Genomic DNA, 72,089 nt, shown 5'->3' with positions numbered 1-72,089 from the left:
ATTCGAACTCTAAACCTCCAGGCTTAAGTATTAGAGTTTATGAATCCTGGTAACCAAGTGAGATCATCGAACTTAGACATCCAGGATTCATAAACTCTAATATAAGCCTAGAGGTTTAGAGGTTCGAATCTTGGAGGAGGCAAAATCCACTGCCGGGGTGGAAAGACCTAGTGAGTAACGACACAGCCAATGTCGTCGGTCGGCGACATTAGAGGTCGACAAATGGGCCGACGACAGAAGGGCCGACGGTCGACGACATGAGAGGTCGCCAAATGGGCCAAAGACATCGGCGACATGAGAGGTCACCAAATGGGCGTCAAATGGGCCAAGAGGGCGGGTCGTTACAATAAAAGGCGCCTTTTATTGTACGACCGGGTCATTACAATAAAAGGCGCCTTTTTATTGTAACGACCCGACCGTCCCATTTGGCAGCCCATTTGGCGACCTCTCATGTCGTCGTCGGCCGTGCTGTTACTCACTAGGTCTTTCCACCTGGCGTTGGATTTTTACCTCCCGAGTTGAACTCTAAACCTCGGGCTTAAGTATTAGGTTTATGAATCACGGTAACCAATGATCTCTTTGGTTGCAGGATTCATAAACTCTAATAATTAAGCCTAAGACCTAGTGAGTAACGGCACGGCCAAGGGTCGTCGGTCGACGACATTAGAGGTCGCCAAATGGGCCAAGAGGGCCGGGTCGTTACAATAAAAAGGCGCATTTTTATTGTAACGACCCGACCCATTTGGCGGCCCATTTGGCGACCCTGATCTCACTTGGTTACCAGGATTCATAAACTCTAATACTTAAGCCTGGAGGTTTAGAGTTCGAATCCTAGGGGAGGCAAAAATCCACTGCCAGGGGTGGAAAGTCCTAGAGAGTAACGGCACGACCGACGGTCGACGGTCGACGACCCGAGGGTCGCCAAATGGGCCGCCAAATGGGTCGGGTCGTTACATGCATAGTCTGAATTAGAATAGCCATAAAGGTCAAAGGTGCAAGTTCTTGGGTACCAAAGTCCTACATTTAGAGTTCCTTTAATATACCTAAGTATTCTTTTAACATATGTTAGGTGTGACTCTTTTGCACAGGATTGGTATCTTGCGCACATACCTACTGCAAACAATATGTCGGGTCGGCTTGCAGTTAGGTAAAGTAAACTGCCTATGACACTCCTATAGTATTTTGGGTCTACTGGTTTTCCTTCAGGGTCAGAGTCAATGTTTATGTTGGTTGCCATTGGAGTATTTATAATTTTTGAATTTTCCATGTAGAATTTTTTAATTAACTCCTTAGCAAATTTAGTTTGATAAATGTAGATTCCATCTTTGGTTTGTTTTATTTGTAAGCCTAAGAAAAAGTTGAGTTCCCCAACCATACTCATTTTAAATTCACTTTCCATTAATTTAACAAATTCTTTTAAAAATTTTGAGTTAGTTGAGCCAAAAATTATGTCGTCAACATAGATTTGGGCTATAAAGATGTCTTTTTCTATAGTTTTCACAAACAAGGTCGGATCGATTTGTCCTTGGTTAAAGTCTTTGGATATTAAGTAATTAGATAATCTTTCATACCATGCTCTAGGGGCTTGTTTTAGTCCATATAACGCCTTTTTTAATTTAAATACATGGTTTGGGTAGTCTATGTCTTCAAACCCTGGAGGTTGGCTTACGTAGACCTCTTCCTTGATAAATCCATTTAAAAAGGCTGACTTAACGTCCATTTGGTATAATTTGAACCTTTTATTTGCTATATAGGCTAATAACATCCTAATGGACTCGAGTCTAGCTACCGGAGCATAGGTTTCATCATAGTCTAAGCCTTCGACTTGACTAAACCCTTTGGCTACTAGCCTATCTTTGTTTCTTATTATATCATCGTGATCATCCAACTTGTTCCTAAAAACCCATTTGGTGTCTATTATTGATTTATCTATGGGTTTAGGTACAAGGTCCCAGACTTAGTTTCTCTCAAATTGTGCTAATTCTTCCTGCATTGCAATGATCCAGTCTGGGTCAGGTAGGGCTTCTTCTATAGTCTTAGGTTCAATTTTAGAAATAAGGGCAATCTGACTAAGGTTTCTAAAGGATGATCTAGTTCTGACTCCTAGATTTGGGTCACCCAAAATTTGGTCAGGTGGGTGAGAGGTACTTACCCTAGTTGGTCTTATCTGTGGGTCAGAAACTGGTTCTTCTGACTCATTAGGATTAGGTTGCATTTCATCATCTTCTATAACTCTTGGATTAATGTCAATATTTTCGTTTATATTAGGTAAGTTGTTTTCTTCATCAAATATTACATTAGTTGTTTCTTCAACTTTCAAGGTATTTTGATTATATACTCTAAAAGCCCTACTAGTAGAGGAGTATCCTAAGAATATTCCTTGGTTAGTCTTGGGTGTAAATTTTCCTAAGTAATCTTTAGTATTTAAAATGTGAACTTTACACCCAAATACTTTTAGATAGTTTAGATTGGGAATTTTATGATAGTAGAGTTCATATGGTGTTTTATTGTGAGATTTGTTAATTAAAATTCTGTTTTGAATATAATTTGCAGTATTTATCACTTCAGCCCAAAATTGATGATTTAAATGATATTCGTTTAACATAGTTCTAGCGGCTTCTTGTAATGTTCTATTTTTACGTTCCACTAGACCATTTTGTTGAGGGGTTCTAGGATATGAAAATTCATGTTGGTATCCATTTATTTTACAAAATTGGGTAAACCTATGATTTTCAAATCCCCCCCCCCCCCCCCCCCGCGTGATCACTTCTTATTCTTTTAATTTTAGTATCTTTTTCATTTTCCGTTAATTTGCAAAAATTAGTAAATATTTTATAGGTTTCATCTTTTGTTTTTAGGAATTTTACCCATGTGTATCTAGAGTAGTCATCAATTATCACTAGGCAATATTGGTTCTTGCTTAATGATTTGGCTCCATGTGAATCAAATAGGTCAAGATGAAGGAGCTCAAGTAAGGAGTTAGTTCTTTCTAGGTTGGTTGATTTGTGGGTTGACTTGGTTTGTTTTCCTTTTTAACACGCATCACAGGTTAAGTTTTCAATAAATTTTAATTTGGGCAAACCTCTAACTAGACCATTTTGACTCATTTTTGAAATGAGTCTTGTGTGAGTGTGACCCAGTCTTCTGTGCCATAGTTGGGTTTCCTCTTGTTGTGTCAGGAGACACTTTATTGAGGATATTGATAAGTCAATTGTGTAGATGTTATTCTTCCTAAGGCCCTTAAGTCTAATCTTAGGGTTTTCGATGTTTTTAACTAGACATCCAGATTTATCAAAATTAACTAGATATCCGCTGTCACATAATTGACTTATACTTAGTAAATTAAAGTTAAAATTTTCAACCAATAAAACATTTCGAATAATGAAATCGGAACTAAGTTCAATATTACCTTTTCCTATTACTTTAAGTTTACCGTCGTTGCCGAATGCAACCAATCCTAACTTCTTGTACTTGAGTTTAGTAAACTTCAACTTATCTCCAGTTATATGTCTGGAACATCTACTATCCAACATCCATTGATCCAATTCCTACACATGAAGTAGTTTGAATTAGTTTTTAATGGATTTAAAGATAGCTTAATTGAAGTAGACTCCTTAGATTTTCTATCTCCATTTAGCAAACACTTAATCATATGGTTATTTTCAATTGACGTTTTTTTTTTAAAAAGATTTTATAGTTAATTAATTTTGAAATATGTTTAAATAATTTTGAAATTTAAGTTTTTAAAATAATTTTGAAATTTAAGTTTTTAACACAATTTTGAAATTTAAGTTTTTTAAAATAATTTTGAAATTTAAGTTTTTAAAATAATTTTGAAATTTAAGTTTTTAAAACAATTTTGAAATTTAAGTTTTTAAAATAATTTTGAAATTTAAGTTTTTTAAAATAATTTTGAAATTTAAGTTTTTAAAATAATTTTGAAATTTAAGTTTTTTAAATAATTTTGAAATTTAAGTTTTTAAAACAATTTTGAAATTCAAGTTTTTAAAATAATTTTGAAATTTAAGTTTTTAAAATAATTTTGAAATTTAAGTTTTTAAAACAATTTTGAAATTTAAGTTTTTAAAACAATTTTGAAATTTAAGTTTTTAAAACAATTTTGAAATTTAAGTTTTTTAAATAATTTTGAAATTTAAGTTTTTTTTAAAATAATTTTGAAATTTAAGTTTTTAAAATAATTTTGAAATTTAAGTTTTTAAAACAATTTTGAAATTTAAGTTTTTAAAACAAATTTGAAATTTAAGTTTTTAAAATAATTTTGAAATTTAAGTTTTTAAAACAATTTTGAAATTTAAGTTTTTAAAACAAAGATAATTTGATTAACTTGATTTAAGTTTAAGTCATAGTTTTTAGTCATCTCACCCGATTTAAATTGTCAATTAGGGAATCCTATAATTGTTGTGAGATGAATTATTGTTTAATTTAAGGGTCTGGTTTAACCTTGTGTTAGATTCAGGTTTAGCTTTGGGTTCAACAAGTAAGCATTCTTTGGATAAACTTCTGGGCTATGGTGAGTCACAAGGAGCTCATTAAAGTAACCATGCCTTCGAGGTTTTCCAAATAGTCCTACCCATTGAACTTAATACTAATCCTTGGTCTAACTAGTTAAGATCCATTTAAGGGTAGCTTCAGTCAGTTCCACTTGGCCAAATGCACCAGGTCGAAGCCATATCTTTCTAGACATGCGATGCCCAAGCTTCCCTAACGTACTATCATCCAAAAACTTCACCAGTACTGTGGTTCAAGTTAAACTTAGCCCGTTTTAAACTAAACTTAATTACCCTGCCGGGTAATCTACTCTTATTTTACCCATTTCGGGTAAATTAGGTTCAGTTACCCTGTCGGGTAGTTCAGTTGGAGGTGCCAGCTAGTTTGGATCCTCCATCTATTTTTGAATTTTGAATTCATATTTTAATTTCGAATTTAGAATTTATAATTTAATTTTGAGTTTTTAATTTGATTTTGAATTTCGAATTTAGAATTTAATTTCAAGTTTTTAATTTGATTTTGAATTTTGAATTTCGAATTTTGAATTTTGAATTTATAATTTAATTTCAGGTTTTTAATTTGATTTTGAATTTTGAATTATAATTTAATTTCGGGTTTTTAATTTGATTTTGAATTTTAAATTTTGAATTTAATTTCGAATTTTTAATTTGATTTTGAATTTCGAATTTAGAATTTAGAATTTAATTTTGAATTTTTAATTTGATTTTGAATTTCAAATTTAGAATTTATAATTTAATTTCAAATTTTTAATTTGATTTTGAATTTAGAATTTAGAATTTAAAATTAAAGTTTTTTAATTTCGATTTTGAATTTTGAATTTAGAATTTATAATTTAATTTCGAGTTTTTAATTTGATTTTGAATTTCGAATTTAGAATTTATAATTTAATTTCAAATTTTTTAATTTCGATTTTAAATTTTAAAATTTTAAGATCGTTTTTCTTTTAACTCTCCCTGGATCATAGCCTCGATATGGTCTATTGAGGTAGTGTATTTGATCCTTCGGAACCCAGTATTGGCCAAGTCCAACTTGATTGATCAATTTGGACTTGGGGACCCATGCTTGGATTGATTTACTACTTTGTTTGTTTATTAAGGATAAATAAGATCTATATTTACTTTTATATCCTAGCCCAGTTCTGTTGTAGACGGCTCTTTGTGTCCCAAGAATTAGGTTCAAATTCTTGGAGCCCAGAGAAAACCGTTCTAAGGTATTTTTTAAATCTTTTACCTGATTTTTCAAACTAGAATTTTCTTCCTCAAGTTTTTGAACTTGAGTTGAATTTCCAGTCTGAACTTGATCAGGTAAGGAATTAGTGGTAGTCACTTCTTTAAGGACAGCTACTTCCTTTAGAAGTGATTTAATCTTAATATTTGACTTAGCTAAATTGCGTAATAAGTAATTAACTAAATTATTGAGCCTTGGAATACTTACAGTGGAGTCTGGCCCTTCTGAAACGGATGCGGATCCGTGGCTTTGCTCGGACTCGGCCTCTGACTCGCTCTCGCTCTCGACGATCTGGTCCCGGGCCATCAATGCGAGTAGACTCGTTTGATCGAGTTCGTCGTCGTCGTCCTCCGAGGAAGATTCGTCCCACGTTGCCTTCAGGGCCTTCTTTCTTCTTTGCTTTTTGGCTTCCTTTTGGTTGGGGCAGTTTGCTTTGATGTGCCCCTTCTGGTTACACCCGTAGCAGGTGACTTCAAACTTTACCTTCGAGTTCGGTTGGGCCTCCTTGGATTGAACTGCCTTCTTCAAATCTTTCTTGTTGAAGCCCTTCTTCTTCTTGTAGAGCTTCTTCACGAGATTCACTAGTTCACTGGTTAGTTCGTCTTCTGAATCTTCTGAGTCGGGTTCGTCTTCTGATTCTGATTCAATTTTTTGCCGTACTCTTGATTCCCGTGTTCGACTCGTACCTGCAACCAAAGCAATACCCTTCTCGGATGGTTGTGCATTAGTTTGTTCATGAAGTTCAAATTCACTAAACAATTCATCTAACTTTAAAGAAGACAAATCCTTGGAGACTTTGTAGGCATCTACCATCGATGCCCACAGTGTACTCCTAGGAAACGATTTAAGAGCATACCTTATAATGTCCCTATTTTCTACCTTCTGCCCGATTCTATGAAGGGAGTTCAGAATATCTTGAATTCGAGCGTGTAACGAACTTGCCGTCTCGCCTTCCTGCATTTTTAAATTGTATAGTTTATTAAGTAACAAATCACGCTTACTTACCTTGGTTTCCGAGATGCCCTCGTGAAGTTCGATCAGTTTCTCCCACAGCTCCTTTGCAGAAGAGAACGGACCGACTCTGTTGAGCTCTTCCTTGGTAAGACCGCACTGGATGGTGCAGGTAGCTTTGGCGTCGACTTCCACCTTTTTGATAAAGGTTGGCTCCCAGTTCTCACAGGATGTAGGCTTGCTGTCTGCATCAGTTGGTAGTTGCAGTCCTGTCTTGACTATCATCCAGGTGTCGAACTGGATCTTCAGATATATCTCCATTCACCCCTTCCAATATCCGAAGTCTTCTCCGGAAAATAGTGGGGGACGAACAGTGCTATATCCTTCTTGTTGAGCCATTTAGATCTAAGAAAAAACAAAAACAAGAAGATCTATTCCAAGACTGAGTCTTGGATTAGTAGTGCGGGAGGAAGAAGAAAAAAAAAATAACGAGCTCAAGTGGTATTGACCAACGTTGAGCAACACCGATTTGAAAAGAATTAGAATTTTAGCTACTTAGCTAAATTCTAATTGACTCCGAAAAAAAATAAACAAAATACCACGAAAAAAAACTGTTTTGAATGGTGGTTGCACCAATTCAAAACAACCCCGCTCTGATACGAATTGTTGGATCGAGACCGCACTAGAGGGGGGGTGAATAGCGCTCGCAGCTAAATTATACGTTTATCGGAATCGTGAAACTATCGGAGTTAAAACACGCAGCGGAAAGTAAACAAACACACAGAAAGACAAGCTATTTACTTCGTTCGGAGCCTAAGGCGACTCCTACTCGAAGGCTCGCGATCCTTGATCGCTTCCGGTGGGTAACAACTATAAGCTCGATAAGAATTACAAATTACAACGGAAGTATTAAAATAACTTTGTACCGATAACTTAAGAAAGAAGAAAATGGAGCTCCGGGTCGTCGGAATGTTGCAGCAGCACTTCGGAATGACTTTGTTAGCAGCACGTTGAAGACAGAAAGCCTGGAACTTGATGATCTGAAGTGCTAGTCGAAACCCCCTTATAAAGGGTGTTCAAGGCGCCTTGAAGGCTGTTCAAGGCGCCTCCATGCTGCCGAGTCTTCCGCGTGGATCAAATCTGATCTGGTCAAACTTCATTCCTTTAAGGCGCCTTATCCCCTGCTCAAGGCGCCTTCCAAAGCGCCTTATTCCCTTATGAAGGCGCCTCCATTGAAGCTTCGTAGCCAGATCAGCTTTTGCACCCGAGGCGCCTCCAAGCTCCATGGAGGCGCCTCAGACATTGTTCATCCGAGGCAAATCTTCGTTATTTTGTACCTGCAAGACATGTTAGTCCCAAACAACATCCTGCAACACAGAGTTAGCACAAAATAACAGTATGAATAATAAAGAATGTTTATGACAGTCTCCGGACTGTCCGGGTCTGACTTCGTTATTTATAAATGAGGAATTTTAACTATGCTAGCCTACTAAACTTGTAAACTAACATGCACACACAGCACAATATAAAAGCAATAAATAGAAAATTTAATTTTCAACTATTATGGCTTTTATCTCTAAATTGTCCTCCGTGTGTTGTCATCCCAAGCTGCTGCCATATTTGGCCACCGCCTAGGGTCTAGCTGTCGCATCCATCTTGCTCCTAGTTCCGCTGCGCCTCTGGTCCTTAGAAGGTTCCACGCTTTGCAAGATTCGATCCGCGACATAAATAGAATTTTACATTTTTGATCCTATATTCCATAAAAGGAATGTACATGTATCTAGATCAAAAATAAAATCCTAATAAAACTAAATACAGCACCTGCTGTATTTTAATACAATCATGCACACACATATAAATTGCCCTTGACATGTCCAAGGGTCCAATCACACACATAATTAACTAAAAGCCATAATAGTTGGATCCTGCATCCACAAAGTTAGCACCTACTATTATACTAATTATTGTATGACAAGCATATAAATACCAATCCAAATACCACAAGCCCTAGGATCCTTGTTGGTTGCTACTCGGAAAACCTATAGGTTCCACTGCATAAAAATTTTGTACAAAGGTCTGAACCTTTTCCTAGCTACCATGTGTTCTTTTAAATTAAATTTTGGATCGCTTGGAACTTAACACGTTTGATCCAAAACTTAATCTATTTGTTCTTTAGGTTTTGACTTGGATCTCTGCGGAACTTAACACGTTCGACCCAAGTCTCCTTAAGTTATTAATTCCATTAAATATTAATTTCCATAAAGGTTCCGACGTGGCGAGGCACATGGCCTTCTTGGATATGGGAGCAACCACCACCGACTAGACAAAACCTTTAATAGAAAGCTAATATTTAATTTCCTAAAATAACTTTAGGTTAACCAAAGAGAACAATCAAATCACAAGGAAAAGAAAGAAACAAAAGAACACAACTTCGAAAAAACATATTCGAAGTACTAGAGGGTAAGCCTCTTGTATTTGGTATTATTTCCATAAATAACTAGCATGATGCGGAAATAGAAATTACTAGTTATACCTTGTAGAAAAACCTCTTGATCTTCTACCGTATTCCTCTTCTAACCTCGGACGTTGTGTGGGCAACGATCTTCCAAGATGAGAAACCACCAACCACCTTCTTCTCCTCCAAGCAAGGTTCGGCCACAAAAGAAAAGCTTTACCAAGGAGAAAAACCAAAATACTAACCAAGCTCCAAGAGATGCTAGCTTTCTCTCCTTCTTCTTCTTCTTCTCCGAGTAGTATCCGCCAAAAACTCCAAAAAGGGAGAGGAGAGGTTAAAAGGAAAAGATGATGGACACCAGAACAAAAAGAGGGAATAATAGATGTTGTGTCTTGTGAAGGCACCCTCACCCCTTCTTTATATTCCTTGGCCTAGGTAAATTAGGAAATTTAATTACAATAAATTTTCCTTAATTTCCTTGACATTATTTAATTGAGAAAAATAAAATAATATTTCCCCAATTAAACAATGATGGCCGGCCAAATCAATAGGAAGCAAATTGGACAAGTTTCAATCAACAATTAAAACTTTCCTTATTTGTTTCCGGAAATTTTAAAAAATAAAATTTCTCTTTAAAATCTCTTCATGGTTAATAAAAGGAAATATCTATAATTTTAATTTTATTAACATGTGAATAATTTTAAAGAGAAAATAAAACATCTCTCCAATCTACAAATAAGGAAAGAGATCTAATCTCTTTCTTTAATCTTTTGTAAATCTTTTACAAGAGAGATATTTTAATTTTAATTCTCTTTTAAATTAAATCTTCCACATAATAATAAACATTAAAATTAAATTTTCTTTTAATTAATTATGGCCGGTCCTACTAGCTTGGGTTCAAGCTAGGGCCGCCACCTTAACCTAGGCCGGCCCTAGCTTGGTTCCCAAGCTAGCTTGGCCGGCCCCCTTTAGGTGAGTATAGAAGGTGGGTATATGTGGGTATAGTACTCTATAAATAAGAGGCTACGATAGGGACCGAGAGGAGGAATTGGTTTTGGTCTCCCGATAAAATTAAGCATCCCATGTTCGCCCCGAACACACAACTTAATTTTATCAATGATAATTCATTCCACTAGAGAACTATCATTGAACTACCGCACCAATCCCAAATTACATTTTTGGGCTCCTTCTTATTATGAGTGTGTTAGTCTCCCTGTGTTTAAGATATCGAATGTCCACTAATTAAGTGAGTTCGACAACTCATTTAATTAATATCTAAGTCCAAGAGTAGTACCACTCAACCTTATTATCATGTCGGACTAAGTCCACCTGCAGGGTTTAACATGACAATCTTTATAAGCTCCTCTTGAGGACATTATCAACCTAGTATCACTAGGACACAGTTTCCTTCTATAATCAACAACACACACTATGAGTGATACCATTTCCCAATTTATCGGGTTTATTGATTCATCGAACTAAATCTCACCCATTGATAAATTAAAGAAATAAATATCAAACATATGTGCTTGTTATTATATTAGGATTAAGAGCACACACTTCCATAATAACTGAGGTCTTTGTTCCTTTATAAAGTCAGTATAAAAAGAATGACCTCAAATGGTCCTACTCAATACACTCTGAGTGTACTAGTGTAATTATATAGTCAAGATAAACTAATACCTAATTACACTACGACCTTCTAATGGTTTGTTCCTTTCCATTCTGGTCGTGAGCTACTGTTTATAATTTATAAGATAACATCATCTTACGTATGTGACACCACATACTATGTTATCTACAATATAAATTAAATGAACAACTACAAACAAATGTAGATAATTAGACCAAATGTGATTCCTTATTCATAATGAATGTTTACAAAGCTTAGGCTTTCAGTATACACTCCAACAATCTCCCACTTATACTAATGACTAAGCTGCCATATCTTCTACTATACATCTGATTCCCATTCCCTCCACATGCCGATCGATTGCTAGAAGGGCCTTAGTGAAAGGATACGCCGGGTTATCCGCTGATGCAATCTTGGCGATGACAACTTCTCCTCGCTTCACGATATCTCGTATCGGTGGTACTTGCGCTCTATCGTTTACTCGCCTTATGAGCTCGTGGTTCCTTCGAGTTGAATCGCTATTATCACAATAAATTGTGATGATCTTGGGCAAACCAGAATCACATCTAAGTCCATTAGAAAGTTCTGAGCCATACCGCTTCTTTAGGCCTCGGAGGCTGCTACATACTCGACTTCCATGGTTGAGTCCAAACGCATTCGCTTAACACTCCTCCATGAAATGGCTCCACCTCCTAAAGTAAATACATAACACGATGTAGACTTACTATTGTCCCTATCTGATTGAAAATCTGAATCCGTGTAACCCACGGGAGCAAATCATCGCTTGGTAACTGGCATATAATCCCTAGTCCTTCTCGTACTTTAATATATGTTTTACCACAGTCCAATGTCCTTGTCGAGTTACTCGATATCTGCTGACCATGCCTACGGCAAACAGATATCGGTCTCGTATAACATTGCATACATTAGGCTTCCTACAGCAGTAAAGGACTGCTTTCATGTCCTCTATCTCTTTTGATGTCTTTGGAGACATCTCTTTAGATAGAGCTACTCCATGTCTAAAGGTAAGAAACCTTTCTTGGAGTCTTGCATGCTAAAACGAGCAAGGATTGTATCTATATATGAAGCTTGGGATAGACACAACATTCTTTTCTTGCGATCCCTTATAACTTTGATCCCAAGAATGTGTGCACATTCTCCTAAGTCCTTCATATCAAATTGTTTGGACAACCATACCCTTACGTCTGATAATACCTTGACATTGTTGCCAATTAACAAAATATCATCTACGTATAGTACAAGAAATACCACCACGTTTCCGTTACACTTCTTATATACACAAGACTCATCCGGACTTTGAATAAATCCATATGACTGGATTACTTCATTAAACCAGATGTTCCAAGACCTTGAAGCTTGCTTCAGTCCATAAATGGACCGATTGAGCTTGCATACTAGATGCTCTTTGCCTTTTTCAATAAATCCTTCTGGTTGCTTCATATGGATGTTCTCTTCAAGACTTCCATTAAGGAAAGCTGTCTTGACATCCATTTGCCAAATCTCATAATCCATATGAGCAGCAATGGATAAGAGTATCCGGATAGACTTAAGCATGGCTACCGGTGAAAAGGTTTCCTCATAATCGATTCCCTCTTTCTGAGTGTACCCTTTCGCAACAAGCCTAGCTTTGAAGGTTTCTACCTTCCCGTCTGTCCCTCTTTTCCTTTTGTAGATCCACTTGCATCCAACGGCTTTTACACCATCAGGTGGTTCTACAAGCTCCCAGACCTTATTAGAGTACATAGACTCTATTTCAGAATTCATCGCATTTTGCCAAGATGCTGCATCTATATCTTGGAGTGCTTCGTCATAAGCCCGGCGAACAGGTTCATGTTTTCCCGGGATCAAGTCCGAAGACTCTCCCAAAAACATGAATCTTTCAGGCTGCCTCACAACCCTCCCACTACGACGAGGCACTATCTGTGGTTGTGTATCATGTGTGACACGTGTTGCAGTCTCATGTGGTACTTCATCTTGTACTGTTGGTATTGAAGTAGACATGTCCTCTCTAAGTTCTTCTAAAACGACTTTACTACTGGGCTTGTGATCCATTATATAGTCTTCTTCTAAAAACTGGGCATTGGTGCTAACAATGACCTTCTGGTCTTTAGGACTATAAAATAAACCACCTTTTGTTCCTTTGGGATATCCTACAAACACGCGAACTTCTGTACGAGATTCTAACTTATCAGCATCTGGTTTCAGCACATGTGCTGGACTACCCCAAATCCGAATATGTCTTAGACTGGGTTTTCGCCCATTCCACAATTCTATGGGAGTAGAAGAAACTGATTTAGAAGGTACTAAGTTCAGAACGTATACTGCTGTTTCCAGAGCATATCCCCAAAACGAATTTGTAATTCGAATAACTCATCATTGATCTAACCATCTCCATAAGAGTCCTATTCCTTCGCTCTGCCACACCATTCCGTTGGGGTGTTCCAGGTGCAATTGGGATTGAATCGACCTCGATAAGTAATTCCTAAACTCTCCTAAGAGGTATTCGCCACCACGATCGCAGTAGTGTCTTGATACTTTTACCTAGTCGTTTCTCCACATCGACCTTGTATTCTTTGAACTTATCAAAGCACTCGGACTTGCGGGCATTAGGTAAATGTATCCATATCTTGAATAATCGCTATGAAAGAGACGAAATATTCAAAACCTCCTCTTGTCTGGACAGACACCACACAAATCGAGTGAACCAACTCTAACACTTCTTTGGCTCTATACCCTTGGCCTTGAAGGCCTCTTGGTCATTTACCTTCCAAGCAAGATTCACAAGTTGGAAAATTTTCCAACTCAAATGAACTCAAAAGTCCATCGGCTATAAGCCTCTGAATCCTACTTAAGTTAATATGTCCAAGCCTTAGATGCCAAAGATATGCTTGGTTCATTTGCGAAGGTTCTTTTCTCTTATTAGAATTAGAAGATGAGTTATAAATTTTCATGTTTTGCTTTGTGGAAGAAATTGGATTTAAAGTATACAAATTGCCAACTAATGTACCAGAACAGATAATCACTTTATTTCTTTTAATAACTACATCGTTACTGAAAGAAACTGAATATCCATCTAAAAACAGTTTAGAAACTGAAATTAAATTCTTTCTAAAACTGGGTACATAAAGACAATTTCTTAAAACCAAATTTTTATTTCTACTAAAAGATAAGTAGACGTCTCCCACTGCAACAGCTGCCACCTTAGTAGCATTGCCCATGTAGACGGTAATCTCCCCTTCAGATAGTCGTCGGGTTTCCTGGAACCCCTGCAGGGAATTGCAGACATGATCAGTGGCTCCCGTATCTACACACCAGGTGCTGGTAGATAACACCGCTAAACATGTTTCAACAACTAGAGTATGAGATATACCTTTGTTTTGGTTCCTACGAGGACAGTCCGCCTTCCAATGTCCTGCCTGCTTACAGATGAAGCACTTGCCATTCGGCTTCTTCATTCAAGCTTTAAATCCCGTACTCTGAGTTTTATTCACTTTCTTTGCTGAACCAGTTTGTTTCTTCTTCTTCTTTCCTTTCGGTTTAGAAGTAGAACCATTTTCAGCATAGTGAATTTGAGCATTGTGACGAAATAATCCTTCTGCTGCTTGAAGTTCTGTCAGTAGTTCCGCTAATGAATAAACCCTCTTATTCATATTATAGTTCAGGCGAAACTGCTCAAAACTTCTAGGTAGCGTTTGGAGGATCATATCGATCTGGGTTTCCCCATCAATTTCTCCTCCAAGGATCTGTATCTCGTTCAGATAAGCCATCATCTTTAGGATATGATCCCTTACAGGAGTACCCTCTTGCATGGTGGCTGTCATTATCTTTCTCATGGCTTCTTGCCTAGAAGCCCTATCCTGATGACCAAAGAGTTCCTTGAGATTGTTCATAATATCATAGGCTGTTGGTAATCTTGATGCTGATGTTGCAATACATTTGACATTGAAGCCAAAATGTAACACCGCGCCATCTCATCTGCTTTTACCCATTTCCTATGATATTCAATCTCCTCTTGGGTAGATTCACCAGTAGGTGCATCAGGGCACTGCTCAGTCAGTACATATTTATAGCTTTCAGCAGTAAGAACAATGTCCAGGTTTCTTTTCCAATCTATGTAGTTTGGTCCAATAAGTGTATTCTGTTGAAGTATGATGGACGATGGGTTGAAAGACATCCTAAGAATCACAAATAACTTTTGGTCGAACTCTAAATTTAGAATAATATTGATTCCTCAAACAATACTATTTTAAATTAACCAACACCTCATCACACCGTGAATTTTGTATGCCACGTTAGTGTGGACGATACAAATTCAACATTTGTAAAAGGAGGGTTTTAACCCATTAATTTTATTATCTTGTCAACCTAACTTTTGACAAATAAAATTAATAGTTGGTATTATTTGGTCACACAAATAATAATAGTGACTCCGTTGGGAGGATACTATTAGATGTGTCTAAGTGTATACCATTACTTGACACTAAGTCCATTAATAAGATTATGCCCTTCCGTTGGGGAAGATCACACGCTCTTAATTAATTTCCTATAGTCATCCAAAATGGAAGTCCGTTCTAGTGATCCACAAACAAACCCATCCGTTATGGAGGAAGGCACTCCGAGCCAACGCGCAAGCTTGTTTGCATCACTTACAAACCAGTAATGGAGACCATGGGATTTATTTAAAAATCCCTCTCCCACTTAGTTATTTATAAATGAGGAATTTTAACTATGCTAGCCTACTAAACTTGTAAACTAACATGCACACACAGCACAATATAAAAGCAATAAATAGAAAATTTAATTTTCAACTATTATGGCTTTTATCTCTAAATTGTCCTCCGTGTGTTGTCATCCCAAGCTGCTGCCATATTTGGCCACCGCCTAGGGTCGCATCCATCTTGCTCCTAGTTCCGCTGCGCCTCTGGTCCTTAGAAGGTTCCACGCTTTGCAAGATTCGATCCATGACATAAATAGAATTTTACATTTTGATCCTATATTCCATAAAAGGAATGTACATGTATATAGAACAAAAATAAAATCCTAATAAAACTAAATACAGCTCCTGCAGTATTTTAATACAATCATGCACACACATATAAATTGCCCTTGACATGTCCAAGGGTCCAATCACACACATAATTAACTAAAAGCCATAATAGTTGGATCCTGCATCCACAAAGTTAGCACATCCTACTATTATCCTGCCTAAATTATGTATGACATGTGCATAATTAAACTAAATACCAAATACACAGAGGCAAAACCCTAGCTCTGATACCAATTGTTGGTTGCTACTCGGAAAACCTATAGGTTCCACTGTACAAAAATTTTGTACAAAGGTCTGAACCTTTTCCTAGCTACCATGTGTTCTTTTAAATTAAATTTTGGATCGCCTGCGGAACTTAACACGTTTGATCCAAAACTTAATCTATTTGTTCTTTTAGGTTTTGACTTGGATCTCCTGCGGAACTTAACATGTTCGACCCGAGTCTCCTTAAGTTATTAATTCCATTAAATATTAATTTCCATAAAAGGTTCCCAGTACTAACGTGGCGAGGCACATGGCCTTCTTGGATATGGGAGCAACCACCACCGACTAGACAAAACCTTTAATAGAAAGCTAATATTTAATTTCCTAAAATAACTTTAGGTTAACCAAAGAGAACAATCAAATCACAAGGAAAAGAAAGAAACAAAAGAACACAACTTCGAAAAAACATATTCGAAATACTAGAACGTAAGCCTCTTGTATTTGGTATTATTTCCATAAATAACTAGCATGATGCGGAAATAGAAATTACTAGTTATACCTTGTAGAAAAACCTCTTGATCTTCTACCGTATTCCTCTTCTAACCTCGGACGTTGTGTGGGCAACGATCTTCCAAGATGAGAAACCACCAACCACCTTCTTCTCCTCCAAGCAAGGTTCGGCCACAAAAGAAAAGCTTTACCAAGGAGAAAAACCAAAATACTAACCAAGCTCCAAGAGATGCTAGCTTTCTCTCCTTCTTCTTCTTCTTCTCCGAGTAGTATCCGGCCACCACAAGAACTCCAAGAGAGAGGGAGAGGTTCGGCCACCACAAGAGGAAGAGAAGGAGATGATGGCCGGCCACACCAAGGAACAAAAGAGGGAGAGGAATAATAGATGTTGTGTCTTGTGAAGGCACCCTCACCCCTTCTTTTATATTCCTTGGCCTAGGTAAATTAGGAAATTTAATTACAATAAATTTTCCTTAATTTCCTTGACATTATTTAATTGAGAAAAATAAAATAATATTTCCCCAATTAAACAATGATGGCCGGCCAAATCAATAGGAAGCAAATTGGACAAGTTTCAATCAACAATTAAAACTTTCCTTATTTGTTTCCGGAAATTTTAAAAAATAAAATTTCTCTTTAAAATCTCTTCATGGTTAATAAAAGGAAATATCTATAATTTTAATTTTATTAACATGTGAATAATTTTTAAAGAGAAAATAAAACATCTCTCCAATCTACAAATAAGGAAAGAGATCTAATCTCTTTCTTTAATCTTTGTAAATCTTTTACAAGAGAGATATTTTAATTTTAATTCTCTTTAAATTAAATCTTCCACATAATAATAAACATTAAAATTAAATTTTCTTTTTAATTAATTATGGCCGGCCCTACTAGCTTGGGTTCAGCTAGGGCCGGCCACCTAGGCCGGCCCTAGCTTGGTTCCTAAGCTAGCTTGGCCGGCCCCCTTTAGGTGGGTATAGAAGGTGGGTATATGTGGGTATAGTACTCTATAAATAAGAGGCTACGATAGGGACCGAGAGGAGGAATTGGTTTTGGTCTCCCGATAAAATTAAGCATCCCATGTTCGCCCCGAACACACAACTTAATTTTATCAATGATAATTCATTCCACTAGAGAACTATTATTGAACTACCGCACCAATTCTAAATTACATTTTTGGGCTCCTTCTTATTATGAGTGTGTTAGTCTCCCTGTGTTTAAGATATCGAATGTCCACTAATTAAGTGAGTTACTGACAACTCATTTAATTAATATCTAAGTCCAAGAGTAGTACCACTCAACCTTATTATCATGTCGGACTAAGTCCACCTGCAGGGTTTAACATGACAATCTTTATGAGCTCCTCTTGAGGACATTATCAACCTAGTATCACTAGGACACAGTTTCCTTCTATAATCAACAACACACACTATGAGTGATACCATTTCCCAATTTATCGGGTTTATTGATTCATCGAACTAAATCTCACCCATTGATAAATTAAAGAAATAAATATCAAACATATGTGCTTGTTATTATATTAGGATTAAGAGCACACACTTCCATAATTACTGAGGTCTTTGTTCCTTTATAAAGTCAGTATAAAAAGAATGACCTCAAATGGTCCTACTCAATACACTCTGAGTGTACTAGTGTAATTATATAGTCAAGATAAACTAATACCTAATTACACTACGACCTTCTAATGGTTTGTTCCTTTCCATTCTGGTCGTGAGCTACTGTTTATAATTTATAAGGTACTGATAACATCATCTTCTGTATGTGACACCACATACTATGTTATCTACAATATAAATTAAATGAACAACTACAAACAAATGTAGATAATTAGACCAAATGTGATTTCTTATTCATAATGAATGTTTACAAAGCTTAGGCTTTCAGTATACACTCCAACAACCCTAGTTTATAAATTTCACTGCATGATAGTGTCTTATACTAATCACCGATTACTCTTCCTCGAGCACAAGCTATGCCTGCCAATCATGGTGAGGTCCTTCGTCATCGTCCCTCTTCTAACCACAGACACCAGGCGCTCGTCGGAAGCCCTCATTTGTGCTCGTCCCCTAGCCATAGCCGCTCACTCTTGCTAGCCCTGATCATCGACGCTCGATGCCGCCGATTGACACTTGTTGTCGACCGTCTGTCCAAGTTGAAGTGCAACCTTGGCATAGCAAGCAACCCGACGCCCTTGTCCTAATGCGTTGTCAATCTTCGCAATCAGCAATCACCCCTTCCTCCCCATGTAGATCGATCAGTGCTGCTTCAGTAGTGCTGTAGATGTTGACCGGGTTGGAGCTTCCATTGCCTAATCTATCGCTGTTTTTCCCTTGGGTCATGTCCTAGTTGTGGAGCCACAACCATTACCTCTGTTTATGCTAAGCCCAACCATCGTCGGTCGTGATTGGGTGAGCAGGAGGTCATCTTAGAGGTAATCTGCTCAACCTAGAAGAAGATTTGGGAGTTTGATCTACTTAGGATACTGATTGGGGTTTCCATTTTTGAAGGATAATGGTTTCATTTGGTACCGACCGCCGTCATTGGATGTGAGTTGCTCTGACCACGAGCCAACAGTAGAGAGCATTGGAATTGAGTGAGTTTTGGATTGATTATGCTTGAAATAAATCCAATTGGATGGTGAAATGGTTAGGATTGTTTAATCTATTGAATTGTGGGTTTGATTAATTGATATGAGTATTTAAGCTTGGAGTTGATTAATCTATGCTTGGTTGATAAACTTGGATTGATTAGTGGTTGATTTAGAGGAGTACATCATTGTTAGCAGAATCATTAGATTGATATTGTGATTAGTGGCGATGGGTTGGATTTATACGATTTTTTGTTGGTAGTATTGAATGGATTATAATTAAGGATTTATAGATAAGAGTAATTGAAGCTAATCAATAATTAAGGATAATTAATGATCGATTTGAATAGGGTTTTTCTTATGGGTTTAGATCTTTGGACTTAGCTAGTTGTTGCTTATCTGATTAGCTAAAGTGTATAATATATGATTTGCAGGACGTTGATTTGAGATGAGTGTCTTGATGTGAGATTGATTTATCACGATCGACATATAATGACGGGTACTTCTTACCTTGATTCTTTAGTACTTTGACCTTAGTGCATGAGCTATATTCAGATAGTTGTTGTATTTACCTTGACTCCACTTATATTTTTCCTGAGTTTGATACTTATCCACTCGATCTTTGAGCTGATCATTTTGATGGTCTATATAGTCTCTCATTGTCATCCATGATATTTAGCAGATACTAGATATCATGTTTACTGGTTTTGATTGCTGTCTATTCATATACCTTATTGAGCATGCTGGCTTACTGTAGGATACCTGATTTATGTTTATATATATGATGACTATTGCATCTTGCGCATCATATCATTGCATGCATACTGACGACCATTATCTCTCTTATGGTGTGAAAGAGTCGTTAGTCAGTTTTAGCGCCGCACACTCGACCACTCATGGGTAGTGGTAGATGGAGAAGATACCGCTTGTCCTATAGTGCTCCCACTCGGTCACTCATGAGTAGTGGCAGCTGGAGATGCAAGCAGCAGGGACCTCATTGCTATGTAGCTAGTTAGCTACTATGCAAACTGTCCACTCGGTCACTCAATAGTAGTAGCGGTCCTATGCGATTGTTTTATTGTATCCATGTAATATGCTTACATATATTGAGTTATATACATGTTGCATGTGTTAGACACTGACTTACTTATTGGTAGTATGTATATATCTCACATGATACCCTTGTAGTTATGAGCAGTATTATTGCAGTTCCTCACTACCCCTAACCTTCTATTACTAGCTTAGTATATGATTTAGGTATGAACTTTCATCATGATATCTCTGTAGTCATGATACTTTTTCCTTATAAGAATGTATATCTTTGAATTTCTAGATATATATTATGCTCATGTACTACCTGTCTATTACCCGCTGAGTCCCAATACTCACCATCTCATAAATTGGTTTTCTTTCACCAGGTAGCAGGTAAAGGATTTATGGAGTCGCTTAGAGATTTTGTCTGCCAGTCCTATGTCACATCGAGCGACTTCTTTTGTTATTGCTTCCGTTCACATTATCGGCTTTGGACTTGTTCGTGTATATGTATCTTTTGTATGGAGTTTAACTTTGTGGCTTCTTGTAATTGTGTTGATGTGGTTGTGTCAAGCTAGACTGGCTTGCAGTTAGTTGTTTTGTGGTTTTGCATTGATTATTTTGTGACTTCCGCTATGGTTTGTTATAGTCGTGTGGACTGTTTATTATACAGCTACGTGGTTATGCTCTTTTTGTTCCAGCCATATGGGTTGTGTATATAACTGCGTGATTGTGTATATTTCAACTGTGTGGGCTGTTGTTGATAGCTTGTGAGTAGCCTTGTGACATTGTATACATGCTTCATTTGTCACCGCTACAGGGGAGGTGCTGCCCAATTTTCATCGGACAACCTTACCCTCGGGACGTAACATAGATACTAAGTAAAATTCAAGTGTTAGTTAGCATTATGGAGTATCTTTGCTTCAAGTTTTTACTGCTATTCAAAATTAAAGAAACAAAGCGAGCTATTCATCCCCTCTAGCTTATACATGTCCTAACACTTGAGACATGAGAATTCATGTTTGTAGCTATTGTTTAGATAAAATTTCTTAAACTTATAATTATTAAAATTTTCTCCATGATCACTTCTACTTTTCTTAATGTTAATGTTCATTTGATTTTCTGTTTATTTAATAAATTGAATAAGCTTATTTAAGGTTTCATGTTTTAGAAAATAAGCCCAGGTAAATTTGAAAAAATTATCAATTATTACTAACAATATTAACTTCTATTGAATGATTTAATTTTGTTACTTTCAAAATAGATCCATATGAATTGTTTCTAAGATGTGAGTTATTTAATTTAAATTAGTTGATTTATGGGTTGATCTTATTTGTTTATCCTTTTTACATGCATCATAATTTAAGTCATTTGATTTGATTTAGGTTGGTAAATCTCTAACTAAGCTATTTTTACTGATTTTAATAAGTGTCTAACATGAATATGAGCTAGTCTTCTATGCTATAGCATAGTTTTTTCTTGTTGTGAAAGAAAGCATGTATATGAGGAGGAAGGCAAACTAATGGTATAAATATTTTTTTCTGGTTCATACTAAAGTTAGTTTGGATTCTTTAGTAGATTTAACAATATATTTGTTAGACAAAAAATTTATTTTATATCCGTATCACAGAGCTGACTTATGCTAAGCAAATTAAAACTTAGGTTTTCTACAAATAAGACTCTTTTAATGAATAACTTTAATTTGAATTTAATACAATATTACTTGACTCGAGTACCTTTAGCTTCTTGTTGTTTTCGAAGTAGATTGTCCTCATTTCTTTCATCTTGAGTGATGTAAACATTTCCTAATTTCCAGTCATGTGTCTAGAGCAGTTGTTGTCCAACATCCATTAGTGTTGAATTTGATTTGTCAATATTTTTTAGTCTGACTTGATAATGAGTGTGGTGCAACATATTTATTCTAACTTAGCTTTTTTTTTTTTGGCAATTCGCTTTCCCATAGCTCTTTTGCATTTTTAAATAATCCCATTTTCTCAACTTAAACATAAGTCAAATTGCAAAGAATTATGTTGGTTGCTTTTGCATTTGCTTGAGTTATTTGTTTCATGTTGCGAGTCCATGACTTAAACTTGCATAACTCACCTTTTGTGTTTCTTGGTGATTCCATTTTTGACACTTTTCCAACATTCTAAGTTGGTTTTAAGAATGCCTTCCATCTTTCTCCTCCAATTGAAAAAATTTTGTCATTATAAAGAGGAGCGCAAGTTGTGTTGAATCCTTCCTGCAAAGACATATATACAAATAAATATTTGTTCAAGTTGTAAAAAGATGTAGGACAGGGAATGAGTTTGGTTTGGTTGTAGTTAGGGATTTTGGTATGGACTAGACTCGGATTATTAAATGATTTTATTTGTTTGTCCCTGATTTAGAGCTGAAAGTTTGTCTTATGTTAGATTTAGGTTTTGCTTTAGACTAATTGAGCATGAGTTTTCTAAGTTAGCTTTTAGGTAGTGGTGAGGCAAGGATCTTCTTGATTTTCAGAGCAATGACCACTTCCTAAGACAAAACTAACTTAAGAATTTAGCACTAAATTAACTTTAATACAATGTCTTGGTCTAACTAATTTAGAGTGAGATGAGATAACTTCTGCTAGTTACGTTCCACTTAACTAGATGCACCAAGTAGGGAAACCCAACCTAGACATGCAATAATCTAAGCTTTCTTAGTTTTTATCAGCTCAACCCACTTTGATACTAAATTGTAGGATCGAAATCGATGTTAGAGGGTGGGGGGTGGGGGGTGGGGGTGAATACTGTTACAAATTTTAAAAATGAGCAAATAGCAATTAAAGCAGTTGAATCAATTAGTGTAAGCACAACGGAAATAAATTAAACTTAGGCTGATTTAATCAAGTAAGATAAAGAAAATAAAACCATACAATAAATTACCAAAAGTATAAACACACAATGGCTATAAAATATGATTCTTATTTTAAATTTCTTCCTAGGTGGAAAAAACTTACAAAAAAAAGAATCTAAAAATTAAATCACAATAAAACAAATAAGAAAACACTAAAAACAAATGAAAATGTTACCCTAGGTGTTGCCGATCAGAAATGAAGTACATGTTACAATGTGTCGTGGTAAAGAAGGTGAAAGAGTGGTTAGAGCATGAAACAAGAGTGAATTCGGTATAGATAAGTGATTTTCAAGCTCTACCTCGAAACTCCTTATATAGGACTCCTCCGGTCGCCTGGAGCCTTCCCAGTCACTACGTGGCTATAACTTCTATCCGTTTGATAACATTAATGAAGCTCTCCAATGGCTCGGATGACCTCTGGTCACCTAGGGAAGGGGTCAAATATCATCTTGACCCGACTCACTTAGTTTACTGATAATGCATCTTCCGATAGCTTGGAAGATACTCCAGTCATGTGTATCCCTAGTCGCTTGAACTCTATATTGTCACCTGGACCTTTCAAAATCCCTTTGTCAAAAGTTATCACCAGCAAGTCTCCCTCGAACTCCATCCAGTTGCTTGGAACCATCGAACATGCTTCTCTACAGTTGTTACACGTAATGAGTAGGATGTAAAATGTAAAGTTTGTTGGTTGCTACTCGGAAAACCTATAGGTTCCACTGTACAAAAATTTTGTACAAAGGTCTGAACCTTTTCCTAGCTACCATGTGTTCTTTAAATTAAATTTTGGATCGCCTGCGGAACTTAACACGTTTGATCCAAAACTTAATCTATTTGTTCTTTTAGGTTTTGACTTGGATCTCCTGCGGAACTTTACACGTTCGACCCAAGTCTCCTTAAGTTATTAATTCCATTAAATATTAATTTCCATAATTGGTTCCCAGTACTGACGTGGCGAGGCACATGGCCTTCTTGGATATGGGAGCAACCACCACCGACTAGACAAAACCTTTTATAGAAAGCTAATATTTAATTTCCTAAAATAACTTTAGGTTAACCAAAGAGAACAATCAAATCACAAGGAAAAGAAAAAAACAAAAGAACACAGCATCGAAAAAACATATTCGAAATTCTAGAACGTAAGCCTCTTGTATTTGGTATTATTTCCATAAATAACTAGCATGATGCGGAAATAAAAATTACTAGTTATACCTTGTAGAAAAACCTCTTGATCTTCTACCGTATTCCTCTTCTAACCTCGGACGTTGTGTGAGCAACGATCTACCGAGATGAGAAACCACCAACCACCTTCTTCTCCTCCAAGCAAGGTTCGGCCACAAAGGAAAACTTCACCAAGGAGAAAAACCAAAATACTAACCAAGCTCCAAGAGATGCTAGCTTTCTCTCCTTCTTCTTCTTCTTCTCCAAGTAGTATCCGGCCACCACAAGAGCTCCAAGGGGGAGAGAGAGGTTCGGCCACCACAAGAGGAAGAGAGGGAAAGGATGGCCGACCACACCAAAGAATAGGAGAGGGAGAATAATAGAGGTTGTTGTGTCTTGTGAAGGCACCCTCACCCCTTCTTTTATATTCCTTGGCCTAGGCAAATTAGGAAATTTAATTACAATAAAATTTCCTTAATTCCCTTGACATGATTTAATTGAGAAAAATAAAATAATATTTCCCCAATTAATCTCTAATGGCCGGCCACATCAAGAGGAAATAAATTAGACAAGTTTTAATCAACAAATTAAAACTTCCTAATTTGTTTCCGGAAATTTTAAAAATAAAATTTCTCTTTAAAAATCTCTTCATGGTTGATAAAAGGAAATTTCTATAATTTTAATTTTATCAACATGTGGATAATTTTAAAGAGAAAATAAAATATCTCACCAATCTACAAATAAGGAAAGAGATTTAATCTCTTTCTTTAATCTTTTGTAGATCTTTTACAAGAGAGATATTTTAATTTTAATTCTCTTTAATAAATTATTTCTTCCACATAATAAAAACTAAAATTAAAATCCCTTTTAAATTTAATTTGGCCGGCCCCCACTAGCTTGGGTTCAAGCTAGGGCCTGCCACCCAATTTTATACCTAGGCCGGCCCTAGCTTGTTCCCAAGCTAGCTCTATTGTGTGGGTATAGAAGGTGGGTATAGGTGGGTATAGAACTCTATAAATAAGAGGCTACGATAGGGACCGAGAGGAGGAATTGGTTTTGGTCTCCCGATAAAATTAAGCATCTCGTGTTCGCCCCGAACACACAACTTAATTTTATCAATAATAATTCATTCCACTAGAGAATTATTATTGAACTACCGCACCAATCCCAAATGACATGTTGGGCTCCTTCTTATTATAAGTGTGTTAGTCTCCCTGTGTTTAAGATAACAAATGCCCACTAATTAAGTAAGTTACTGACAACTCACTTAATTAATATCTAGCTCCAAGAGTAGTACCACTCAACTTCATCGTCATGTCGAACTAAGTCCACCTGCAGGGTTTAACATGACAATCCTTTTGAGCTCCTCTTGGGGACATTCTCAACCTAGATTACTAGGACACAGTTTCCTTCTATAATCAACAACACACACTATAAGTGATATCATTTCCCAACTTATCGGGCTTATTGATTTATCGAACTAAATCTCACCCATTGATAAATTAAAGAAATAAATATCAAATATATGTGCTTGTTATTATATTAGGATTAAGAGCACACACTTCCATAATAACTGAGGTCTTTGTTCCTTTATAAAGTCAGTATAAAAGAAACGACCTCTAATGGTCCTACTCAATACACTCTAAGTGTACTAGTGTAATTATATAGTTAAGATAAACTAATACCTAATTACACTACGACCTTCCAATGGTTTGTTCCTTTCCATCTTGGTCGTGAGCTACTGTTTATAATTTATAAGGTACTGATAACATGATCTTCTGTGTGTGACACCACACACCATGTTATCTACAATATAAATTAATTGAACAACTACATTTATCACAAATGTAGACATTTGACCAATGTGATTCTTATTTCTAGATAAATGTTTATACCAAAAGCTAGGCTTTTAGTATACACTCTAACAATCTCCCACTTATACTAAAAGACTAAGCTGCCATATCTGCTGCCATACATCTGATTCTCATCCCTTCAATATGCCCATCAAAAGCTCTTGCCTTAAGGACCTTAGTGAAAGGATCTATAGGTCATCACCTGATGCAATCTAGGCGGCAACAACTTCTCCTCGTTTATACGATTCCTCGTATTGGGTGGTACTTGTGCTCTATTGTGTTTACTTGCCTTATAGACTTATGGTTTCTTCGAGTTTGCTACTGCACCAACATTATTACAATAAATTGTAATAATTTTTGGACAAACCAGAAATCATATCTAAGTCTATCTTGAGGTTATTGAGTCATTCAGCTTTTATGGCTACCTTAGAGGCTTGCCATATACTAAGCTTCTATGGTGGAGTTCAGAAAAACACCTATGCTTATCACTCTTCCATAGTTATGACTTTACCTCCTAAAGTAAATACAAAACCCCGAGGTTGACTTATTATTGTCCCTATCCGATTGGAAGTCAAAACCCATGCAACCCACAAGGACTAAATTAACTGCCTTGTAAGCTAGCATATAATCTCTAGTGCCTCTAAGGTACTACAATATATGCTTTACTGCAGTCCACTGTCCTTGTCCAGGGTTACTTTGATATCTGCTAACTATGCCCTTGGCAAAATAGATTTCTGATCTCGTGCATAGCATACATTAGGCTTCCAACAGCCGTAGCATAAAGAACTGCCTTTATTTCCTTTATCTCCTTTGATGTCTACAGAGACATATCTTTAGATAAAGTTACTCCATGCTTAAAAAGTAAGAAACCTTTCGAGGAGTTTTGCATGCTTAAAACGAGCAAGGATTTTCCGATGTATCAAGCTTGGGATAAGTAAAATATATTTTTTCTTTCGATCCCTTATTATTTTGATCTTAAAAATATATACATTCTCCCAAGTCCTTTATATCGAATTATTTGGACAACCATACCCTTACTTCTGACAACATTTTGATATTGTTTCCAACTACAAAAAATGTTATCTACGTATAGTACAAGAAATATCACCACGCTTCCATCACACCTTTTGTATACACAAGACTTATCCAGTTACTAAATAAATCCATAGGTCTAGATTACTTTGATAAACCGGATGTTCCAAGACCTTGAAGCTTTGCCTCGGTCCATAGACTGATTGAGCTTACACAAGATGCTCTTAGCCCTTTGCAATGAACCCTTCTGGTTGCTTTATATGGATGCTTTCTTCAAGACTTCCATTAAAGAATGCTGTCTTGACATCCTCTTGCCAAATAGATAAAAGAATCCGGATAGACTTAAGCATGACTACCAGTGAAAAAGTTTCCTTTTTCATCAACCCTTGCTTTGAAAGTTACTACCTTCCTGTCTATCCCTCTTTTCCTATTATAGACCTTTTTACACCCAACGGCTTTTACACCATTTGGTGATTCTACAAGCTTCCAGATTTTATTAGAATACATATATTCTAATTCTTTTATTCATTACTCTTTGCCAAGATGCTGCATCTTTATCTTGGAGTGCTTCATCATATGACCGGAGATCAGGTTCATGTCCTCCAGGGATCGAGTCCAAAAACTCTCCCAAAATATAAATCTTTTTAGGTTGCCTAACAACCCTCCCACTAAGATGAGGCACTTTCTGTAATTGTGTATTATTTGTGATACGTGTTGCAGTTTCCTTGTGGTATCTCATCTTGTACAGTTGGTACTAGATTAGACATGTCTTTTATTATTTCCTTAAGAACAAATTTTCTTATGGGCATGAGGTTTATTACATAGTCCTTTTCTAAAAATCGATCATTGATGCTAACAATAACCTTCTGATTTTTAAGACTATAAACCTACTTTCATTTCTCTAGGATAACCCATAAACAAGTGAATTCCTGTCCAACTTATCATTGTCTCTCTTCAGCATATGTGCTGGACTACCCGAATCCGAATATGCTTTAAAATAGGCTTACACCTATTCAGCAATTCTATATGAGTAGAGAGTTCTGACTTGGAAGGTACTATGTTCTCTTCCGTTTCCAGAGTATATCCTTAAAATGAATTTGGTAATTTTCTAAATAACTCATCATCAATCTACTTATTTCCATAAGAGTCTTATACCTTCCTTTTTCTACACCATTCTGTTGGGATATACCTAGGTGTAGTTAGTTGGGATTGAATCCCTACTTCTGATAAGTGACTCCTAAATTCTCCCAAGAGGTACTTGCCACTACGATCTCACCGTAGTGTCTTGATACTTTTACCTTGACATTTCTCCACATTAGCCTCATACTCTTTGAACTAATCAAAGCACTTAGACTTGTGGCACATCAAGTAAATGTATCCGTATATCAAATAGTTGTCTATAAAATAGACGAAATATTTGAAACAACCTCTTGCTTGGATAGTCATAGGATCACACAAATCAGAATGAACCAATTTCAACATATCTTTGACTCCATACCCCTTAGACTTGAAAGCTTCTTGGTTACTTTTCCTTCCAAGTAAGACTCGCAGGTTGGAAAGATTTCCACTACTAATGAACCCAAAAGTTCATCAGCTACCAATGAATCATACTCAAGTTAATATAACCTAGCCTTAGATGCCAAAGATATAATTGATTCATTTCCGAAGGTTACTTTCTCTTAAAGTTAGAAGATGTGTTACTAATTTCCATTTGCTGCATCGTGAGAGTTTTTGGATTTATAAATTGCCAACCAACGTACCAGAACAGATAACTTCCCTCTTTTCCTTAATAACAACTTTGTTATTAAAAGAGGCAGAATATCATGTTCTTTGAATAGTTTAGAAACTGAAAACTAGTTCTTTCTAAACTTGGTGTGTAAAGACAATTACTCAAAAAATCCATGTTTTATTTTTATCAAAAGATAAACATCTCCCACTGCAACAGCTGTCACTTTTACAGCAGTACCCATGTGGACGGTGTTTTTATTTTCATTTAGTTGTCGGGTTTCCTGGAAGCCTGCAATGAATTGCGGACATGATTAATGGCATCTGTATCTACACTCCATGTTCTGGTAGATAACACCACTAAACATGTTTCAACTAATGAATAAAATACACCTATATTGTTCTTAGTTCTAAGAGAACAGTCTACCTTAATGTCCAAATCCTATTTCCAATCAATTATAATTGGGACCACTAAGTCTATCTAAAGTATATCAGCTAGGGATTGACCATCATCCTAAGAATCACAAAAATATTTGGTTAAGACTTCTAAATTTAAAATAATATTGATTCCTCTAACAATACTATTTAAATTTACCAACACCTCAAAACACCGTGAATTTTGCATGTCACGTTAGTGTGGACGTATACAAAATCAACATTTGTAAGAGGAGGGTTTTACCCATTAACTATCTTGTCAACGTAACTTTATGACAAATAAAATTATCTCAAACACCGTTAATTTTGTATGCCACGTTAGTGTGGACGTATACAAAATCAATCATTTGTAAGAGGGGTTTTAACCCTTTAATTTTATTATCTTGTCAACCTAGTTTTATGACAAATTAATAGTTGGTTTCATTTGATCACACAAATAATAGCAGTGACTCCGATGGGGAGGATACTATTAGATGTGTCTAAGTGTATACCATTACTTGACACTAAGTCCATTAATAAGATTATGCCCCTTCCGTTGGGGAAGATCACACGCTCTTAATTAACTTCCTATAGTCATCCAAAAATGGAAGTCTGTTCTAGTGATCCGCAAACAAGCTCATCCATTATGGAGGAAGGCACTCAGAGCCAACGCGCAAGCTTGTTTGCATCACTTACAAACCAGTAATGGAGACCATGGGATTTACTTAAAAATCCCTCTCCCACTTAGTTATTTATTAATGAGGAATTTTAACTATGCTAGCCTACTAAACTTGTAAACTAACATGCACACACAGCACAATATAAAAGCAATAAATAGAAAATCTAATTTTCAACTATTATGGCTTTTATCTCTAGTTGTCCTCCGTGTGTTGTCATCCCAAGCTGCTGCCATATTTGGCCACCACCACCGGGTCTAGCTGTCGCATCTATCTTGCTCCTTGTTCCGCTGCGCCTCTGGTCCTTAGAAGGTTCCACGCTTTGCAAGATTCGATCCGCGACATAAATAGAATTTTACAATTTTGATCCTATATTCCATAAAAGGAATGTGCATGTATCTAGATCAAAATAAAATCCTAATAAAACTAAATACAGCTCCTGCTGTATTTTATAATACAATCATGCACACACATATAAATGCCCTTGACATGTCCAAGGGTCCAATCACACACATAAAACTATAAGCCATAATAGTTGGATCCTGCATCAATCAAGTTAGCACATCCTACTATTATCCTGCCTAAATTATGTATGACATGTGCATAATTAAACTAATACCAAATACACAGAGGCAAAACCCTAGCTCTGATACCAATTGTTGGTTGCTACTCGGAAAACCTATAGGTTCCACTGTACAAAAATTTTGTACAAAGGTCTGAACCTTTTCCTAGCTACCATGTGTTCTTTAAATTAAATTTTGGATCGCCTACGGAACTTAACACGTTTGATCCAAAACTTAATCTATTTGTTCTTTTAGGTTTTGACTTGGATCTCCTGCGGAACTTTACACGTTCGACCTAAGTCTCCTTAAGTTATTAATTCCATTAAATATTAATTTCCATAATTGGTTCCCAGCTGGCGTGGCGAGGCACATGGCCTTCTTGGATATGGGAGCAACCACCACCGACTAGACAAAACCTTTTATAGAAAGCTAATATTTAATTTCCTAAAATAACTTTAGGTTAACCAAAGAGAACAATCAAATCACAAGGAAAAGAAAAAACAAAAGAACACAGCATCGAAAAAACATATTCGAAATTCTAGAACGTAAGCCTCTTGTATTTGGTATTATTTCCATAAATAACTAGCATGATGCGGAAATAAAAATTACTAGTTATACCTTGTAGAAAAACCTCTTGATCTTCTACCGTATTCCTCTTCTAACCTCGGACGTTGTGTGAGCAACGATCTACCGAGATGAGAAACCACCAACCACCTTCTTCTCCTCCAAGCAAGGTTCGGCCACAAAGGAAAACTTCACCAAGGAGAAAAACCAAAATACTAACCAAGCTCCAAGAGATGCTAGCTTTCTCTCCTTCTTCTTCTTCTTCTCCAAGTAGTATCCGGCCACCACAAGAGCTCCAAGGGGGAGAGAGAGGTTCGGCCACCACAAGAGGAAGAGAGGGAAAGGATGGCCGGCCACACCAAGGAACCAAAAGAGGGAGAGAAAATAATAGAGGTTGTTGTGTCTTGTGAAGGCACCCTCACCCCTTCTTTTATATTCCTTGGCCTAGGCAAATTAGGAAATTTAATTACAATAAAATTTCCTTAATTCCCTTGACATGATTTAATTGAGAAAAATAAAATAATATTTCCCCAATTAATCTCTAATGGCCGGCCACATCAAGAGGAAATAAATTAGACAAGTTTTAATCAACAAATTAAAACTTCCTAATTTGTTTCCGGAAATTTTAAAAATAAAATTTCTCTTTAAAAATCTCTTCATGGTTGATAAAAGGAAATTTCTATAATTTTAATTTTATCAACATGTGGATAATTTTAAAGAGAAAATAAAATATCTCACCAATCTACAAATAAGGAAAGAGATTTAATCTCTTTCTTTAATCTTTTGTAGATCTTTTACAAGAGAGATATTTTAATTTTAATTCTCTTTAATAAATTATTTCTTCCACATAATAAAAATTAAAATTAAAATCCCTTTTTAATTTAATTTGGCCGGTCCCCACTAGCTTGGGTTCAAGCTAGGGCCGGCCACCCAATTTTATACCTAGGCCGGCCCTAGCTTGGTTCCCAAGCTAGCTTGGCCGGCCCCTTATTGGTGGGTATAGAAGGTGGGTATAGGTGGGTATAGAACTCTATAAATAAGAGGCTACGATAGGGACCGAGAGGAGGAATTGGTTTTGGTCTCCCGATAAAATTAAGCATCCCGTGTTCGCCCCGAACACACAACTTAATTTTATCAATAATAATTCATTCCACTAGAGAATTATTATTGAACTACCGCACCAATCCCAAATTACATTTTTGGGCTCCTTCTTATTATAAGTGTGTTAGTCTCCCTGTGTTTAAGATAACAAATGCCCACTAATTAAGTAAGTTACTGACAACTCACTTAATTAATATCTAGCTCCAAGAGTAGTACCACTCAACTTCATCGTCATGTCGGACTAAGTCCACCTGCAGGGTTTAACATGACAATCCTTTTGAGCTCCTCTTGGGGGCATTCTCAACCTAGTATCTCTAGGACACAGTTTCCTTCTATAATCAACAACACACACTATAAGTGATATCATTTCCCAACTTATCGGGCTTATTGATTCATCGAACTAAATCTCACCCATTGACAAATTAAAGAAATAAATATCAAATATATGTGCTTGTTATTATATTAGGATTAAGAGCACACACTTCCATAATAACTGAGGTCTTTGTTTCTTTATAAAGTCAGTATAAAAGAAACGACCTCTAATGGTCCTACTCAATACACTCTAAGTGTACTAGTGTAATTATATAGTTAAGATAAACTAATACCTAATTACACTACGACCTTCAAATGGTTTGTTCCTTTCCATCTTGGTCGTGAGCTACTGTTTATAATTTATAAGGTACTGATAACATGATCCTCTGTGTGTGACACCACACACCATGTTATCTACAATATAAATTAATTGAACAACTACATTTATCACAAATGTAGACATTTGACCAATGTGATTCTTATTTCTAGATAAATGTTTATACCAAAAGCTAGGCTTTTAGTATACACTCTAACAAAGTTACTACCACTTACGTTAAGTCTGGATGTTTAGCCTCCAGCTGACTCATCTATACTGAGATGCTAAGTTGCAGCTCCTAACTGCTTCCACTTGGACTTGTTTGCCAAGCCTTCGGCTCCCAACCGACTCCACTTAGACTTGATTCACCTAGCCTCCAGCTAGGAATTTGTTACTTGATCTCCAACCAAGACTTAGCTCATGCCTGATTCCCAATCAAGGCTTTAGATGTCAGATCCACTAGGGCTTAGTCATTGCATGGTTCACAACCAAGACTTTAACACCTATCAAGTATTCTGCACCTGCAAACTTGATACAACTAGTTAGATCACAACTAACCTAATTTTAACCTTAATCATATATCAAAACTTTGAGTTAAATGTTGTGCACCCAACACCAACAATACATCCTATCAATCAACTAATATTCCTATTTCAGTCTTACCAAAGTCTAATTCTCGTCTTGTCTTGTATCCAGTTGCCTCAACCTACTAGGACATCTTTTGACAGATATGTAATCAACCTTGACTTGCCAAGACTTCTCGTTACCTATCATCCAATTAACTTTGATCTGTTGGGACTTCACGCCTCATGTCAACTCCCTGTTTGACTTCCATCGACCAAGTGTTCTATTAACCATGACGTATTTGGACTTTCTTCTTATACTAACTCCATGTTAGATTTCTGATCGCCATGTGTCTGATCGACCATGCCCCATTTAAGCTCTTCATATCTTATCAAATATTTGGTCAATTTTTACCTACTTGACTTTTTGCTTAATTAACTTAATATATTGATAAACTATCAAGTATTTGGTCAACTTTAACTTACTTGACGTCTTGACCAACTAATATATTGATCAAACATCGAAAGCCCAAATTGAGTCAATTCAAGCTTGGTCAACCTTGATTAGAAGTTGATTGCACCAACATCTAGGTCCATCAGTTAATTTTATCCAAAACTGATTGATAAATCTACACTATTTAAAAATTTAAAAATTTAATATTTTCAAATTAGAGGAGTCCTAGAAATCTATTGGTGGTGTTGCTTAGTGAGTTTTATTGTCTTAGTTCTTAAAACGAGTTTGTGACAAATTTTATTAAGGTTTTACAAGTTTAAAAATTCACTACTCTCAATTTATGCTATCGAATTTAGATATGAGAGTATGTATACATTAAAAAGACTTTTAAGAATACTTGGGTTTTGATTTGAAATGATTCAGAGTTCATTAGATTCATCAGCCAATTTTGAATATAATTTACTAATGAACCTATACCATTCATAAATTCAAAAAAAAGTTTGATATTTTTTAAATCAAGAGAGTTCCAATAACCCATTGGTAGTGTTGGTTAGTGAGTATTATAATCCTAGATCTTATAATAAATTTGTGATAAATTTTTTTAGATCTTTCATACTATTCTCAATTTATGCTAGAAAAAAGTATGAGGGTATAGATACAGAAATATTAAAGAGACTTCCAGAAGTTCATTAATTTTAATTCGAAATAAATTTAGAGTTCTCTAGATTTATTAACTAATTTTATTCTTTAAGTTTGTCAATTAATTTTGTAATAAATATTATTCATGAACCGTTCATCATCTTTATTAATGAATATTAATGAATTGAATACAAATATATTTAAACATGTTCATTTAATTATATTAAGCAAATATAAATAAGTTGTTACCAAATCAAATACCAAACAACTCACGAATATTAAATCAACACAAACTCCAATTTCACCCACCCATTGTGGCTCATCCTTGCTAATTAACTTTCCTCACCTGTGTTTTGCCATTGAGTTCCCCTTTTGCATTAGTTGTTGAGAATTCTATCGACATTTGAGCATTGAACACATACATTTATCGCCAAGCCCTTTTAACGATTTCGATAAAAAAATATATTATATTGACGATTCTAATAATAAAAATAAAAAAGACACTTATTTTTTTTATCCCATAAAATTTGACTCGAAGAGCTTAAGATTCGTGCTAAGTTAAGGCGGGGGAGATTCGAATAGATTAAGGTTTGGACATTCGAGCCATATCGGGCATGAACAGGGCGGGTTAAACCCGCCGGACGCGACGAATTAATTTAGACTTCGAAACTTACACCTGGATCAATTTCGTATGAACTTAATTAATCTTAAAAAGAGATGTTGTACCTTAGTAAGGCTGCTTGTTTGGGGGGTTTGGAATAAGAATGAAACTAAACTTGTGCTTGGTTTGGGGAAATGAAGGTGGGACCCACGGATTCATTCCTCTAAATAGAGGAATGGACCATTCCCCACTAATATGAGGGGTATGAGTATTATTCTCATTTCAATAATATTTGCAATCATTTCCATATCCTTTCCCATTCCCTTACCCGAATCAAGCGCCCCCTGAGCATTGAACACATACATTTATCGCCAAGCCCTTTTGACGATTTCGATAAAAAAATATATTATATTGACGATTCTAATAATAAAAATAAAAAAGACACTTGTTTTTTTTATCCCATAAAATTTGACTCGAAGAGCTTAAGATTCGTGCTAGGTTAAGGCGGGGGAGATTCGAATAGATTAAGGTTTGGACATTCGAGCCATATCGGGCATGAACAGGGCGGGTTAAACCCGCCGGACGCGACGAATTAATTTAGACTTCGAAACTTACACCTGGATCAATTTCGTATGAACTTAATTAATCTTAAAGAGAGATGTTGTACTAAGGCTGCTTGTTTGGGGGGTTTGGAATGAGAATTAAACTAAACTTGTGCTTGGTTTGGGGAAATGAAGGTGGGACCCACAGATTCATTCCTCTAAATAGAGGAATGGACCATTCCCCACTAATATGAGGGATATGAGTATTATTCTCATTTCAATAATATTTGCAATCATTTCTATATCCTTTCCCATTCCCTTACCCGAATCAAGCGCCCGATGTCATTGAACACATACATTTATCGCCAAGCCCTTTTGACGATTTCGATAAAAAAATATATTATATTGACGATTCTAATAATAAAAATAAAAAAGACACTTGTTTTTTTTATCCCATAAAATTTGACTCGAAGAGCTTAAGATTCGTGCTAGGTTAAGGCGGGGGAGATTCGAATAGATTAAGGTTTGGACATTCGCGCCATATCGGGCATGAACAGGGCGGGTTAAACCCGTCGGACGCGATGAATTAATTTAGACTTCGAAATTTACACCTGGATCAATTTCGTATGAACTTAATTAATCTTAAAGAGAGATGTTGTACCTTCAGGGGTTGTTTATCGTATTACATCATTCGATGCGTTAAACCCTAGCGCTCTATCGATGCTGCTGCGCGCCGAGTGATCATGTCGTCGGAGTCTGAGCAGTTCGCCCGTGGAGCGGAGGCGAAGAGCATTGAGCTTGCCGAGAGGGAAACAATTCACGTTTGAAGATAGCGAAAGTGATAACCAGTGAACTTCTTCTCTCCGCTGTCACCTTTAATTTCTTCAGCATTTTGCTATTCTCTACCTTTATCTTCTGTTTTTTTTCTCTCGGGTATAGCAACGAGTGAGTAGGAATAGACAAAAGGAGAAAAAGGGGATGACATGATCGGCGATCAACCTCCAATGATAATGAGCATATTGAGAAGATTGACTTTCAATAATCAAACTAATTTAATTTAATAATTGTATTACTTCATCGATTGCTTTTAAAGGGTATATAATGTCCTATATCTAAACGAATGATTTGTCAACATAAAAATTAATCATAAATTTAATTGATCAATTCTAACTAATGATATTTTGACAGAGAAAATCAAATAATAAATTTAATGGCCTATTCGAAAGGATAATATCTTGAAGGGGCTATTTGAATATCTTTGTTTAGGAATTGGATCATCCCACTGTCCTTCAAAATAGCTGTGTCCTCGAGGTTTATTTTTTTTTCTTTTTCTTTTGATGATTTGCATAAAATGTCGTCTCATTGCAGATCAATTGAGACCTCCTATCATTTTTTGATGACGAGGTGTATTTTGTTGGGTCTTCGTTCAGAGTTTATGAGCTGTGAAAGCAACTTTTACAGTGGGTCTTCCTTTGCTTTGTCTTGGGTCAAGTTCTCATTGAGTTATAATGAAAACATACTTCATGTCATGCCTTTATTGAGTAGTAGTTAGTGCATAAAGTTGTCATGTGACATTTTTCTTTGAATAAAAACGTGTTTGATAGATAGTGTCGCTCCAAGGGAATTACTTTATGTTGTCGATGATAGAAGTAGGGATTGTTGTAGATGTAGTGACTTCAATTATAGGTGTTGTGATGATTGTGACAGATGAATTCTTTTGGTTATTATCAAGGCTTAGATGTTCAAATGAATTATCTTTGTAGCTATCTTGTTATTGTTCAATGAATTATTTTACCTTTATTGCTTGTAGAGTTTGTAATCCTTCCAAGGCATGAACTGATGTTGCCATAATGTCATCTTGTACTTCATTGACACTTTCTCGTGTTTCACTTTCTTCCTGAGCTATCTATTGGTTCACCTTTATTGTGGAATTTGTATCCCTTCTAAGGCATGAATTGATTGTTCGCCATAGTGTTATCTTTTACTTTGTTGACACTTTCTTATGTATCACTTTCATTGAGATCATCTTCTTCCTCTAAGTTTTCTATTGCTTCACCTTTATAGCTATCTTGTTGTTGTTCAATGGATCCTTTTACCTTCATTGTTTGTGGAATTTGTAACCCTTTAAGGCATGAACTTTTAAGGCATGAAATAATATAAGATAATTGATGGTAGTGAAGGTATTATAATGTATGGTAGTTGATGATTGTGATAAACTTCGCTCTGTTACCAAGTTGATAGAACCCACGTCATGTCTTGTAAGAAAACAGATAAAAGGAAAAAGAGGGGATGAGATGGTCACTTCAAGGAAACCTCCAATACTGATCGCTTCAAAGGATCAATCTCCAATAATCAAAGTAATTTGATTAAATAATTGTATTATTTCATTGCTTCTCTGTAAAAGTTACATAACGTCTTTATATATAAACATATAAGAATGCTTTGTCAACATAAAAATTAATAATAAATCTAACAACTTATTCTAACTAATAATATTTTGAAAGAGAAAATTTATGATAAAGCTAATGACCTATTCTAAAGGATAATATCTTTAAGAGGCTATTTGGATATGTATATGGCTTGCCAATCTTATAAATATCTTCTGTGCATATAAAGCTTGATTTTAAGAGGCTATTGAATATGCATCTACTCCATATAAAGCTTGATTTTATACAACAATATGCTGTAGACGTTACAATTGGCCCAAGTGATATAAACAATTGAAAGGGCTGTAATACTGGTGGTGGCTATCACTAACTGTCATATGCTATTTTATATAAACCAACTCCATGTCTTGTTTTAACTGGAGTTGATTGAAACTAATCTTAGTTGCACAAAACATACAATTTAGCTATCTTCTCTGAAAATTCAGATACTTGATGCTGAAGCCAAATACAAACAGAAATAACACAATTATTGCAAAGTGTAGGGACACAATGAGTGGCAGATAGCTCTCTTGTACTGCAAAATATTGCTTGAGAAATTCCTTCACTGGCATGTTGATCCCACTCACAATTTCCAAACTATCATCATTGTCACCTAGCTGTGTAACCAGTAGACCATAAACAGTCCATGCAGCAGGATCAGCCCAATAAAACCATCTCCACCAAATTGGTATCATCTGAAACATAAACACCATCAACATATGTTGGAATAGGTTGTAGTATCAACATAAGCTGTTGAAGTACCAAATACCATATACCTTTTGAGGAATGAAGAATCCGGAGAAGATATTCCACATAACAAAGAGGAAAAAGGAGAGAAGCGCTGCTATTTCTTGGTTTGGTGTTAGTGAGATTGTCATCATTCCAAAGAGAGCAAAATAGACAAAACTCAAGACCAAGAATAGAATGAACCAGAAGAACTTTGCCACTGTAAATGAGAATCCAATCATTGGATAAACAATGGCTGAAAAAATTAAAGCTTGGCTCACAACGTAAGGAATCTCAATGGCCACCTGAAAATTAGAAGTCATCAGGTGGGGTGTAGATCAATTTTGTAAAGGGCAGTATCTATAAACTAAGATATTCTTGTTTTGCAAACCAAAATATTCTGCTGGGCACGCCAAGTTCTCATAATAGAAGCATCAGATTGGTTGCTGATTAGGATGAGTAATATGAGCTTTTCAATTTTATATTCATGTTTAGAAAATACTTCTTTTGACTTTATTAATAATTTCATGGACTTGGATGCAAGCTAAATGCATACTTCATTATCTTTGACAGTATACTAGCACAATAAATTATATGGATAGGTGTTCAATGCTGGAATAATTACAGTACACCTCATTTTTTATGGGGCTGCCATTGTGATTCACAACATGCGCTAATCCACATGAAGGGTAAATTGTTTGTATAAAAGTTACATTAGTAAGTACACCTCAAATTGTTTGTATCATAATGGTAAAATTTGAAAAAAAAAAAAAAGAAAAAGAAATATCCATTAATCAAGCTTTAAAGTATTGTTCTGTGCTATATTTTCATGTCCAACCAAAATAATATGGTTTTGGCTCTGTGTTGCAACAACATTAGGTATGCCATGATCAACTTGAATGAAGTTTAATTCTATGATCCCCTTCCACTTTTTACTATTTACCTCTAAATATTTGCCAATAGCAATTAGGATCGTGATTGAAATAAAATTTTGAAGTAACAAATTATAAAAATAATCTCAACTAATAACTATATCTTATTAATACTGGGACAAGCGTCATTTACCAGATGGAAGTAGTGCTTCATGTAGCATTCTAGTGGGAACAACCTCATACTTTTTCAAAAATAATCTTGCTAGGGCATCTAGTATTTAAATTGCTTGTTAGAAATTAAATTGCTTTTTACTATATTTTTTTGCACCAAAGAATTACAGTCATAATTGTAATTTAATAATTTGGTGTTGTCAAACATAAATATTTTATGTGTGCAAGAGCTTATGCTTTTATTGATTTTTCATGATCCAATCAAACACTTCTGAATTTTAGTGGGGTGATTAGGAATATTTGACTCTGCCACTGGTTGTCAATTCTTGTAGGTATTTTTGGCATTCTCAAAATCGAAGAATTTTACTAGTGTCATAGAAGTTGTAGATAGATTAATTTCCTGAATCCTAATATAAGAGAGTTTATTAAAAAAAGGATTGCAGGAAAATAGCTATAAAAAAAGCTTCTCTAGGAGATTTTACTCCTTTTTTAGTAAACCATTATTGTATGATTATTCATCCACCTGTGTTTATGAATATATTAATTAGCAGTTGTACCTGAGCTATGGCATATGGCATAGCAGAATACATCCCAGCTGCCTTTTCACGGTAAAATACAATCCTCTCCCTTTCCACAATAGGCTGTACTACATTAGCATTTGCAAACCCAATAAACAGTGCTGAACCATACATTGCTCCTAGAATGTTGAAAATATCTTGTTGTGTGTGTCTGTTTTTTTATTACAAATTATTAGTAGTCAGCAATAAAATTAGAGTAAATAGACTGAGTCTTGGTTTCTTACCTTCTAGAGCCAATTTTAAAGAATACTACACCAAATAGAAGTGAAACTGAGAATGTGATGATGACACGAATTATATTATGCTCTGGACTCTTCCAGTAAGATCTATGTTGTTTCCACAGGCAGGATATACATTGAGATGAAAAACTTTGTGTATATTTGGATTTGAAGTGAAGGTCTTCCGTGGTAGTCTGTCTTTCACTCAACTCATCAACCAGGTTAATGTTGTCTCTGAGGGATGCAAGAAACGCGTTATCAAATTGATGGATGTTGCTTGTTTATACATTTATAAAGTTGGATATGGTAAACTTACTTGTGAAGTGATGACTTGCGATATATAGTTCCAAAATCTATGCCAAGCTTATACTCCATGGCAGGAGAAGTGATATTTAACATCCATGTTGCAGGATTTTGACCTTCTATGATCATTGGTACTCCTGGAATAGCCTGAAAAAAAAATAATATGCAGTTAAACATGTTAGTATGCGGTTAAACATGTTCTTTCTCCTGTTAAACTGGCTGTAGTGACTTTTCTTACTTCAAAGTATCGTCTCATGTTCCTTGATAAAATGCCCAAAGGTCCACTGTATATAAGGTGCCCTCCTCTTTTCATTAGAAGTAACTGAAAATCACAAACAAGTTCAACAATCAACCTTTTTGGGGCACAGGCAGGAATAAAGTTGCACACTAAACTTCTATACAGTGTTTTAAATATCTCTGTATGTAGTCCCAATCTACTTATTCTCTGGTCTCTGTCGTACTATGAAACAGAAGCATTAAATTCTTGCCTAGTCTGTGTTTCTTTGTTGGACAATAGTAATCACATACATTGTGGGGATATCCAATGCCTTCAAACATATTAGATCACATCTCATCGCCATTTTGTTGGTGTTCTTAATACATCTTTTACTTTGTGATTCTTATTAAATTATTGTGAACATGATGCTTACTACCACACCTTTGTTTGTGTTTCCTATCCAATATATCAGCTAGCACAAGAAGCCGCTAATCTCTGACAACAGTTAATAGTTTATATATTAAATGATGTGTCCTAGTTTTAATAATTCTAGTCTCTTTGAAAAGGAAGAGAGAATTACTTTCATGTATATATACTAAAGTGTTCAAATAGTCTATTGATTCTGTTACTGGTAGTGTGCGCCACTAACCTATACCATGATAAGAAAGCTGGTTTGATTAGGAAAGATGTGGAAGGCAGCTATGTGCTTGGTAAATATCTCTAATACTAATATACTAAACTGGCCAGCTTTGGTAAATACCTCATCAAAAGATTCAAATATCTCAATGCTTGGTTGATGGATTGTGCAAACAATTGTTCGCCCGGTGTCAGCTGCCTTCCTAACTGTTCTCATGACAATTGCTGCAGCTCGAGCATCTAAACCTGTTGTGGGCTCATCCATGAATATGATAGAAGGGCTTGAAACTAACTCCACTGCGATTGTTAGACGTTTGCGCTCTTCTGCGGCAAGGCCATTTACTCCTGGTAAACCTACCATTGCATTCTTCAGTTCCTTTAGCTCAACCAGTTCCATAACTTCATCTATGAATATCTGAAGCAGAGGGAAAAATACAGAGTTGGTTTACTTGAGAAAACAAAGGTATGACAGTATGCATGAATTGTGTCAATGTAAGCATTGCATGCAAAATAATGGTAATGGGTCATTTTGCTTGTTAAATGCTCTAGTTTTTGTTGGTTTTCTGGAACCATGATTTGGGTGACTTACACTTATTGCATATGTGTCTATGTCTGATGGAAGACGAAGCCGTGCTGAGTACCATAAAGATTCTAGAATGGTTAGACAAGGAGAGTGAGTATCTGATTGTTCACAATATCCTGAAATCCTGGTGAATGTGTCCTGCTTTTTTGGATATCCTGATATCTTGATGCTTCCTTCAAAGTACCCTGCTGTTTTTCTTCCTGCTAAAACATCTAGTAATGTAGTCTTTCCAGCACCTGTCACTCCCATTAGTGCAGTTAGTACTCCGGGCCTGAAGACTCCAGAGACTTGCCGTAGCAACTGAAGCTTATCCTGCTTCACTCCAGCTTGCTTCAGTTGCTATGAACAGTTAGAGAGAAGGGCTTAGTCATGTTACATACTAGGTGCACAAACTAACCAATCTTGTGTCTGAAATGATTAACTTTAGCCATTTACCTTAGGCATGTCTACATAATAATTAATATTTTTGAATGCTACGGTCAGAGGTTGAAATGGTAGAGACATCCTTCTCCGGGGTGTCACTTGAGCTGTTAATGCTTGGGCATCATCTACATTAGCCTTCTTGAAATCTGTAGGCGCCATCCATATGTTGGATCGACTTCTCAATGGAGCTGCATTTGTTGGAGGAATATATTAAAAAAAAACTTGATTGGGTATCATTCCACACATGCGACTAAAGATGGATGCTTTAAGTCAATCATTCTATCTGCTGAAAATAATATATGGTTCAAATCAGTCTTGAAACAAAAAAAACAGAAGCAATTTGAACTTTGAAGTAGTTTTTGCATGTTTCGTCATGTGAATGTGGAATCAGTTTTCAACAGTATTTCTGCAGTGAACTATTATCATCATCAAGCTGCGTTTGCTCATCTCTTAATTATTTGAGGTTTGCTATTTGAAAAGGAATATCACTAGTATCATTTTTGTAGTAAATCATATTGTAGTTTATTAAAAACATTGGTTCTTATTGCTTGTTAGCCTCATATGGCTGAGAAAAATTTTGAATTACCTAATCGGAAGGGCTTTTCCCCTTCTCATAGGTTTTGGCTTTAATATAACACTCCCAAAACCCACCAAACTCAGCTCATGCCTAGCAAACACTACTCATGACATAAATCCAATTCTCATAGAGGTAAATAAATTTTTGCTACCTCTGGAAGCCCAATTCGTCGCTGTCAAGTAGAACTTTATGCTAGAAGTTGAAGTTAACTACAGACTATTTTGTAATTGTTTGTACTTTGTTGGGATTTTCTAACTCAAAAATTAGCTAGGACAATATATCTAATTTTGTATGAATACATAGTCATATGTTATTTTTTGATTTTCTATTGAACTTTTAAATGTCTGGGAAAGCAATGGAGATAGTAGATACGATGACTAGGAGAAGAATTAATATTTTATGTGTACAAGAGATAAAATGGGTAGGCGAGAACTTGAGTTTTAAGTTATGGTACATAGGACAGAGTAAAACAAGAAATAAAAAAAAGAATAAAATAAGAAATAGAGTGAGTATTGTTGTAGATAGTTCGTTAAAAAATGAAGTTGTAGGAGTAGTTTGAAATAGAGATAGAATTATAGCTCTCAAGATAGTAGTGGCGAAAGAAACTATAAACGTAATTAGCATATATCCACCTCAAGTAGGATTAGATGAAGATATCAAATCAAGGTTTTTGGACGACTTAAATGAAGTATTACAAAACATTTCGCCAAATGAAATGATTTTAATAGTAGGCGATCTAAATGGACATGTTGAAAATTAAGGAATATGAGAGGGTGCAAGGGGTTATGGGTTTGGAACAAGAAATAAAGAAGGAAAAACAATATTGGATTTTGCGATAGCATATGACGTTATACTAGCTAATACATTTTTTAAAGAAAAGAGAAGAATATTTGGTCACGTTCAAAAGTGGGAATAATAAATCGCAAATTAACTTTCTTATGGTTAGGAAGAGAGATAGAAAGATTTGTAAGGTCTTTTTTGAATAAAGCTTAACTATCCAATATAGGTTAGTAGTGTTGGATATATGCCTCAATCATAGTATCAATAGAAAAAAATATACATAACTCCTATAATTAAATGGTGGAAGTTAAAGGATGGGAAACAAAACATATTTAAGAGGAAGGTGAGAGTATAAATAAAGTGACATATATAGTGACTCTAATACGACATTGGATAAGATGGTATCAAAATTTAAAATAACAGCCAAGAGTATACTCGGTGAGCCAAAGGAGCATGCACCACCAAGTAAAGAATCTTGGTGGTGGAATGAGAAAATACTAGAGAGAGTGAAGGAAAAAACGAACAGCCTATTTGTAAGAATGAGAAAAATTTAAAAAAATATACAATAGCCAAGCTGGAGGCTAAGAAATCAGTGAATAAACAAAGAATGAAACTTTTTAACAGGTATATCTGAGATACAAAAGAAGGGGAAAGAGATTTATAGAATAGCTAACGCGAGAGAAGAAAATAAAAGATCTTATCCAAATAAGATGTATTAAAAATGAATGCAATAGGGTACTAATAAATGATGGAGAAATAAAATAGCGGTGGAAGAAATATTTTTATCAACTTTTTAATCAAGCTTTAGGTGACCAATTTAACTTAGATAATTTAAGTAAGTCAAATGAGTATAAAAATTTAAATTTTTATTGTAAAATTCAAACTTTAGAAGTAGATCAAACTTTAAATGGGATGCAAAATGAAAAAGTTGTTGAACCAGATATTGCGATAGAGATATAGAAGTGCCTAGGGAAACAAAGTATTAAATGACTTATAAAATTATTTTACATGATATTGAAAATAAAAAAAATGTTTGATTGGAGAGTAAGTACTCTAGTTCCCTTATGTAAGAACAAGGGAGATGTACACAATTGTGCAAACTATAGGGGTGTTAAACTAAAGAGTCATATTTTGAAACTTTTGGAAAAAATAATAGAAAAAAGGTTAAGGAAGGAGACCACAACTGAAAATCAATTTTGGTTTATGGCTGGACAACGACAATAAAAGTTATATATCTTCTATAGCAATTAATTAAAAATTATCGGGAACAAAGGTAAGATCTACACATGATATTCATTGATTTAGAAAAAACTTATGATAGAGTCCCAAGAGAAATTATATGGAGAGTTCTAGAAAAGAGAGGTGTTAGCGTAGCATATATTAAACTAATTAAGGATATATATGAGAATATAATGACTAGATTGAATACTTCAAGCAGATTATTTGAAGCATCTCTAATAAATATAGGGTTAACTCTAAGTCCCTTACTTTTTACACTAATCAACAAATACATTCACGACATAGTACCGTGGTGCATATTGTTTGCAGATGATATTGTTTTGGTAGATGAGACACATGAAGAAGTAAATCCTTAACTAAAAGCTTGGTGAAAAACACTAGAAGTGAAATGTTTTAGATTTAGTAGAGTGAAGACAGAATATATCACTGTATATGAAATTTAAGTTTAGAAATATTAAACGTAACGAGATAATTGTTAAGATAGGAGATGACGAGTTGTTTGAGAGCTTTAAGTATTTAGGATTATTTTTGCAAAATGATGGAGGGATTGAGAGAGATGTCGTACATATAATACAAGTTGGATGGTTGAAATGGAAGAGAGCGTCGGGTGTTTTATGTGATCATAAAGTACTTCTATTAAAGGGAAATAAACTGCCATTAGACTTGCTATGTTATATGGCGCTGAATGTTGGGTTATGACTCGAGCACATGAGCAGAAGATGAGAGTTACAGAGATGAAGATTGATGGTATCCGGATTTATCCTGGAGCATCCCAAGTCGCTAGAATCTTCTCCCGAGCAATCCATTCTCAGGCGCTACAGTTACCATGCTATAGCACCTTACTCCACAAAGCCGTATAGTACTTTACTCCACAAAGTCAGATTGTTCTCTTGAGTAATTCATTGCTTAGCTACAATACCCTTGCTATAGTAATGCTACAATAGTATTCCAAATCCATCTTATTATTTCGAGCATCGATTGCTCAGCTGCTACAATAACAGTGCTAGAGTAGCTCTGCTATAATAACACTGCTCCAATCGCTGATACAGTTTTCTAAACACATTAGATTATTCTTTCGAGTTATATAGTCCTCGACTTTTACCGTAGCTGCTACATAACAGTTGCTGCTATAGTGTTATTGCACTATAATACTTCGGGAACTCAGCCTCATCTCCTCAAACAATCCTAATTTTGGGTACTACAGTGATTGCTACAGTGGAGTGCTGCTATAATGTTATTACGCTACGACACTCAGGAAAACAGCCTCATCTTCCTGAGCAATCTACATTATTCTATAAAATGAGCTTCATCTCCCAGCCATCCCAATTTCGGATGCTACACTAATCGTATTGCTACATTATTATTACACTACAATGTTTTAGGAAATTAGCCTCATCTTCCTGAGCAATCCAAATTTCAGATGCTATAGTAGTGCTACAATATTGTTATTTATGTTATTGTGCTACAGTACTCCAGAAAATCAGTCTAATCCCCCCGAGTAATCCCAATTTCGAGTGCTATAGTCAGTCTACACTACACACAAATATATAATGTTCTCGAAATCAGTTTATTCTCCCGAATAATATGACTAAAATTCCACCGAGCAATAGATTTATGTTTTGCCGGGCAACATCACCGAGTGTCTCCGAGCAATATACTCAAGTTCTCCTGAGTAATACAAGTAAATCCCATTGAGCCATTAGTTGAGCTCGGCCGAGCAACGAAGTTGTCGAAACTTCTAATTGTAAATATGTGGCAATCATTAAGTGGATTGGCAAGTAGTGGATGTTAAATTTGGTTTCCTTGATTTGTTCCTCTCAACACGTGGCGATCGATGAATGGATAAGTGAGTAACAGATTGTCAGAGGTTGTGTCTTCACTCATATAGGAGAAAGTGGGAAGGATGTGAAGGATCCGACTGAGATGCCTTTCTGATAGCTATATAAGCACTAGGAGAAGTAAGGTACAAGGATCTTGATTCTCTTCTTCTCGTAAGCGGAGGTAACTCCTTTCCATTAGCTTTCTTCTTCATCTTCTTCTTTAGTCTTTTACTTCTTGGATCGATGACTGACTTGAGTGTTAGAGAGCAAGTACCGGCAAACCGACCCAAGCTCTAATCCGTGTTACATCTCAGGGTGCTTGGATCTTGCCAGGTGGGAAGCTGATCTCACATTCTATAAAGGAGGAGCCCAGCAAGTGGAAAACGAGACCATCAAGGATGTTAAAGTGGATGTGTGGACATACGAGGATGGACAGAATAAGAAATGAGAGCATTAGAGAAAAAGTCGGAGTTGCATCTATTAAGAGAAAATTCTGAAAGACGTTTAAGATGGTACAAACATGTAATTATACGGCCAATAAATGCTATACTTAGGTGATGTGAAATTATAACAAATATACACATCAACAAGAAAAAGGAAAACTAACAAAAAGACTTGATTAACAATAATTAAATAAGATAAAGTTTATTTAAGTATAAATGATGATATAGTTGGGGATAGAGCTCAATGACATAGAATGATTTATATAACCGATTACATCTAGTGGGATAAAGCTTGGTTGCTGTTATTGTTGTATTGAACTTTTAAATGTTCTAAATGTTGCTGACAGGTTGAATTTCAATCTGAAGCTTTTGTGCTGAGTAGTTCACCATTATTGAGGTTATATGCTTGTTAAACACTAGATAAAATTGGAGATAAACATATGCATGTGTACACTTGAAGATGAGATCTGGGAATTTATACCTCGTAGGTATTCAAGTGCAACAATACTGAGAATGTTGAGAACCAGAGCAAATGCAAGCAATATCACTACAGAGTACCAATACCAACGCCACTCTGTTAACATCCCTCTCGCTCTCAGAATGGTCTTTCCAATTGTATCCTCGATGCTTCCTCCATTGTCAAATTTCTGTTAGAATAATTGCAGATAGTGAGTTCCCATTGAATAAAGAAGCTTTACTAGTTTAAAATTTAAGCATTGTTAATTATATATTTTTTTTCTGAAAATTACTAATGAATAAGGAAAAGTATTTATTATTCTTGTGAAAGCAAGTGTAAATTGCTTTGCTCATTTTGTCATCAGAAGACCATAACTGTGGAGTTCTTCATATGCATATTGAGTGCTTTTTAAAACATTTATTATAGCTACAAGTTTCAAGCCATGAGTTTGCAATTTTTATTGCCTTAATAGCTTACCATACTCCATCTTTGATCAAGAAATTCATTGATTGCTAAGGCATTCTGACCATATGTCAAAGGTGATAACCAATTGGCCCAGACCAACCATGATTGAATAGCATCTGTTTTGAACGTATTAAACAAGTATTTAATGATTAGGAAAAAAGTTAAAGCAGAATAGGAACAGATCTACATCTTATAATACAAAGTGTGAAGCCACAAGTAAACTAACCTTTGGATATGACAAAACCTCCTAGAATCAAGACAGCCACTAAAATGGCTGTCCCTATAGTGTTGGCCATCAACTGTGTTCTTCCGATAACCGCTATAAAGCGGAAAAGTGACATCGACATCTGATGAACACAAAATAATGCCAAGAACTGTTGCAAGAATCTGCAATGGAACAAATATATATTTCTTTTTAAATTCATTGAAATTGTTATGTCCACCATATCAAGATTGAGGAATAAGGTATATGTGTTGGCCTACCTAGTTGCTGATGGTGCAAAGCCAATCACATAGTATGTCAGACTTGTCCATAGACCTGCTTCAACAAATGAGGCTGGGAGGCTGAGGATTGTAATAGGTAAAAGGAAAGCCCATCCTGGCAGAAATAGTACTTCCCTCTGCTTGTAATAGATAGGAAGTCTTCTGATGATAATTTGCAATTCTGTCATACCATTGAATTTTACCATTAACACTCCACCAAATATTGCTCCTAGATAATGGTAACCATCCATTACTGTCTGATGTTTCATTGTTGATCGGAGGAAAATTGTCATAGTAATAAATGCCAGCATGACTATCTGTATGGCCTTGAATATGTGAAACAGAAAATTCCTCTTCATTAATAGCTTTTCCCTTGAGAAGCAGGCCTTGAATATCTCCCACTTTGGGACGATATACATCTTGTTTAGTTTTATAAGTTGATCACCCTCCTCAATGCTATATGGCTTTTGCAATTCTTCTTGGAGTTGCTGGCCAAAGCTGGAAGAGATGAAGCATTCTGAAAAATTTTGTATGGATATGTACTGATAAGTGCTTATGCTACCTGTCCAGTATTGTGATTGATCCATCTTTGATGTTATCTGGATAAGTTCATTCCACACAATCATTTCATCTGAGAAATTTCATAGACCTACATATCCAGTTTTAACATTTTTTTTTGTTGATATTTTTGATTTTTTAGTTATTGTAGTTGCATATTCAAGCATGCTTAAATCTTTTCTTTTCTTAGTCAGAATTCTTGAAGCTTGTTCCAATCTCTGTTCTGAAATATGCTTCTAGGTTTTCATTAAGTTGTAAATTACAAAGGACTTGTAGTCAGTGCCTAACAGATCTATTCCAAATTATATAATTAATTCTTAATAACAATCCATGGGAAATCAGTTACTTAAAGGAACAACTGGTAGTTAATAGTAATACCTCTTGCAGGAAGTCTGCAACGTTCTTTCTGTCGGGACATTTGAAGCCCATCCATTCAAAATATTTAAGGGCATGTTCTCTTGGTCCTTGGTAAGCAATTTTTCCCTCACATAGAAGGATTATATCATCAAATAGATCAAATGTTTCTTGAGTAGGCTGAAGCAAAGATATAACCATGGTGAAATCCAAAGCATGTGTAAGCTGCTGCAGAAACTTGAGAATCTGAAAGGTAGTGGAGCTATCAAGCCCTGTGGAAATGTCATCCATGAAAAAACATTGTGCTAGTCCTACCAGCATTTCACCTGCAGGTATTTTTTTTTTTCCAAACCAAACAAATTTCTCAGATTCAGAATGAAAGTCATTTCAAGTATGTGAAGATGGTTAAAATAATAAATATGATTACAACTACTTCTTTCTTCAATATCTGTTTATGCCTCAAGAGATTTATCTTAGTGATGAAGGTCTCTAATATTTGGACCTGTTTTGTAGGCTATGAATTATAGTTAGTTTATCCAATTGACATTAGAACAAGCACTATAATTATATCTTCAGAAATGTTGAAATGGTGTTAGAAAATGGATGGGTGAAAAAAATTTGAAACTTTAGCTAATTATTTTTTGGGGCATGAAAACATACATTACAAAGATCTAAATGCATGCAAAATGTAGAACTGACGTTTTCAAAAGTAAGATGCATACCAATAGTGACTCTTTTCTTTTGTCCTCCAGATATTCCCCTTCTCATATGATCACCTATTATTATGTTTGCACACTCATCCAAGCCAAGTATCTGAAAGAGCAAGTCACGTGAAGTTACAGAAGATAAAAGTTATGTTCTGCATGAATTTTTTTTAAGCTTCTGGGAAATGGTTTCTCATGGTTTTAATTCATTAGCTATCGTTCATTCTAGAGATTTTTGTTAGTGTTCATGAGAAGTGAAAGGTTTACATTGAAATAGAAGGTTTCATAAATCGTACTCTGATTCTGCATCCTTCTGAACAAGGTTTCGAAAAGTATATATGATAGGCAGTTGAGTCACTGCATATCTTGTGTCTATGCATAAGGGTGCACATTCAGTCCGTATTTAATTAGAAATGTTATTTTTATTGAAATATGAGTCTGTATGGATTTCATATTGCATCAAATAATCCACCTAACCATCGTTGTCAACAAAATTTGCATGTATCACTTGATCAAAATTAGTCAACCTAATAAATCCTTTTTCATATATACATTTTATATATCAATCTGAGCAGTGTATATGCTAACCAACTATCACAATTCCTGTAACCAAAAGGTTTACTTGTTCAGATAAGCCATTCATATAACTTGCCTTTTTGTCTATTAACTGATTTAATCTCTTCAATATGAACTTAAACAAAGACTCGCACTTAAACAAGCTAGGTATTGGTGTAGCTCTCCTGGTCCTTATCCATAAGCAAATGTCATGCAATCCCTCACTGCATGAACTTATGTGGCCAAATAAGTGGTTTTGACTGAGACTTTTCAAATAATTCTAATGAACATCTAAAAGGTCCCATTTATTTAGCTGTACTTAGCAGGAAATAAAGGAGTACCTTCAGAATGTAGTTTACTACGAAATCCCCTTCATCTTTTGAAAACTCAGTTTCCTGCATAACCCATAGTTGTCCCAATTAAGCTTCATCTCTATGTAAATTTTAATGGAGGGAAGAGAATAATCATATTACCGTGGCATAGGTATTTGTCTCTTTTTTGATGCATGCTTGTGTCTCTCCTGTGCCCACTTTAAGCATCTCTGGAAAAGCACCATTGATTGGTAACAACAAACATATGCCATCTTGAAGTTGATTGAGTGTTAATTCATATGAGATATGCATTATATGATTAGATGTTTTTGCTTAGTATTATGTATATTATGATTTTCCTCTTATTAAATCATCATCTAGGAGCAGCAAAGCTTAGTCTAATGGTTGTGCTTTACTCTTTTCATTGCGATGTTAAAAGGGAAGCAACAATTAAATTAAGACATAGATCATTGCCTATTTCATCTCTGGCATTTAACATCTTCCTAGAGAACTCCATGGTCTCCTTCACTGTCATCTCAGCTTGATGGGTGTCAAGTTGACTAACATATGCACACATCCTTTGTGAGATGTAGCGATTCATCTTCTGTACATTGTATGTGACTTTCCCTGTGACCTAGGAATGGAAAACCATTCAAGTACAAAAAACTAAACTGGAAGAAATAGAATAGAACCTTCATAAGTTGATAACTTATGTTAATGAAACAATAGCGCCAGAAGTAAAATAAATTCTTACTTTTAAACTAGGATCTAGTTTCCCAGAAAGTGTTCTAAAAAACGTCGACTTTCCTGATCCTGGAGATCCTAGCACAAGTGTCATCCTGAAATAAATATATTTAATTTAAGTACAAAATTGTGTACGAATTATGTAGTCCAATTCAGAGAATTTATAGAAACTGCTTTATCATTTACAGTTTAGAATATCACACAAGGCATTCACAGTGACCTAATGATGAACTTTTCATCTATTTCGTGCAGACGTGCAACAGTGCAAATTGCAAAATTAAATGCCTCTGGAGAGTTACTACAGCATGGTACAAAACCTCAGCACACATCAGCCAAGCCTATATGATGCTTCAAAGTTCCAAGTCCTCCCTCCCTGCCTTTCACTTCCACATCCATAATACTATGAATTATACAGGATGTGGTCAATCTGATAAGTCTACATCTATAGGTATGTTTATGTGATTCATGGGTCTTGTGGGCATCCATACACAGTCAACTATATGCCATAATCATTTGGGTCCAATTGACAGTATGCTTACTAAGCACGCTATTATAAGACTGAAATCCATCCTACATTGTAATTTAGATCAATGCAAATCATATTTTCTGTATTTATGATAATAACTGCTCCTAGTGATAATTCTCATCTGTATAAGACCTTATCTGTATTCTGGCTTTAGATCAGATGCTAGTTGACTTAGGAGTTTAAGTTTAGCCTAAGTGAAATCGTTGTATCTGCCTTTGACTAACTTTGCCAAAACACAAGCTTGAAACCAATATAGTAAAACACTCCTATCAGTCTACAAAGGTTGATTAGGTTGGGTGTGTTTATCTGATGGATCTTTTCTATCAAGCAATTGTATTGACCAGATATGTTGGGCTCATGACTCGAAAATGTGTGCTGGGTGTGTCAATTGAGCAAAGCCAATCAAGTAGACCCAGTGAATCAAACAATTAAGCAGACCGAACAAATTAGGTAAGTGAAGAAAAACAACTTTGGTGGGTCTCTAGAGTCGTTAGATGAATTAAACTAATTGACAGGATGAGTAGTACAAATGGGATAGATGGATTATGGATAAATTATACCCAATAATAGTTAATCATTTCAAAGATTATTCTTTATTTATTACTTATAGTATTTTTAGAAATAACATATACAAAGTTATATGGAGTTTTTATTTGCCAACTAAGCTCCACATATACATAAACAAACATTTTACTGAGATCTTTAACAACATGTGAATTTGAAGACTAGAGAAATATAATAATATATCAAAGCTTGTGCCTAGATTTGTGCCATCTACATGTTAAAATCTCAAAAAGTTTATTCTAATACACAGCCATGTTTGCACGTGACTTTTCTGATAATGTTTCTTGAAGACTTCTTGCAACTGTACAGTTGTAAGAAATCCTGTACGAACTGTCAGAAAAGTGAAACTTGCCTTCTTGTGCCAAAGAGAAAAAAAATACTCGTTTTTTTTTGTAAATCTTGGTTTCAGGCTTAGTAGAATAAAAATAGAATATATAAAATTTAAATTTAGTAATATTAGACGTAATGAGATAATTGTTAAATAGGAGATGACAAGTTGTCCGAAACCGAGAGTTTTAAATATTTAGAATCATTTTTGTAAAACGATAGAGGGATTGAGAGAGATGTCTTACATAAAATACAAGTAGGATGGTTGAAATGGAGGAGAGCGTAGGGTGTTTTATGTTACCGTAAAATACCTCTAAAACTTAAAGAAAAGTTCTACGAAACCCCAGTTAGACCTGTTATGTTATATAGAGTTGAATGTTGGGCTATGCCTCGAGCACATGAGTAGAAGATGTGAATTGTAATATGAGGATGTTAAAGTGGATGTGTGGACATACGAGGATGGACAGAATAATAAATAAGAGCATTAGAAAGAAAGTTGGAGTTGCATCTATTGAGGGGAAACTTCGAGAGACATGATTAAGATGATACATCCATGTATTTAGACGACTAATAAATGCTCTCACAAGCATACATATCAAATAAGGAAGAGGAAGACAAAAAAAACACATGGTTAGAAATAATAAAATAAGATAAAATTTATTTAAGTATAAATGATGATATAGTAGGAGATAGAATTCAATAATGTAAAATAATTCATATAGCCGACCTCATCTACTGAGATAAGATTTAGTTATGGTTGATGTTGTAGTTTTTTTTCATAAATGAAGCATTAAAAGTCAACTTTCAAGCTATTTGTAATCTATCTTAATGACAGAATTAAAAATTAGTACCTAGATGGCTTTACAGTTCCTTTCAAATCACTTAGCACTTTGACACGCCTCCAATTTGTATCATACAATTTTAGCCATCCCAGAAGTTCCTGTCCAGGCATAGAACAGTTTAGTTAGGCAAATCCTTGGCAGGCACAAGAAAACATCAGGAAAATTTTTAAGTAAAATGCAGAAAACACCATGATCAGGATTCGCTGATCAATGTTCATTTATTATGCCAACGGCAGATCAACACTTTCTTTATTCTAATCCCATCAGTTAAAGAGTCTTATTTATTCTATGCCATTTGTACTACTGCATGCTTGTTTTCCATGTGTCAATTGCTTTGCTGATCCTGATCACAATTGCAGATCGAGTTTGTCTTGAACTTTTAACTGGTGAGTATTCCTAATAAAAGCGTGCTAATGTTTCATAGTTTTTTTAGCAGTAGCTAAAGCATTTGATGGTGAGAAATGCAGTTGCAAGCAATAACATCTCTATTATTTCATTGGTTCCCAATGCTAATGAGTTTGGTTCTTTATTCTACAACAGCTGGCACATTTATAATGGCGAACTCAACAGTGCACGCACGCGCTTTGGCCGAACAAAGTGACAAGGAACATGATTGGAGTTAAATCACTGTCTCAATGCACAGTGTTTTTTAGAAAATCTTCCATGCTAACATAGACAAGTGGAAGATGAGGTAATTGTCAAACAACATTTTGTCCATGAATCAATCAGTAAACAAATTATTGCACCAAACTTAATTTCTAGGTAGTCATTTTAATGAAGGGTTGCTGCTTCTGTACTGATCTAGCAGATTGAGCACAGGTAGGAAACTAAGATAAGGGAATGTTTAATTATCAACAGAGGTAAGATTCTATCAATCATGGAGATTATTAATCTTAAACTGTTGAAGCTGATTATATATATATATATTATATATGCTCCTTCAATTATTTAGTCACAGTACTGAAAACATAATTGTCTTGTAAAAAATGGGCCATGAAGGTTATATTAGGGACCTGAGCAGTATTGATGATGACATTCGGAAGGGTGGGAAGAACTCTCCCCGAAGCATGGACCTCGGTCTCCACTGACAAATCCTCGAACCTGACTTCAATCTTCGGAGCTTTGATCCCCGACCTACAATCATTCAATTGAAAAAAGTATGAACAGTGAATTGATGGAGAATTTCCATCTCGTCACACTAGCTATACCTTCTTCTCCAATCCTTCAACTTGGATATCAGCTGTTCATGCTCCTCACAGGTGATCGAAAAGCCTTGTGATTCTTCCATGGATCCTCTCTTTCCTGACTCTATATAATCTCTAGCAGATCCTCAAACAGAGCATGCATTAATTGCTCGCTGCTCTTCACTTTGAAGTCGCTTGGACAAGAAGTTATGATTGTGGTAGCAGTGGAGAAGATGAAGGGAGAAGGTGTGCATATTTATAGGGAGAAAATCAAAGTATTGATGCATGAAACCATTTAAACCTCCTTACGTGGTGTAACTGTCTCCATTAGCTATTTGACACTCGTTATATCAACTAGAGTGTCAGCTTCAACTCTCCCATTTATAAGGTCCTTCGGTACCTAATTTACCTCCATCTGTGGGGCTGTCGATGAGGGTCATTTAATGTGAGCGTTCTACATCAAGAGTGCCGGTCTAAACTTGTGGTACCATTCAGACCAGTCAAACATCACTTACATGGGAAAAGCTCGATTGGTCTACGTGGACAACCAATCCATGCATGGGAGCAAAACTCTACTCTAAAACTATAAAAATTGAATTGTGATTTTATTTTTCCTTGTAAAAGTTTGTATTTTGTATCATCGGTAAAGTTAGGCTAGTCGAGCTGAGGTGGACTTAGAACTCATTGAATTGAATTTTTGATAGAAAAAGCCGACCTACTTAGCTTGAATGCATTTTAGTTTTGAAACAAACTACATCAACCCAAGTTAAAGTTAGAGTTAAAATAAAATGTAATATAATAAGTGAATGAAAATTACAATAACACTCATTATTTATAAATAAGTATAGGAATAAAATTTTCAATTATCTCATCTCCCCTTAACTTATACCTATTTCTCCCCATTTGATCATATAAAAAAATAGAAAAAAATAAAATAAATAGTTAAAAAAAATTATAGGGATATATAATAAGAATTACCATGTGGCTCTCAGCTTCGCAGGAAGGGATCAGACATAGTCGTGCGAGAAAGCACAACCAAATTGTGTCCTATTCTGGTGTTCTTCTTATGCAACAGCAAAAGACACAGTCGTGCCCCTTGGCATGGTCTGCCTGTGGAAGATATTGGAAACCCTATTCTTGCTTCGTTTAATGGCTATGGTCGTGTTAGGGAACACGGTTAGACTAAGCATTATGTTGGAATGTCTGCTTCAACCGCTTCTTTGTCTCTATTTTTACTCGAAATTCACATTCTGTTAACAAAATCATTCAAGGAGAAGATCTCCAAACTACATGAAATTAATGCAAAAGAGATGAAAACATGTACAATATGATGATGTAATGGGACAAAATATATGCAAAATAATACCAAAATCATTACATGAATCACACACTTCAACTGTCATAATCTTTCTATATTTTGGAGTTTGTGTTAATGAGCATAAGAATGTTGTTAAGATTGACAGAAAGGAAGATGTGTATGATAAACAAGTCATAAATACATATACACATACAAGTAGGCTTATAATCAGACACCTAACACAACGTTGATATTTAGTCTTTGGGCAAGAAATATCAATTTATAAGTGGTACTCACAAATGATAGTAAATGCTAATTAATAATTTCTGTCGATAAACTCGATATATTGTATGCATGAATAACATATATAAGAGAAGGATATTACACATTTACTTGCATACATTGAACCTAATTATCTTGCCAAAAATACTCTTCCTTTAGTCAGATTATTTTCCGTAGATCTTAGAACAATATTTAATATGAAATTATTGCCTTGTGTTTATTATTTGGTCAAAATAGTCTTCCTTTGGTTCAACTTTTTAATATAGACTTAAATACAATATTCATCATGTATTTATTACTTTGTGTTTATAATCTAGTCAAAATAGTCCTCTTTTGAGCCAATTATTTTAAATAGACTTAAACACAATTTTGATACCTTACTAGCATGCGTTTGACACATTTGTCAAACATGGAGGTGAGAACATACATTTTGATACACAGATAGGTATACTTCATAGGTTAGTGTGGTTGCTCGTTGCCCGGCGCAGCGGCCCCTTCGTTTGCGGTTAGCCGCACGCAAAGCTACTCTTTTAATTGAGATGGTGGACAAGAATGGGATTTACTTCTCTTGTGGTTGATTTCTGGAACATGATGTTATTTTCAGCCCACTCCTGTGGCTCCTATGTTGATTTTTGCTTACTTTGGTTTTTGTAAATGTTGATTTTTACAAACTTGTCGTAAGCTTGTTTTTATTATTAGTGTGGTTGGCTTAATTATAACTGCAATTGAGGTGGAGTTTGTCACTCTCTTTGTAACAAATTCTCCTTTTACCCTAATTACATACCATGAAAGTAGACAATTTGATTTTGAGTGCACTTGTTAGACATGTGCATAAAACTCCACAACTATAGCATCGACCTGGTCACCTCTCTAGTGGTTAGGATACAAAAGCTTGAGTTTTTAGTGGAGCTTGAGATGATGCCGAGTCATGAACTAGCCTTCTTGATGTCGAATGACTTGTAGAACTTAGATTTTCCATCAATTGATGTTGTATTTGTGCCCTTAATCTCCATTATTACAATTACATTGGTAAAGATGTGAGCAAGATTAAATTCAAATAATTAAATAACTATAATTTAGAGTTATATATATCCCATTGGTATAGATGTGTGCAACTTAAAATGGGAAAAAAAACCTCGTCCATGATATTCTTAATTTTGCTCTCAACAATAATGATTGATAATAACACCATCATTATCTATGTTCCATGAAATCAATAGATCTTGCCCTAATTAGTGAGCTTGCCTACAATATAGAGCTTGTTTTTGGCACACAAAGTTTATAATAAAGATAGATCAAGAAGTTGAAACTCAGCTTGCTTTAGTAATCTTTATTTATTTATTTTCCTTTCTTCCTTTTAAGGAACCAACCAACACTAAGGACTTTCATCCTTTCCTTTAATTGTCTCATCTCGTCTTATCTCTTCTCTTTCATTTTTTGTCCTCTACGGAAATACAATTTAAAGAATCCCAATTATATAAAAGATAAGTGATGATCGATACAAATGAATTCCTTATATGCTTGGAAGAGAATCAAAATCTGTCTCCTTCAAATGATTATGTATTTCACAAATTATGTACAACCAAGCATGGATGCATGTGTTTAAGAATCAAGAAAAATAAATAATTTTATTCCACATCATGTATCTAGAAATTTGCATCTAGGACATGATAAAAACAAGATATCATATAGAATTGTTTTTTTTACTATTGATTTTTCTTAGGTGAGATACATTATAAGATACCATAGATTATTGTATCCTCTTGAGTTCTTGTGTTATAAAGATTTCTTTATATCTTGAATTCTATACCTTGTGAAATTTTATGTCAATTGAAAATCCTATTAATATATGTTGAGATCTTAGCTCAGACTTATCCCGTGTCTATTTAAATTTCATTTAAATTGTATTTGTGGCCTATAGTTCTTTTTATACTTGAATTTCATTTGTGATACAATTTTTTATTTACGAGTGTTAAATTTAGTATATATGCATTTTAAAATTTAACAATATATCATAATGTTAAATTGATTTTAATAAGTGTTTTTTTAGAATCATTATGGATAAGAGTTGGACGTTTTTACTGAGACAAACTGAGGAATATAGAAATGGTGTTCAAAGTTTCTTACATTTTGCATTTTCTAAAGCAAATATAAATGAAATGATTTTATGTCCTTGTATACGGTGTAAGATTGGTATATTTGTTTCAAGAGAATTTGCCTTTGATCATTTGACAATTGATGGATTTATCAAAGGTTATACTCATTGGGTTGCTCATGGAGTGATATCATATAGTACATCTACAAACTCTATTTCTGTTCCATCTAAAAATTATGCAGATGATATACAAGGTTTAGTTTATGAGGTATTTGGGATCTCAGACAATGATAATATAATTAGTACATCAGAATTTGAAAATGACAACGAGATTCCAACGGGAGAGGCTGAGAAATTCTATAAATTAATTGATGATTCATAAAAAGAATTATATCCAGAATGCAAGAAATTCTCAAAACTTGCATTCATGATTCGCTTGCTTCACTTAAAGTGTCTAGGCAAAATTAATAATAAGATTTTTGATATGCTTTTAGATTTGTTGAGAGAAGCATTTCCTAATACAATGGATGATTTGCTTAAGTCATACTATGAAGCAGAGAAATTGATGAAGCAAATAAGACTTGGTTATGGAAAGATTGATGTTTGCCCTAATGATTGCACTTTGTACTGGAGGTTGGATAAAGAAAGAATTCAATGTGAAACATGTAGTGAGCCCAGATGGGAAACATCCGAAAATGATTCTACCGGTGAAAAGAGAAAAATTTCACGTAAGGTTTTATGGTATTTTCTAATAAAGCCTAGGTTACAACGTTTGTTCATGTCATCTAAAACAACATCCCATATGAGATGACATTCTGAATCTCGCACAAAGGATAGTTACATGCGACATTCAGCTGACTCTCCAGCTTGGCAAACATTTGATCATAAACACTCAGAATTTGCAAAGGATCCTAGGAACATAAGGCTTGGTTTAGCACACTACCATGTATTAAAATTCTTTGTGATGATATAGAACATCCTATAGGAACAAAAATAAATAAATAAATTTGCTAATTTCTTGGGTTCTTTAGCAAGGAATGGTAAGTATTGTCCAATTGATATAGAAGATTGGCATAAAATGTCAATGGACAAAAAGAAAGACATGTTAAATATTATAAAGGTAACTGAATTACTTTGTATAATTTTAGTATTTAAAATTTTTAATTTATGCAATGATTCGTAAACGAGCTGAGTTGAGTCGAACAGTAAGAGACTCGAGCTCAAGCTTGATTCGTTATCTCTAAGTTTGAGCTCAGCTTGAGTTCGATCATGTTTTTGTTCTTAAGTTCGAGTTCGGCTTGTAATAAAATTATATAGTTCGAATTCGGCTAGAAAAAAACTTGTTTAAAAATTAAATGAGTGTAGTTTGAGTTTGTCTAAAATAACTAGCTATAATAATTAATAATATATTATTATATTTATTATTTATGTTATATATATATATAATAAGATAAATGAGTCTCTTAACGAATATATTCGCGAGCCTCTTAATGAATACGTTCGCGAGTCTCTAAACAAACATGTTTGTGAGCTTACGAACCAAATACTGTTAAGCTCAAGCTCGACTCGATAATATTTTCGAACTCGAAATCAGGTTCGAGTTCGGCTCGTTAACTTAATCGAACGAACTCGAATGAATTTTTTTTTTTTTTAACTGAGACCTAAATAGTTTACTAACGATTTGATTCATTTACATCCTTAGAGGTGGATAGCTCACATGCAAGGGTGGAGCCACGTTCAGCCTTATCCGGGCTGTGGCCCGGGGTCCATTTGGTCAAAACTCTATTAGCTCTTTTAAATCGTAGCCCAGGGTCCATTATTTTTTAATACTTAACCCGGGGACTGAAAGAGCTATCCCTAAATCTCCCATATCCGTTGTCCCCTGCCTGACGGGACTTGAACGTCGAACATCAAGTTTTGGAGCTACCCACCTCTAGTCGCAGCCTTCGGAAGACCTCTTTTTACTCGTCCTCCTCCAGTCCTCCTGCGGATCGACTTCACCAGATTAATTCTCCGAGCTAGGGCAACGACTTACGGTCCAACTCTTGATTTGGCTTTCGATCTTGTCTAATCTAGTATCAACTGTACAAGATGGAATATCACAAGAAACTGCAACACGTATCACAAATGATACACAATTGCAGAAAGTACCTCGTCGTAGTGGGAGAATTGTTAGGTAACCTAAAAGATTCATGTTTTGGGAGAGTCTTTGGACTTGATCCCTGGTGGACATGAACCTGATCCTCGGACATATGATGAAGCACTCCAAGATAAAGATGCAGCATCTTTGCAAAGAGCAATAAATACATAATTAGAATATATGTATTCTAATAAAGTCTGGGAGCTTGTAGAACCATCAAATGATGTAAAAGTCATTGGGTGAAAATAAGTCTACAATAGGAAAAGAGGAATAGATAGAAAGGTGGAAACTTTCAAAGCAAGGCTTGTTGAAAAAAGGAAACTTTTTCACCAGTAGTCATGCTTAAGTCTATCCGGATTCTTTTATCTATTACTTCTCATATGGGCTATGAGATTTAGCAAGTGGATGTCAAGACTGCTTTCCTTAATGGAAGTCTTGAAGAAAACATCCATATATAGCAACTAGAAGAGTTCATTGCAAAGAGCATCTTGTGTGTAAGCTTAATCAGTTTATGGACTGAAGTAAAACTTCAAGGTCTTGGAACATCCGGTTTAATAAAGTAATCCAGACCTATGGATTTATTTAATTACCGAATGAGTCTTGTGTATACAAGAAGTGTGATGGAAACGTGGTGATATTTCTTGTACTATACGTAGATAGCATTTTTGGTAGTTGGAAATAATATCAAAGTGTTGTCAGAAGTAAGGGTATGGTTGTCCAAACAATTTGATATGAAGGACTTGGGAGAATGCATATATTCTTGGGATCAAAGTAATAAGGGATCGTAAGAAAAGAATATTTTACTTATCCCAAACTTTAAATATCGAAACAATCCTTGCTCGTTTTGCTCGTTTTAAGCATGCAAAACTCCAAGAAAGGTTTCTTACCTTTTCAGTATGGAGTAGTTTTATCTAAAGAGATGTCTCCGAAGACATCAAAGGAGGAAATGAAGGCAGTTCCTTATGCTCCGGTTGTCGGAAGCCTAATGTATGCTATGCACGAGATCAGAAATCTGTTTTGCCGAGGGCATAGTTAGCAGATATCTAAGTAACCCTGGACAAGGACATTGGACTGCGGTAAAGCATATATTGAAGTACCTTAGAGGCACTAGAGATTATATGCTAGCTTACAAGGCAGATAATTTGGTCCCTGTGGGTTGCATGGATTTTGACTTCCAATCGGATAGGGACAATAGTAAGTCGACCTCAGGGTTTTGTGTTTACTTTAGGAGGTGAATTCATAACTATGGAAGAGTGATAAGCAAAGGTGTTTTTTCGGACTTCACCATAAAAGCTGCGTAAGTGGCAGCCTCTGAGGTAGTCATAGAAGTTGTATGACTCAGATACTCCATGATGGACTTAGACATGTTTTCTGGTTTGCCTAAAATTATTACAATTTATTGTAATAATAGTGGTGCAGTAGCAAATTCGAAGAAACCATAAGTCCATAAGGCAAGTAAATACAATAGAGTGCAAGTACCACCCAATACGAGAAATCGTATAAACGAGGAGAAGTTGTTGTCGCCTAGATTGCATCAGGTGATGACTTATAGATCATTTCACTAAGGTCCTTAAGGCAAGGGCTTTTGATGGACATGTTGAAGGGTTGAGAATCAGATGTATGGTAGCATTATGACAGCATAGTCTTTTAGTATAAGTGGGAGATTGTTAGAGTGTATACTAAAAGCCTAGCTTTTGTATAAACATTTATTTAGAAATAAAGAATCACAATGGTCAAATATCTACATTTATTTGTTAAATATAATTTGTTCAATTAATTTATATAGTAGACAACATGGTGTGTGATGTCACACACAAAAGATCATGTTGTCGGTTCTTTATAAATTATAAACAGTTGATCGCGACTAAAATGGAAAGGAACAAACCGTTGAAGTAGTCGTAGTGTAATCAAGTATTAGTTTATCTTAACTAATAAATTACACTGATACACTCCAAGTGTATTGAGTAAGACCATTTTAGGTAAGTTCTTTTTGTACTGACTTTATAAAAGAACTAGACCTTAGTTATTATGGAAGTGTGTGCTCTTAATCCTAATATAATAACAAACACATATATTTAGTATTTATTTCTTTGACTTATCAATAGGTGAGATTTAGCTCGATAAATCAATAAGCCCGATAAGTTGGGAAATGATATTACTTATAGTGTGTGTTGTTGATTATAGAAGGAAACTGTGTCCTAGTAATTTAGGTTGAGAATGACCCCAAGAGGAGCTCATAAGGATTGTCATGTTAAACCCTACAGGTGGACTTAGTCCGACATGACGATAAGATTGAGTGGTACTACTCTTGGACTAAGATATTAATTAAGTGAGTTGTCAGTAACTCATTTAATTAGTGGATATTCATTATCTTAAACACAGGGAGACTAACACACTCATAATAAGAAGGAGTCCAAAATGTAATTTGGGATTGGTGCGGTAGTTCAATAATAATTCTTTAGTGGTATGAATTATTATTGATGAAGTTAAGTTGTGTGTTCGGGGCGAACACGGGAAGCTTAATTTCATCGGGAGACCAAAACTAATTTCTCCTCTCGGTTCCTATTGTAGTCTCTTGTATATAGATATTTATACCCACCACATACTCACTTCTTACCCACCTTTATACCCATCCTATTGGGACCGACCAAGCAAGCTTGGAACCCAAGCTTGGGTTGGCCAAGTAAATAAGGTGAGTTGAGTTGGTGTGGCCGGCCCTAGCTTGAACCTAAGCTTGGTGTGGCCGGCCACATCACATTAAAAGGGATATTATTTTTAATCTTTTCTTAATGTGGATATCATGGTTTTAAAAGAGAGTTTAAAATTTAAATTTTTCCTTTTATAGCTTTCTACAAAAGATTAAGAAAAGATTTGAAATCTTTCCTTATTTGTAGATTGAAAGGTGGATTTTAATTTTAAGAAAATTTTCCTTTTTTAACCATGTTTATGATTTAAAAGAGAGTTTAAAAATTAAATATTTCTTTTATAAGTTTCTACAAAAGATTAAAAAAAAGATTTGATATCTTTCCTTATTTGTAGATTGAAAGGAGATTTTAATTTTTAGAGATAACTTTCCTTTTTGAAAATTATCCACATGTTTAAAAGAAAGATTTTAATTTATAAAAATTCCTTTTTATAATCCACCATGAAGGGAAAAATTATTGGAGAAATTTTTTAAAAATTTCCAGAAGCAAATTAGAAAGTTTTAATTCTTGTGTGAATTAAAATTTCCTTGATTGGGAGAAAAAGGTGGCCGACCATTATTATTGAGAAAAGAAAATTATTTTTAATTAAAATATTTTTTTTTTCATAGCAAAGGAATTAAGGAAGTTATTATTTAAATTTCCTTATTTGCTAAGACCAAGGATTATAAAAGAGGGGGTAGAGGTGCCTTCATGGCTAACGATTCTATTCTTTTTTTTCTCTCTCTCTTCCTTGGTGTGGCCGGCCATAGAAGTTTTCTCTTCTTCCTTTTCTTTCTTCTTCATTGGTCGAACCTCATCATCTCATGGAGCTTAAAGGTGGCCGGATTCTAGCTTGGAGAAGAAGGAGAGAAAGGAAGCATCCCTTGGAGCTATTGTGGTGGTCGAATATTGCTTGGAGAAGAAGGTGGCTTAGGTGGGTTCTCATCTCGGTAGATCGTTGCCCACACAACGTCCGGGATAAGAAGAGGAATACGGTAGAAGATCAAGAGGTTATTTGCTTACAAAGAAAGGTATAACTAGTAATTGTTTTCCGCATCATACTAGTTTTCTTTGTATAAGTTATTTTTGGAAATACCAAACACAAGAGACATATGATTCTAGAGTTTTCGGATTTGTTTCGAATTTATGTTTCTTTTGTTTTATTTTTCGAATTTGTGATTCGATTGTTCTTTTTGGTTAACCTAGAGTTATTTAAGGAAATTAAATATTAACTTTCCTTAAAAGGCTTTGTCTAGGCGGTGGTGGTTGCTCCCATATCCAAGAAGGTTATGTGCCTCGCCATGCAGTCCTGGAAGCCAATTTTGGAAATTAATATTTAATGGAATTAATAACATAGGTGGATTTGAATCAATAGTGTTAAGTTCCGCTTGCGATTCAAATCTAAACCATTAAGAACAGATAAGTTAAATTTGGAATCAATGATGTTAAGTTCCGTCTGCGATTCCTAATTTAACTTCTAAAGAACACAATAGGTTATTTAAGGAAAGTTTCGACACTTGTACAAAAAAATTTTGTACAGTGAAACCGGTTCGTTTTCCTAGGACTAACCAACAACCCTAACTCCTAAACTCGAGTCCTAGGGTTTCTTGCCCAATATCTAGTCAACCTTTACCTGTTGGGGATCCGGTCAACCTTGACCTGCTGGGACTTCTCTATCAAGTGTCCATTCAATCTTTTGACCAACTTGGACTTTTCTCCCCATACCAAGTGTTCGGTCAACCTTGACCCACTTGGACTTATCGTACACCAGATGTATGATCAACCTTGACCCACTTGGACTTACCATCTTGTGCCAAGTGTCATGTCCTCCATAATCCACTTGAACTTCCAAACACTAGGTGTCCGGTCAACCTTTACCCACCTGGATTTCCACATGTCTGGCTTCACTCATTAGGGCTTTTCAACACCTGGCTTCACTTACCAGGATTTTCCTCTGCCTAGCTTCACTTACTAGAGTTTTTCACTTGAATTCACTCACTAGGGTTTTTCACTTGACTTCACTCATTAGGACTTTTCCTCAGCCTAACTTCCCTCACTAGGGCTTTTCACCTAGCTTCACTCATTAAGACTTTTTCCACTATCTAGCTTCACTCACTAGGTATTTTCAACTGTCTGGTCTCACTCACCAGTACTTTTCCCACTGTCTAGCTTCACTCATTAGGACTTTCCACACCAAGTGTCTAGTCAACACTGTCCCACTTAGACTTACCGTCTTCTGCTAACCTTCCCATTGGACTTGCTTTTGTCTAACCTCCAGTTAGAACTTCCCAGTCAAGTATCCGGTCAACCTTGACCTACTTGACTTCTGGTCAAACTTTGACCATCAATTTTTATATGGATAATTGCACCTACAATCTCCATATATTTTCAAATATCAAAACTCAAACATTACGAATTAAGCTTGAGCTAACTCAAGCTTAATCAGCCTATTCTACCTTGACCCAAGGGAAATTACATCAATAATCTCCCCCTTTTTGATATTTGACAATACATTTAAATTAGGCTAATCTCATAGCCTCAACTTCTGCTTCATGTCAAAGTATGAATGAGGGTTTCCTTCATTTTCCCCCTTTCCAAGAAAGTAACCTCCCCCTTTAGGTAATGAAGGTTTCCTAACTTAAACTCTACATTCTCCCCATTTGATACACATCAAAAACTCTCCCACTGAAGAGTTATCTGCATGTTGTTCACAACCTCACTTATTGTTCACAACATCACTATGAAGGTCTCATACCCTTCATTGTGTCCTAATCTTTACCCTCGAGATTAATCATTTATGACAATGAAGATTTTCCATCTTCCATTATCTCTCATGCTTAACCTAGAGCATTCATAACAATGAAGGTTTCCAATCTTCAATTGTTTCATTAGTTTAAAAAAATCTAAGTCATATCTTTAAGAAGTGACTCCCTCTCAAAACATACTCCAAACTTTTGTCATTGCACCAACAATGACTTAGAGTTTCTAAACCTTTAGAAAATCCAAAATTTAAAGTTTTGAGGTTCAAAATTTAACTTTGAAACTAAACCTCACTTTAAACTTCAAATTAGTCTTCTTTTAACTAATCCTTTCTTGTTTCAACAAGAAAACTACCCTTAAATATTTATAAATAAATTTTTTAGGGTTAAAAATGGTTAACACGACTAAACATGGCTTAATCAACTTAAATAAACTTATTTAAGCTAAAATTAGGGTCATAAACGATTATTGAAATCTCTTAATCGCTTAAAATCAGCCTTAATCGATTAACACACGTTGCTAATCAATTCAACCATATCCTAATCAATTAAGCAATTTGCTTAATCGATTCAAACCCATCGTAATCGATTAAGAAATTCTCTTAATCGATTATCATATTTGACTTCTAAAATTCAATTCTGTCCGAACTTTAAAAATGCCCCAAAAATTCTATAAAATTTTAAAAATCATGAAAATTCATGTAGATATTATTTAAGACAGATTCTATCAGGGAAAAATAATTTTCTAAGAAAACACATCATATTTTCAAAGATTGACACTTAATTGGAAACCATTAAAAAACTTCAATGTTTCTCTCACGTTTGTGTTTAACTATGCAATGTTGGTTACATCAATAAATAGTTTTCACTAAGGTTTTCTAAAATATTTTTGAAATCATTTTCAAAACTAAATTTCCAACCATGATCTTTTGGTTAAATACACATGACTTGTACATTTATTTTTCTCATGATTGGATAACACATAAACTATGTGTTTCAATGAAACTAAAACTCAAAAAGAAGCACTAAGTCAACATCTTTAGTTTTGTTCATTCTCCTAACATCTCACTTATATCTAATGTGCACTAAAATATATGCAAGTCAACTTATGGTCTCTGTGAGATATAAATATTGGTTTTTCCTAATCTAAGAGTTCATGCATATCTATCTAGGCATTTTAAATTATGATAATTCACGTAGGATGTCATTTGTTAATTAATGTCATTATCCTTAATTACAAGGATTTAAAGTAATGCATGATAATTTATGGCATCCATCAAAATGAATAATTTTTAAAAAGAAAAATTACTATAACTACATGATGTATGTATGACATGACATGTGATATTTTTCATAATGATATAAATGTAAAATATGATGTCATGACATATGATGGATAATCAATCATAGAAAGTTAACATAAATGAAATACCAAGTTGCCCATTTTTCTCTCAAAAAAATATCAAAATCTCAACTTGGCATTTCTTTGACCTCTATCCTAATTGTGCCAATTTAGTTAAGCTCAAATCCTAAATTTAGGATTTAGGGTTTTGGCTCACCATCTTACCAATCAATTGGTGAACTCTAAAATAGGGTTTTTTTCATTCCTAAACCCTCAAGTGCATGACTCCCTTCCATGTAATAATCAATCTCAATTATCTCATGCCAAATAAATTTTATTTTTTATTGGACTTTGTGCCTGGAGCTTCCTCGTCTCTGGGTATTCATCTACCCTTACAGTACATCTCGCAATTTACTCAAATTTCATCCTTTTGCTAATAGCCTAGTTCTTGACCTTCTTGGTATTTCCTTTCCTTGCATCCAGTGTTCCGACCTACATAGATTTCTTCTTGCCAAGATTCCAATCCTTGATCTTCTTGGACTTCTCTTATCCTGCACACTTGTAACTCAATTGATATCCAACTTATCAATCTAAACTTAAACAATTATCAATAATTAAAACTTCTGATCTGGAGCATGATTGCACCAACAAATTGATAGACAGAAATCAACTTCGACCTAAGAGTTATAAAAGAAGAGTTTCGAGGAGATTTTAATAACCAATTCTTGAGGGTTTGGGAGGACAGTGTCACCTGCATTTCCAAACCTCAAAAAGCAAACCAAAGCAATTAAAAGTGAGCAAAGTCAACTTCTTTTGAGTAAACTTATTTGTTTTGATTTCATTTGTGTAAATGAAATACAAATGTACAAATAAAATCAAAATAAATCGAAACAAACAAGTGAACACAAATAAAATTGGCTTTGCTCGGTGTTGATCGCTTTAGATTGCCTATGGATGGTCCGAAAATATAGCAACATGTCTCTAAAACCCCCCAAGAATCGACTATGAAAATCTCTTCAAAACTCTTCTTTTATACCCTTTAGGTTGGGGTTGATTTTTACCTATCAATCGATTGTTCATCACCATCAGTTAACTGATCCATTGAATTCGACTATTACACCTGTAAAACAGCTCTTAACTACTCTATTTGACCATTAACAATTGATTGTTTCTGTTCATCAATGATACTCAAATAGTTGAGTTCCGCAGTAGGCTCAAAAACCTTCTATTCGCTGCTATATTGTCATCAATCGACTAATCGACTCAACTGATCAACATCAATCAATTTGATTAATCGATTCCAAAACATTCTATTTTCTACCATACTTTTTCTATTTGCTTCAGTAATAGTTGACTAATACTGTTTATCAATCGATTGATACTATAACAAACCCTAATCAATGTAGCAAACCTAAAAATACTATAGCAAACCCTATTTTCAAGGCTTAGCGTCCATCTGTTGATTGATATACCCTATCAATTGACAATTTACTGATATTCCTATTTCAGCCTTACCAAAGTTGAATTCTCACCTTTCTTAGTACCTTGTTGGCCTCAACCTAATAGGACTTCATTTGTCCAACATTCAATCAACCTTGATTTACTGAGACTTTCCATTGTCTAGCATCCGGTCAACTTTAACATATCAAAACTTCCTTGTTTCCTAGAATTCGGTCAACTTTGACCTGCCAGGACTTCCTTATTACATAGCATCCAATCAACCTTGATCTTTTGAAACTTCTCCATTTCCTAGCATCAGGTTAACCTTGATCTACCGGAACTTCACGCCTCGTGCCAACTCCCTATTAGACTTCTAACCGCTAAATATCTGGTCTACCATGACTCACTTGGATATTTCTCTTACAAACTAATATATTGACCAACTATCAAAATTCAAACTCAAATCACTGTTGGTACAATCATTCTCGGGTCAATGTTGACCAATTTGACTAAGCTCAAATTGACTCAAGCTTGAGTTTTGATATTTGATAATATGTGTGAGAGAGAAGTCAAGTAGGTCAAGAGATGACCAAATACTTATCTAGAGAAGTCCTAACTGGATGTTAGGCAATAGGAGGTTAGGAAACAGAAAATCCTAATTGGAAGTTAGACAATGGGAAGTCCTAATGGAAGGTTAGACAACAATAAGTTCTAACTAGAGGTTATGCAACGGAAAGTCCAAATGGGTCAAGAAAAATGTACATTGACAAAGGAAAGCCCTAACTATGGTTAGACAAGGAAAATCCCTAACTAAGAGTAAGCAAGGTGGAAGTCTACCAAGTGACTAGTCCTAACTAAGGTTATGCAAAAGAAAGTATAAGTAGATTAAGGAGAATCGTACGTTGACAAAGGAAAGTCTTAGCTGTGATTAGGCAAGGGAAAGACCTAATTGAGGTTTGACTGGGTGGAACTCTACCGATTAACTAGTCCAAACTAGAGGTGAAGTAAGAGAACAAACTAAGTAGATCATGGAGGACCGTATTTGGTGATCGAAAGTCCAATGGAAAGTTGGCAAAAAGAAAATCCAAATGGATCAAGGTGAACTGGGCATTTGGCACGAGATGGAAAATCCAAGTGAGTCAAAGGTTGATAAGACACTTGATATAGAAGTCTTAGCAGATCAAGATTGACCAGATGCTAGATAAATATATCCTAAACTAGGATTTCAGGGTTTGGTGTTGGCCAATAGATTTCAATCGATTAGCCCAAGGCCAATCAATTAGATTGGGTGCTTTTCGCGAAGCACAATAAAGCATGTAATTCATTGGTTAATCGATTCAGCCTTATGTGAATCGATTTGGCAATCGATTCAGAGTGTTTTGCAAAAGAGAAGGTGAGCCTGAATCGATTGGGGCAATCGATTTGGCCTTCTCCAATGGATTAGGCTAATCGATTGGGGCATTTTTCGAAAGAGAACAAAAAGCTTAGGAATCGGTTGGGCAATGGATTAGATTGTTTTCTCTCATGAACAAAAAAACTTCTAAATCGATTGGAGAAATCATTTAAAAGTTGTCAATCCAATTGATATGACTCACTAATCAATTAGATGGGCAAAAGAGTCATTCTGTAGGTGTTTGTAGGGTCATCTAACATAGAAATCAATTAGGGGTAAGCCTAATCAATTAGAGGCGTCGAGGTAACCCTAGAAAAAGGTTTTTGCAAATGTTTGAAGCAAGGCTCACTTACAATTGTTCACACCAGTTCTTGGGAGATTGAGGAAAAAATGTTGCTGCATTTCTAAATTATCAAGAGGCATTTCCAAGTAACAAGATAATAAGCTAAGCAAAATCTCATTATAAAATGTTTACTTTCATTTTCACTTGTACTCTTGTTGTATTTCTCATGTTTGAGTTTGTATGAGGCTTCTCCATCTTCGAAAGTTTCTGAAAAGGAGTGTGTTCATAGTGAAGTTGTGTGCATAGTATGGATCCTTAGATTAGTCACATCAAGAAGGTTGAGACAAAGTAAAAATGAGGTGTTAGTATTGTAAAGTCTTCGCTTCAAGTTTCTATTGCAAATCATCATTCAAATAGCAAACGAAGTTATTCACCCCCCCCCCCTCGCTACCATTTGTCTATGTGTCCTAACAAGTGGTATTAAAATGAGATCGCTCTTCATTGGACTCACTGCTGGAAGAAGCAAGAGTTAGAGGAAGAAGAAGAAGTCGAAAATTGAAACCCTAATTTTCAACAAGCCAAAGACTTATCATCGAGGAGCTTAACTTCGAAATGGATTACCAATATAGATTCAGATACGACACTCGAGCACCTCCACTATTCAGATTAGGAA

General features: G+C 35.2%; 2 protein-coding genes and 1 long non-coding RNA gene across 9 annotated transcripts; 1 reads left to right on the top strand and 2 right to left on the bottom strand.

Moving 5' to 3' along the window:
* The first annotated feature begins 36,293 nt into the window (after positions 1–36,293).
* Positions 36,294–55,504, top strand: LOC122042634. 7 transcript variants are annotated; one of them, XR_006129321.1, is made up of 5 exons: positions 36,294–36,463; positions 41,994–42,110; positions 42,187–42,225; positions 49,978–50,276; positions 52,511–55,504. It is a non-coding gene; the product is annotated as an uncharacterized LOC122042634 (long non-coding RNA). The 7 variants fall into 7 exon arrangements; XR_006129319.1 differs by lacking the exon at positions 42,187–42,225 and having other exon boundaries at positions 52,511–52,706; positions 55,058–55,496; XR_006129320.1 differs by lacking the exon at positions 42,187–42,225 and having other exon boundaries at positions 52,511–52,706; positions 54,877–54,907.
* Positions 38,467–51,740, bottom strand: LOC122042632 (ABC transporter G family member 45-like). The gene is made up of 17 exons (XM_042602838.1): positions 51,677–51,740; positions 51,545–51,598; positions 50,667–50,757; positions 49,969–50,270; positions 49,033–49,631; positions 48,776–48,936; positions 48,562–48,665; positions 48,109–48,274; positions 42,781–42,956; positions 42,352–42,684; positions 41,887–42,177; positions 41,148–41,231; positions 40,923–41,056; positions 40,613–40,840; positions 40,368–40,539; positions 38,818–39,072; positions 38,467–38,736 (listed from the first exon to the last, which is right to left on the bottom strand). Exons 3-17 carry the CDS (start codon positions 50,710–50,712, stop codon positions 38,467–38,469), a joined length of 3,321 nt encoding a protein of 1,106 aa, XP_042458772.1. The 5' UTR covers positions 50,713–50,757; positions 51,545–51,598; positions 51,677–51,740.
* LOC122042633 (ABC transporter G family member 45-like) lies at positions 51,871–55,913 on the bottom strand. The gene is made up of 5 exons (XM_042602839.1): positions 55,726–55,913; positions 55,531–55,651; positions 54,527–54,615; positions 52,269–52,353; positions 51,871–52,148 (listed from the first exon to the last, which is right to left on the bottom strand). Exons 1-5 carry the CDS (start codon positions 55,803–55,805, stop codon positions 51,936–51,938), a joined length of 588 nt encoding a protein of 195 aa, XP_042458773.1. The 5' UTR covers positions 55,806–55,913; the 3' UTR covers positions 51,871–51,935.
* Between the last annotated feature and the right edge of the window lie 16,176 nt (positions 55,914–72,089).

Source organism: Zingiber officinale, chromosome 2A (assembly GCF_018446385.1).
Source record: "Zingiber officinale cultivar Zhangliang chromosome 2A, Zo_v1.1, whole genome shotgun sequence".
Lineage (NCBI taxonomy): Eukaryota > Viridiplantae > Streptophyta > Magnoliopsida > Zingiberales > Zingiberaceae > Zingiber > Zingiber officinale.
This window is presented reverse-complemented; position numbering and strand designations above follow the sequence as displayed.

Coding starts and splice junctions, on each gene's coding strand:
- LOC122042632 (XM_042602838.1), bottom strand. CDS start 50,712: ATGAGAAGGGGAATATCTGGAGGACAAAAGAAAAGAGTCACTATTG. Junction 49,632..49,968: donor TTGCAGACTTCCTGCAAGAG/GTATTACTATTA, acceptor GAACTTATCCAG/ATAACATCAAAGATGGATCA. Junction 42,178..42,351: donor TAGACACATATGCAATAAGT/GTAAGTCACCCA, acceptor CCTCTGCTTCAG/ATATTCATAGATGAAGTTAT.
- LOC122042633 (XM_042602839.1), bottom strand. CDS start 55,805: ATGGAAGAATCACAAGGCTTTTCGATCACCTGTGAGGAGCATGAACAG. Junction 55,652..55,725: donor TTGAAGGATTGGAGAAGAAG/GTATAGCTAGTG, acceptor GAATGATTGTAG/GTCGGGGATCAAAGCTCCGA. Junction 52,149..52,268: donor AACTAGATCCTAGTTTAAAA/GTAAGAATTTAT, acceptor TTCCATTCCTAG/GTCACAGGGAAAGTCACATA.